Here is a 60,948-nt window from a genome sequence, read left to right on the forward strand (position 1 = left end):
TACTAATGATAGAACGAGCATAGATGGGAGTAAACATTGAAATAGCCTGGATCCCAGGGCATGCTGAAACAGCAGGAAACCATGTGGCAGATGAAGTAGCAAAAATGCTGTAAAAATGCAAAAAATTGATAGAGGGAGCTCTAAATAGTTTAAAAACTTAGTTAAAAGTGAACTAAGAGAAGAGTGGCAGGAAGAATGGACAAAAGAAACAAGGGGGGAAAAGATTTCATAAAGTATGCTCTAGAATCATAAGTGTGGACATACTGAAAGAATCTGAGAGGAAATGTGAGGTAACTGTTCTCCAAATACTTACTGGACACTGTGGCTTAAACAACAATTTGGTCTTAGTTGGGGTGACGAGACTGCAAGTGTGAAAAATCGGGACAAGCAGTGGGGGATAATAGGAGCCTATCTGAGAAAAAGACCCCAAAATCAGGACTGTCCCTATAAAATCAGGACATCTGGTTATCCTAGTCTTAATTAATAAATATAAAGATGGGCTGTGTGAGAAGTGGAAGGTCAAAGCAATGGCTGATCACATCCTCTGGGAGTGTAAAGAATGTAACATTGGTGGGGGGATTTTATATGACAAACTCAGGCACCTTAAAGTGACAAAATTTGCCCTAAAACACCTAGTAAGAACATCAGAAAAATGGGACACAACTAAGAAAGTAATATTACAGTTCTTTAAAAACACCGGGAAAAGAGACAGTGTCTAACTATATATTCATGAAATCTAGCACTTGATGGTTATGGACTCAGAATGTGAGTCTGTTAGGCCATAAAACAGAAGAAGAGGACGACTGACAGGAGTGAACAGGTGCTAGATATAGCCCCTGGGGATAGCCAGATATAGCCCTGGGGGTTCTGGCTGAGACTCCAACCAGCGGCGTGACCTGCCAAAGCAGGAATGGCTGAGGTAGGAAGACTGGGAGAAGGAAGAGAACCTTTTGTTTGAAAAAGCCCCAGGCAGGAAGGCATGGGAGGAGAAAGAGAAATGTTTGTGTGGACTTTTGGATGGACCTTGGGGGGGTTGAGTTTGATTTGGGCTTTGTTTACATTAACTAACACAGCCCCAAAATGGGTAAGTTTGACAATCAGAAAGCCTGGAGGAAGTTCTATTTTTGAACAGTGTAAGAGGGGAAACTGAGGCAGGCTGCCTGAACTGTGACCTCAAGGCCATGGTGGGGGGTGGGAAAGGGTGCTCAGCAGGTGACTCCTGTGGTACAGCCACCATTGACTTAAGGGACATTCAAGAGTCATTTGCTTTGGTGTTCTATCTCTGACCCCTTGCTGAAGTCACTCATATAGTTTTTCTAGGCATCCATGCTTGTGAACGCAGAAGAACACAGATCTGACTAGATATAAGAGGGCACACCTCCTCCCAGGGCTGGCTCCAGGCACCAGCCGAGCAAGCTTGTGCTTGGGGCGCCAGATTCTACAGGGTGGCATGGCCGCTTTTGGTGGGGGCGGGGTCGCCGCTCCAGCTTCCCTGTAGGGGGCGGCGGTGCGGAGGAGGGGAGTGCCCCATAGCAAACTTGGCAGGGCAGCCCGTGTCCTTCCCTCCCCACCGATCAGAGCGGCGCGAAGCCATCCTGGCAGGCGGCGCGGCAGGCGGGGCTGTGGGACAAGCACCTCACTGAAGCCCTGGCCGCACCCCTTTTCTCTCCCCCCTTCCTCCCCCCTAGAGCGGGTGCGCACTCTGCTGCACATCTGCAGCACAGGGAGTCCCCCTGCACCCTGGCTTCGGCTGCCGGGCAGGGTGTTATTTCCCCCCAACTAAATTAGGCTGTATGGTAAATCTAATTTTAGCCTGGCAGCCAAGACACTATTGAAGATTATGATTAAGTGGTTGGTGTTTAAGTTTTTATCCTTCACTGTCAAAACAGACATTTCAAATGGTGCTCCTCAAGCCTACAAAAACTTGACTACGAAGGTAAATTTTCACAAAGTTAGACCCCAGCACATTTTCTGACGTTTTTCAATTTGTTCCTTCTCCACCTCTGGAGGTAGCTCACTCTGCAGAAAATGCATTTCCATGGGTGTCAGCAATAAGGCTTCAATCACAGTTTAGATACCCAGCATTAACAATTAATTTATTTTCCCCTCTTATATATTTTTCTCTTATTTTCATAAAAAAGTTGTTTTATAATCTTGACCTTCCACTTAGGTACTGTACTTCTGCTAACAGGGCAGAATATGTCAAACAGAAAGGGGTTTAGCTTCATTTCCGCTCATTCAGAATCATTTCCTTAAGAAGACTTTCAGCACATAAGTTTAAACAACAAAGGTTTACACAGGTTGTTTGTATGAAGTCCCGTTGGAGAAATGCATGAGTTTCAAGAAGAGAACACACCCCTGTGGATACAGTCTTGGAGTTCTTCCACATCCAGTCCTGTTCTCTACCTCCAGCAATAGCAAAGAAAACTGTGTGCTGTATAAATTATGCAAACAACGCATACCTACTTTGACCTCAAACAAAGAATACGATACCTCACTTCAAAAGTGATATTATTTAAAAAAAAACATGGTTTTCTAACAGATTAAACTTATTACCTCTTTCATTTTTGTTCTAGGTGGTTGCTTTGTTCAGTTACAAAATTTCCCCTTATTATTACAGGAGTTCTGCCAACAAATCATTAGAAATAAAAAGGAGGAACATTAGAAAATACAGCATTATTCATCTGTTTTGCCAGCATGTAGCAAATAGGTATAATCCATCATTTCCAATGTCCCTTTCAATTGTATCTTTCACTACTTCAGATAATTTAACAATCACAATGACAGTCTAATTCGTTCCTTGAATAGCCAAGATGTTTTCCAAGGTAACATTGTTTTTTCTAGTAGCATATTCTGGATTCTCTGCTACAATACCATTAGATGCAAAATGCTTTCCTTTTCTTGGGACAATTTCAGGAATGTTGGAAAGATCTGGAAAACACATTTTCATTTTTCAGGTAACTCAGAAAAATCCCCATAATCTGCTCATCATTTCTATTCCTTTTAAAATCAATCTCATACTGGAACAGCACTATGATTCTGGAAACATTTAGTTAAACTGTTTTGCTGGCTGTGAGCTTAGGCCATTTGATTGTGGGCTCTCCTCACCCATCTCTTTTAGTGGAGAAAGAAGATTATTACTAGCAATGGGCCAAGTGTGGATTACTTGATGCACCTGAATATCTAGCATATTTAATGGTAGGCGCATGGAGTGATGTGTGTATAGCTTCCATTACTGCAGTAGTTCCTTGCTAACTTGCACTAATGACTGGAGACCCTACTGTTTAGCATCTGCAAACAGAATTTAAAAAACGAGGATAATGCAGCACAAAAGTAATCTCTTCACTTGATAAGTGTAGCTTAGTTTGCAGCAGCAACTAGCTCTCTGTAAGTTTATTTAAGTAAAATAACTGACCTACTTAGAGCCCTCCAAACAACCCTATCCTATGGGGAATAATTGTCACCACGCCTGTTATTTGTAACCTTTTATAACATAAGACATTCTCATCAAATGTGCCTATGACTAGGCCAAATGTTTGATCTCTTAGAAATGTGATAGGCACTTAATAATCATGGTTTAATCATGGTAGACCAGTTATACTAAGGGGACTCAATACTAAATATCTCTCATTCTATAAAGGAAAAATAGACAAATACTGTACTCTATGGACATCCTTTGTCGTGACTCAGAGTCAATTTGTTTTTCTCTTTTGGTCAAAGGAGTGTCAGCTGTTTAATGCCTGATAATGTCATTAGCACTAGAGAAACATTTTAAAACTACTGTTAGTGTTTTTCTTCATTTCTCAGGATGGCAGTGATATTAATAGGCTAGAAATTCAATAAGAAAGTCAAAAGTTGGTTTGCTTCTGCAGCACCTCATATAGCTTCCATATATCATGGATGTGCTGGGATTTCAAGTGTCAGTTCTTTATAAATACTGATCATCCACTTTTCAAGAACATTCATTTTCTGAAACTGAGAGACATTGGTGATCAATCTGCAGCAACCATGTTGATGTAACAACATAGTGTATTTTATTGATACAATACCTATTCTGCTCAAGAATTCTGTAGTAGATGCCTCACCCAAAAGAGACAGGAAAACTAAAACATTGCTAGTTGTTTTTAAAATTACACAAATGACCTTCTGACAAAAACTTCAGGATATGAGTAGTCCCATTTAAATAAGACTATGTCCATAGTACTATTTATATCAGAAAGCAAGGTATTCCAGCAGAAAAAGGCTGCAGCAGCAAAAGAAATACGAATCATTTAAAAAAGACAAACAGGAATGGGAAGCATAACAAGTATGCACTGTGGGTTGCTATTACTATGAGAGCCTCTGACATGTAAGAATAGTAGCTTCAATTCAATCTCACATTTTCTATTTTGAATTTCCTTCTTTTGTAGGATAGAAGAACTTTAACGAGAAAAAAAATCTTAAAGACTTATGTTTTAAGACTTAAGGCCATGACAGTTATCTCCAGCGGCCATTGTAGTGTTGAAGTATTTTCCCACACTGATGTGTCAGTAGAAGAGGTTTTAGAACAAATTGATTAATAAGACTGTAATAAGTCCCCAGGACCAGATGGCATTCACCCAAGAGTTCCAAAAGAACTCATATAAAATTGCAGAACTACTAACTGTGGTATGTAATCTATCACTGAAATCAGCCTCTATACCAGATGACTGGAGGGTAGTTATGGCTTGAGAGGTGATCCTAACAATTACAGACAGGTGAGCCTAACTTCAGTACCGGACAAATTGGTAGAAATTATAGTAAAGAACAGAATTATTGAACACATAGATCAACAAATGTTGCTGAGGAATAGTTAACATGGCTTTTGTAAGTAAAATTTTCTGAGGGTGTCAACAAGCATGTGGATAAGAGTGATCCAGTCGATATAGTATACTTGGATTTTCAGAACACCTTTGACAAGGTCCCTCACCAAAAGCTCTTAAGAAAACTAAGTAGTAAGGGGATAACAGGATAGGTCCTATTAGGGATCAGTCATTAGTTAAAAGATAGGAAACAAAGGGTAGGAATAAATGGTCAGTTTTCACAATGGAGAGAGGTGATGGCAGCATCCTGTAAGGAACTGTAATGAGACCTGTGCTGTTCAGCACATTCATTAATGATCTGAGAAAGGAAGTGAATAGCTAAGTGGCAATGTCTGCAGATAATATACCATGATTCAAGATAGTTAAGTCCAAAGTTGATTGCAAAGAGCTACTGGGGGATCTCACAAAACTAGATGACTAGGCATATGCAATTTGACACTGATAAGTACAAAGCAATGCACATTGGAAAAATAATCCCAACTACACGTATATAAAATAATCAGTTCATTAGCTGTTACCACCCAAAAAAGAGATATTACAGTCACCATAAATAGTTCTCAGAAAACTTAAACTCAATGGGTAGCAGTGATCAAAAAGGCTAATACTAGGAACTATTAGGAAAGGGGTAGAAAATAAGACAGAAAATATAAATTCATGATGCATCCAGACCTTGAATACTGTGTTCAGTTCTGGTCACCCTATCTCTATATAGTGGAACAAGAAAAGATTCAGAGAAGAGCAATAAAGAAGGTCAAGCATACAGAACAACATCTGTAAGAGGAGATAGTAAAAAGATTAGGGCTGTTCAGCTTGGAAAAGAGATTACTAAAGGGGGGATATGACAGAGGACTATAAAATCATGAATGGTGTGGAAAAAGAGAATAGAGCAGTGTTATTTATCCTTTCCTACAATACAAAAATCATGGGTCACCTGATGAAACTTATGGGCAGAAGGTTTCATATAAACAAGAGGAAGTATTTTTTCATACATGGCACAATTAACCTGTGGAACTCATTGCCGGGGATGTTGTGAAGGCCAAAAGTGCAACCAGGTTAAGAAAAGAACTAGTTAAGTTCCTGAAGGATCAAAGATTATTGGCAATGATAGTCAGGGGTGCAGTCCAATGGTTGGGGCAACCCTGAACTTCTGAAACTGGGAGGAGAAGAGAGGCGTGGATCACTCCAATTGCCCTGTTCTGTATGCCCCTGCAGCTCTGGTACTGGCTACTGTCAGAAAGAGGGTACTGGGCTATGGAAACCACTGGTCTGACACAATATGGCAGTTCTTATGTTTCTTCCAAAATCCAACTGTCAGCTCCTCATCCCGTGGAGAGAAAGGATGGTCCAGTGGTTGGTGGGCTAGTCTGCAACTTGGGAGAGTGAGCTTCAATCCAACAGACTTTCTCCAACAGAGCAAGTCATGTAAGTTTGTGACTCAGTTTCTCAGGTGTTGTGAGGCTAGAATAATGGACATTTGAAAAGTGTTTGCCCATTCCAAACTGATTCCCGACTGACCGGTAGCTGTTGGACGTTGCACACTTCCACAGTGCTATGGCCACTCGCTTCTCCACTGTGAGAGGTGCTCTCATTTTGGTGTCTCTGCGCTTCAGGGCAGGGGACAGCAAGTCACAAAGTTCCATGAAAGTGGCCCTACGCATACGAAAGTTTCGCAGCCACTGGGAATCATCCCAGACCTGCAACACTATGCGGTCCCATCAGTCTGTGCTTGTTTCCTGGGCCCAGAATCAGCATTACACGGCATTGACCTGGCCGCCAATGCCAGCCATGATCCCCCAGTCATCACTCCAATGCTCAAGGAATGTCCTGGGTCCATGTCCATCAGTATAGTATTGCAGTGTCCACACCTCGCTGTATTGCAGGTATCTGACGGCTGGACATACTGCTGATAATGCGTGAGATATTACATGGTCAACTGCCAGCAGAGATCTGAACGTCGCGCCCCAGCTGTCACACTATGGCGCCTGCATGTGAATCCTGGAAGGGCTAAAGAATAGTAGAACTGTTCAGTTCAAGATGGACAATAAAAGCAGTAAATGGTTGTCTTCTGTAGCTTTCACGAGGCGGAAGCTTGCTAGCTGCAAGAGCAGGAGACAGTTTGTGGCAGAAGCTGTGCGCCTCAGTTTGCGATGGCCGAAAAATGGCAGTAAGGTTGCTCTGTAGCTTTCCAGGGCTCAGGACAGACAACATGGAGAAATAAGCTAGCAAGCAAGAGTGGGAGAGCAGAGTTTGTGGTGGAAGTGTGCTGCTTGGTTCACGGTAGCTGAAAAAGGTGGAAAGTGGTCTGTAAGCAGGAGTCAGATGAGCTACTTGACATCTGGTGGTGAATTAGGGGAGTGTGAAAGGAATCTCAGGAGTGTGGAAAGGAATTCCAGGTATTTGCATAGGCACATCCACCACCTAGCATAGGCCACAGCAGCCTGGGATGTTATTTGACAGCTGGGATCCCCAATTCTTTGTATTGGGGCAGGAGGAAAAAAAAGTGCTGTTACCCTAATTATGTGAATGAGGAACTGTGAGACTGCTTTATGACAGAAAGACTCACATAATTAGTAGTACTTGCTAGAACAAGGGACATGGGCTCCAACCCATGAAAATTGAAGAGGTTGGGATGTGTGTGGTACCGGTGGGTGGGGCCCCTTTTGAGGGCCGGAACACCAATTGCACATCCTCCTCTCTCTACTGTTAAAGAGTAGAGCTAATTTTGATTCTTTAGCAGTCTATCTAGAGACTACTGAGCTGGAATTTGTGTTGGGCCAATGGTGGGACCAGCACAGAGCTCCCCTATAAAGAGTGAGATCACTGAGTGCTGTGTTAACATAGTGGGGAGTGAAGACCTATTGGCTAAGCACCTGGCAGAAACAGAGAGCATTTGCGCATGATGGAGGCCCTGCATGAACAGTGAGTGAAGTGGAGCGGTTGCAGGGGATGCTGGAGTGGCAGCACAAGCTAGTGGAGGTGAGCTGGGATGGTGAAGGCTGCAGCAGAACTCCACCGAGAGGTGGAGCCAGTTGGCCCTGGCCCATGTAAAGTGCCCCTGTAACACCCTGTTTGGGCTTCTCCTCCCCCCATTTTTCGTATCCCAGGCTTGGGGGGTAAAACTCTGCAGATAAACTTTTGAACTCTGGGGTGGCACTGACCAGAGACTTTCGGGTTGTTGGACTTTGGGGTGATTGGACTTAAGACCCTAAGGGGGAAAGGACATTGCCAGACGTACTTGGAGGTGGGTTTTTTTTTTGTTTATGGTTTGTGTTATAATCTTGTTTGTGGTATTTCTCCATTGTGATGCCACATTGTTTCCCTCCTTTATTAAAAGGATTTTGCTACACTCAGACTCCGTGCTTGGGAGTGGGGAAATAGTGCCTCCTAGAGGCGCCCGGGGGCGGTGGTATGTAAGTGTCCCAGATCACTGGGTAGGGGCTCGAGCCGGTTATGAATTGTGTTATTGAAACGGAACCCCTGGATACTGAACCCGGCCCTTGTTGCTGCCAACTCAGAGGGGCAGAAGGGTTACAGTTAGATAAAAAAGTAGATAGAAAGACGAGAGGACATGCAAGGTGGATTCATAGTACCAGGAGACAGGTGATGCACCGTTCTGCACCATCTGCTGGCAGTATGGCATCTGCTGTAGGTTTCATGGAGGGAGGAGCGAGTGATGACACACACCCAGAAACATCCACGAGAATGTTTTTGCCTCATCATACACTGGGAGCTTAACCCAGAATTCCAATGGGCAGCGGGGACTGCGGGAACTGTGAGATAGCTTCCCAAGTGCACTGCTCCGACATTCGATGCTAGCCTCGGTACTGTGGATGCACTTCGCCAAATTCATGCGCTTTAGTGGACACACACAACACCAAATGTATAAAATCACTTCCGAAAATTCAAATAGAGTAAATTCGAATTAATTTTGTACTGTAGACGTACCCTCAGATGGAAAGTATAATGAAAGTCCCAAGTATTCTTATTAGCAGAGGGTGCTTGCATGTGCAAATGGCTCATCAGGTGGCAAAATAGCAATTTGTCTGCTCAGTTGAAGCAATTGTGTGTGCATTTTTGTGCAAGGGTATACAAACTTCACACATATGATAACAAAACAGAGCTGTTAAGCATAAAATTACGTTAGGCTTTAATAAATCATTATAAATGTGTACATTTAATTTAACTGAATTCTTTATACATTATCTACTAGCCAGCATAACAGATCCTTGTATTAAATTTCTCCAATCGGTGACAGCAGACACTAGTACTTAGACAATTTTTAAAAATGTGCATCATTTATTTGCAATTAACTCCCCTAGCTACATTGATATTCAATGTCCTTTAAAAGTCAGAAGGGAGGATTTAGGAAGGGAACAATGTCCAGGGCTAAAGGAAGGTTATGGGGACGTAGCCTAGAATAGTGTATATGAGAAAGAGAGAAAGCCCATCCAAAACCTAGGCATGTACTCAGGGCTGCTAGCCTCTCCCAGACTTGTGCCACCACAGCTACACTTCTACTGTTAGTGTGCTAGCTCAATCGGAGCTAGTGCATGTTTATGTCTCCTCAAGCTGGAAATGACACCTTCCGTATTTAGCATAGAGATGAGAGATCAGGAGCATTTATCTCCCTTTGCCTCAGTGAATGCATGTGGCTTCACGGCCAATTGGGTGTGTGAGACCTTCTCTAACTGTTCATATTAAGGAACTTTGCAGAGATGTATCACCTCATGTAATCACCTGCAACTTCACAAGAGCCTCTGTTTACTTTTAACAATATATTAACTGGACATAGTGTTGCCAACTTTCTAATCGCAGAAAACCAAACACCCCTGCCCCGCCTATTCCCTGAGGCTCCACCCCTGTCCCGCCTCTTCTCCATGGCCCTGGCTCCACTCACTCATCCCCCTTCCCTCTGTCACTCGCTCTCGCCCACCCTCATTACTCACTCAGTTTCACTGGGCTGGGACAGGGTTTGGAGTGCAGGCGGGAGGGAGTGAGGGCTCTGGCTGGGGGTGCAGGCTCTAGGATGGGGCTGGGGATGATGGGTTTGGAGTGCAGGAGGGGGGTCCGTGCTGGGGCCGAGGGAGTCAGAGTGTGGGAGGAGGCTCCAGACTGGGGCAGGGGGTTGGGGTATGAGAGGGGGTGAGGCTATGGCTGGGGGTGGGGGCTCTGAGGTGGGACTGAGGATGAGGGGTTTGGGGAAAATGAGAAGGCTCTGGGCTGGGGGGTGGAGCCAAGGGGGTTGGAGTGTGGGAAGGGGCTCCAGGCTGGGACAGGGGGTTAGGGTGTAGGAGGAGATACATGCTCTGGGCTGGGGGTGCATACTCCAGAGTGGGGCCATAAATTAGGGGTTCAGGGTGCAGGAGGGAGCTGTGGGCTGAGGCAGAGGTTTGAGGTCCAGGAGGGGGTTTGGGGTGTAGGCTCTGGGAGTTTGGGTGCGGGAAAGGGCTGGGGCAAGGGCACAAGATGGGATTGGGGCATAGGCTCCAGGTGGCACTGAACTCAGGTGGCTCCTGGAAGTGGGCAACCTGTCTCTCCAGCTCCTAGGCAGAGGGACAGCTGGGGGCTCTTCACACTGCCCCTGCCCACAGGTGTCGCCCCTGGAGCTCCCGTTGGCCACGGTTCCCGGCCAATGTGAGCTGTAGAGCAGGCGCTCAGGGCGGGGTAGTGCAAAGAACCGCTGTTTCTGCCCCTTCTCTGAGGAGGCGGAGGGACATGCCAGCCACTTCCCGGGAGACGCGCTGAGGTGGGCAGGGAGTCTGCTAGCCCTGTTGCACCACCAACCGGATTTTTAATGGCCTAGTCAGCAGTGCTGACCAGAACCACCAGGGTTCCTTTTCGACTGAGTGTTCGGGTTGAAAACTGGACACCTGGCAACCTAACAGTGGACAGCTGAAGTTTTGAGAACCACAGGTCCTCCAAAATGAAAAGAAACAAGCACTGAAGCCACAGGGTTCCTGCTGATGACTTCTCTGAACTAGTAGAAAAGTTTTTTCTGCATTTTCCCACAGCGCTTTCTCCTCCTCCTCTCTCCCTCCATAACTGTGATTGTTGCTATTTTGAAGAAAATGTAGGTGTAACTGTAGATGAATGAAACACATGGCCAGGACAGTCAGCCTGTGTGACATGCTGCATTGCTTTCTCACTGCTAAGGGTTTGGTGCCACCATGTGGCTATTTTGACTTTTGCACATCAGAAGCATAACTGCTCTGAAAAATGTGTGGTTATGGTCCACATGCCCAGTTTGATTTGTCACAATCATGTTAAAATTTGAGGTGTTGGCAGTTAGAAAACCACTCAATTTTTCAATGAGCAAGTTTCACCTGGAATTCAGTAGGATCACATATTCAAAAGGAAAATCACAACACTGGCTTAAAAATCATGAGTTATTTTAAAAAAATACTAGATTTGGGTTGTATTGGGATTGTATTTGCCTTTCTGTTTTTTGAGTGCTTAAGATTCACATTTTCAAGCTTTTCCAGACAACCATGACAGCTAAAAACTTACTTGAATTAAAAAAAAAAAAAGAATATTGAGATTCTCACATAATCAGATGAATCCAAATGTCATGAGATTTGTGATAAAATCATGAGACTTGGCAATACCGAGAGCTGGTCTAACTAGAAAATTAGGTCGACCTAGTTACATCACATCCCTTGAAAAACATAGTTAAGCCAACCTAAACTCCAGTGTAGACAACGCTAGACTGATAGAAGAATTCTTACAATATGCTAGCTACAGCCTCATGGAGAGATGGATTTACAACAGTGACACAAGAACCCCTTCCATGGCTACAGTAAGGCCTGGTCTACACAACGCCGTTAAATCGATTTTAACAGTGTTAAATCGATTTAACGCTGCACCCGTCCACACTACACGGCTCTTTAAATCGATTTAATAAGGGCCTCTTCACAATCGATTTCTGTACTTCTCCCCAACGGATGAGTAAAGCTAAAATCGAATATTTACTATATCAGATTTAGTGTTAGTGGTGGATGAATCGGATGTTATTGGCCCCCCGGTGGTATCCCCAACAGTGCACCAGTGTGATAGCCTCTGGACAAGCAATCAGAACTCAAGGCACTGGCCAGGTAAGACAGGAAAAGCCGAGCCGAACTATTGTGCAATTTTCAGATTATACACGATCGGTCAAGTATGACCTGACCACTAGGGAGATATGGGAACCACTCTCCACAAAGTTATATATTCTTTCAAAAAGTTGTCAATCTCTCTCTTCCCCCCCCCCAGGCGCCTCGGCACGCGCTCTGCGCGACTCAAACACACCAAGGCTGATCTCAATGTCAGAGTACTTCTATCCACGCACCATAGCGCACTACTTATACTTGCAAGTCTCACTGTACGTATATGGTGAAAAAGAGCACTCAGCATGGACAGACACGTTAGAGGTACTGACTTTTGAGACCTCGACTGCATTATCCCTAAATGGAATGAACAGAGTTAGGAGAGGGATTCAGTCTATAAACCAGAACACATTATCTTTTCCACCTGACAGTTTTTTTTTTTCTTACCATATTAGTGAAATTAAATTATCCCGTTGGAAATAATATATTTGCCACTAATACATTAATGATAAATTTCAATATAGAAATTCCCAATATTGAAGTCTTTTAATTATGGGGAAGTATACAATGTTTTTTTTTGATGCCAAACAGGCCCTTACTGATCGGATGAAGCGCCATCAGCACGGACTACCTCTACGTGCAGTCGCAGAGAGTGAGTGTCTAAAGAAGCTCACCAGCATTATGTCTTAGAAAATCCACACACGCAGCAAATACAGGATAGACTACTAGGGATCAGGGATAAATAAATCATTTGCCGCTCTCTACCGGCTGAATCATAAATTACAAGTCTCTGCCTATTGCATTTTTAGGGGATGACAGCCATGAAAACTCACAACCCACGTCCTGTCCAGATTATACCGAGGTGTGGGTGTATCAAATCATCTAACCATTCTTGCTGCAGGAATTTGCAGAACGGAGGTGGTGAGGGAGGATGATGGAGGGTGCCAAGAGACGCAGTATGGTATCTACCTCTTGCAGAGATGTAGCCACATCGCTTAGCGCTCCGCGTCACGCATCAGCCAAGAACATCCATTATGTTGAGCTATTTTGTGATCGCGTTCAGATTGTGTGAGAGATACCATGTGGTGAGCGGCTCCAGCCTCTCTGCGAGCACACTAAGCGTCCAGCACAGTGAAGCGCATGGACACGAACGACCACTATATGGAGTGAGTGTAGCCTGCATTTATAATAAGTTTGAGAAAATCCATATGGATTTATAAAAAGCAAAAACCGTTTTCCCACATTTGTATTAATTTGCATTCTTGCCATGAATCGGGCCATTGGGATTCATCTTGACTAGTCCGATCAAAGTCACTAGCCAGGTAAAAAATTGTTTTTTAACTGAGAATGTCTGAGGAGAGGGAGTGAGAGGCCGATATAATACGCTCCAAGAAAGAATCGCTTAGAGTTTCACTTCTCCGAGATGTAGTGTACAATACACCAATGTCTCCTTCTCATGAGAAGCCTTGTTATTGGAATAGCGATTTCTGGCATAAGAGACAGCCTTAATTCCTCCACTTGGAGGTAAGGCGTGTAAGATTGGAGGGGGAAAGTTAAACGTAATACACTGGTTCAACACGCCAGCAATCGATATGGCTATATGAATATAATGTGAATCATATTCGAGCATTTGACAAACGCAGGCATGCTTGCGGTATAGTCATAAGGTATGATGCGGGAGGAAGAAAGCTAAGCTGAACAGTACCCGTTCCTTTCTTTCTATTAATCTGATCACTGTATATATACTCAAGACACGAGGTGATGGAGGTCTCCGATTCCACAGATACCTGGGTGAAATTCAGGAGATTATATAATAGGGGAGATAAGGTGGCCATTTCCACGACGTTGGTTAAAACTGCAACATATAAACACCAAAATATCACCTGTACACCTTGAGAGCGTAGCATAGCCGGTCACTAATGGAGGAGAGGCGAAGGAATACGCCGATGAGACAGTCTGTGGACCTTATTCTGCATTTTGCCGCACGAGCGACGGAATCTTCGCTAGATCACGGCCAACGACGGTTGCGAGAGAGGGGAAAGGGTGTGGTGATTGACGCAGTGATTCTTCCATGATAGCAGCCCCTGGGTGTTCGGTAGAGAGAGAGTGAGGAGGAAGTAAGTAGCAATCACCTGGTGGATGAGGAGGAGAATGAGGGGAGCAGATTGTGCATCACATGTCGGTGCTTGCACTGTTTAACTAGGAAAAAGACAGACATTGGGGCTACAGGAGGAGATGGGTGGCACCTGTGTATATGGAAGGCTGGAGAGTCCACTAAGACTCAAAGTCCTGTCACCATAGGAGACGCGCATGGAACTGAGGAAATTATATGCCGAGCAAAACGGGACCAGACGGTGTAGTGAGATCTGTAACACCAAGATGCCCACAGGCCACGCTAATATTTAGAACAGATAGCAAAATGTGACTTGTCGTGAAATCACATGTGTATGTAAGGTGATATGTTGTTTCTACTTTCGTGGATAATGCAAGTTATACTCAACCTTGTTCTTGTATGAGAGGAGCATCCTATGTGTATTTCTATACCTGCTCACTCCTTCCCTGTTTTCGCAGAGCGGCCAGACCCAGAACTAAGGAATAACTATGGTGCACGAGTTTCTCACAAGCAGGCCACCTACTCCCGAGTTCCTCCAGCGAACCGCAAGCGCAGAATAAGAGTCGGAGGGAGAATAAGAGGTACGTCGATGGATGAAAAGTGTCTCGTTGTCAAATCATATATGAAGTAACTCACGCAATGGAAACGCAGCCATACTAAATGAGTGTGTAGAGCTAGAAGCTAAAGTAAGATAAGATGCCAGTGAATGTAGACAGGACGGACCCAACACGTGAAAGATAGGAGAGTACGCTCGAAAGAAACAAAATGGCTTGCAGAAAAATCAGAGGATGTATTGGGGCAGCCAGGAAAATCCAGCGGGGTGCTTATTAGCTGGAAATGAAACGACATCGCGGACGCCGCGACCTAGCGTGATCAATACTGATATCCTCCGATCTATGATCTTCAGGAAGAGCAGCGGGCTTACAGAGTGCCACGCGAGCCCATGTTTAACCACCCTCATACTCACCTTCTGCTCATATCTCCTCACCCAGACGTGTTAGAACCGTGGGGGAAGGCCTTTCTGCACCTGCCCTATCCCCACCGCGAGAGTCCAAATCAAAAGATGTACATTACATTGAAATGATGCTTCCATATTGGGTCTAATATTCCTTGCCCTAATCCTATCCTCCTCCTCCCAACACCACACCGTTGTGACACTATCCTTGATCATTTCTGCCTCTTTTTTATAATCTACTTTTTTCCTTCATATCTAATATGAATCCACAATGGAAAGGGGGACGGTGACTTGTCTTACTAGGAAATGTACTTTTAATAAGAATACATGATTTGTAAATCGATAGTGACTTTACTTTCCTACAGTAAAACTGTTATACAAAGGGGAGGGTGGGTGCTTAACAGGGAAGGAGTCCAATGAAAGGGGTGGAGGGTTCATGAAAGGGAAACAAACATAGCAGTCAACAATTGTGAACTTAGTATTGGTAGTCCCGCTCGCTCGGAGGACATCCGTACCCTAGCCCATGATGAAACTCGTTTTAAGGCTTCTCTATGACGCGCCCACGCACTTCCTGGTGGTGCTTCTTCTAATACACGCCATGGTTGTTGGCTGAGCGATCAGTCTGTACCCCAGGTGCTATTACAAGCCTCCCACACTTCTATTGCCATGAAGGAACACCAGCCATAAAAGGTGGGCTGCCCTCTACTCTCTGCACAGAGATCGTGGAGCACACAGCAAGCAGCATATACAAAGGGGACATTGTGTTTGGCAAGAGGTCTGAAAGTGTGAGGTCGAGTAATTGTGCGTCCAGGCCGAAGCCTTTCAAACGGCTCAAGGCACAAGACATGTCTCTACTTGGAGTCCATGAAAATAACTCCTTGCCTAACCCATTCCACTTGCCCCTGTGCTGCAGGTTCAGTTTGCACTGCTAGATTGACAAGTATTCTGAGCCGCTCTTCGTCTCAAGGGCTAGCATGTGTATGGCCTCATAAGCCATGGCCATTCTGAAAGTGGGAGCACTGGGTTCCCCCAGGACCTGAATCAACGAACAAGCATTTCAACACCCAACTGTATTTTAACTATGGTCTGGGCAACGTAAATGTCCCTTGTTGGCTGCAAAGTGGCCACTATTAAAATACAGAGTAGATTGCGTCTCAGAAAGCACTGAGTATCTGCGTCATGAAAGCTTCCTGCCATCCCATTCGTGGATTGTTGTGTGAAAACGTCCCATTTCCCTGATCACACCTCACAGTCTGCTATGCTATAGCATTGGGAATTGAAAAAAGATATACCAATTAACCCGTTAGCAGGTTTTTATGTACTAGGGTGCTCAGTGAGCTATCAGGTTTTGGTGCCGAGGGACAAGATAGGAGATAGTGGTAAGGGGTTCCATCTTAACGCACATGGCCCCCCATCTAGTTAGAGGAAAGTCTGGCCGATATGCAGAGCATAAAGCCTATTGTCACACTAATGTATGCACAACGTATCACACACACACAAGATCACAGTCTATCGAGTAGAAGGAGCTAGCTCTAATGGTGATTGCTTGGCTCTTATGCATCACCCGCAAGTTACACGCACGAAACTCAAACAGTAGAATATTTCGCCATCTTCCAAATTGATGTAGCCGCGTGACTGACCGACTAGATTGTCAGGCGATGTGAGCAAGTTTCGAGGGCTAGTTGCCCAACTTGTTCTTTTTTGCAGACGAGCTCTACTCCACTGTGAGGGAGTCTGACACATCATCTTGCAGGTATTATCTGGCGTTTCAGGGCAGGGGAAAGCAAGTGCCACAGAGCAGACGTTACAAAAGAATGCTAACTTACGCATCAAAGCTGAAAAGTCTATCGGCAGACTCATGGGATCCACCACCACACACCCCTGCAAAACTATGTAAAGTACACCACCAGTTCTGTGGTGCTTGTTTACCGGGCGCTATCCGATATAATTGGCGCTTCAAGGAGAGGTAAGAATATCAACCATGACCCCATCTAGTACGCTAGGAAGTCTGCCACACACACGCGAGTATAGGGGCCTTCTGCGAGATTTAGGGAGAGATTTTCCAGGTATGATCCATGTCTCTCCGCTATCTTTTGTCGTCGCTCCGCTGCCCAAGCTGAGCCATCCTCGCACTCGCTCTGCCTTTAGCAGTAATACTATGGAGGTTCAACCATAGACTGCACGAGAATTACGCAGGGAGTGTTTATTCAACGTCCTAACGAATTGACTTACTTACACTGGGATGAACTCAGCAGGGTCCGTTTGCTTTGCTATGCTATTTGCATTTTGTTCTCAGTTTACTGTGTCTCAGAGAAAGTGCATACGACATGGTGTCTGGTTTCTCAAGGGAGGGGTGAGGCTGTACCCAGAACCACCCGCGACAATGATTTTTGCCCCATCAGACACTGGGCTCTCAACCCAGAATTCCAAGGGGCGGGGGAGACTGCGGGAACTATGGGATAGCTACGGAATAGCTACCCACAGTGCACCGCTCCAGAAATAGACGCTAGCCTCAGACCATGGACGCACACCACCGAATTAATGTGCCTAGTGTGGACGGGCACAATCGACTTTATAATACCTGTTTTATAAAATCGGTTTAAGCTAATTCAAAATTATCCCGCAGTGTAGACGTAGCCAAAGTGTTCAAGCTGCAGTGGTGCAGCTGGAGGGCTATAGCTGTGCTGCTGCAGCATTTTTAGTGTAGCATACCCTTAGTCTACAACTAATTGCAATTGTCATATGTGCCATTTAGATGTTGAAGACCCCCATTTGCAGGCACAGAAAGTAATATCAGCTCTGGGAAATCTGTCCCTAAACCTACAAGAAAGAAAAGGTGGGTGAGGTAATATTTTTATTGGACCAACTTCTGTTGGGAGAAAGAGAGAGACAAGCTTTCTAGCTTACACAGAGCTCTTCTTCAGGTCTGGGAAACTTAAGTCAGAGGATCTAAATGTGTTGTAGCTTTAGATAGTTTCTTATAATGATGTCAGCCCCAGGGTATTAGTGAGAAAAGGTGGGCGAGGTAATACCTTTTATTGGACCAGCTTCGGTTGGAGAGAGAGACAAGCTTTTGAGTTTACACAGAGCTCTTCTTCCATCTTGTATTTAGACACTGACTTAAGTTTCCCAGACCCGAAGAGGAGCTTTGTGTAAGCTTGAAAGCTTCTTTCTCTCTCTCCCCCCAACAGAAGTTGGTCCAATAAAAGAAATTACCTCACCCACCTTTTCTCACTTATCCTGGGACTGACATGACTACAAGACACCGTCTAAACCTACAATACATTTAGTGATAATTTTTAAAAAATACACTTTTCCATAAGTAAAAGGCAAGCCTTCTTTGGAAAAGATGATCCACTCCGAATCCCTCCTTCCCATTTCCCAACTTGACTCCCCTTTTTAGACTTAAATATGAACCAAACATTTTATGAGGACCTGAAATGTTATGTTAAGGACACTTCCCCTGGGCATCTCCTTTCCAGGATGCACATACAACAGTCTGTACCTGTCATAAACAGATAGCTAAGAGTTAATGTCTCTTTCACTTGTAAAGGGTTAACATACAGTGACCTGGAACACCTGACCAGAAGACCAATCAGGAGACAAGATACTTTCAACTCTGGGTGGAGGGAAGTTTGGGTGTGAGTCCTTTGTTCTGTGTCTTTGTGCTCTCTAGTCTCTGAGGGTGACCACACGTCTCTACAGGCTCTCTAATCTTCTGTTTCAAATTAGTAAGTACAAAGGTAGAAAAACAGTATAGTCTTTTACTTTGTTTTTCTGTATTTGCAAATGTGTAGTTTGCTGGAAGTACTTTAAATGTATTTTTTCTGGATAAGGCTGTTTATCTATTTTCTATAAGTTGAAGACCCTGTAATATTCCATCTTAAATTTACAGAGATTATTTTTACTCTTTTTGTCTTTTATTAAAACTTTCTTTTTAAAGATACTTAAGTGATTTTTTTCCTCTGGTTAAGGCTGAAGGATTGAATCTGTACTGCCTCTGGGGAAGGGGGAAGGGGGAGGAAAAACCTGCTTGGTGTGTTTCTCTCTCTCTCCGGGATACCCAGGGAAGTGGAAAGAAGGGAGGAGAAACCTGATTTCTCTGTGTTGTGTTTCATGGAGTTTGAAGCACAGTGATCTTCTAGGGGAACCCAGGGAGGGGAAGCCTAGGAGTGGCACTAGTGAGGGAAAGAGTTTACTTTCCCTGTGTTAAGATCCAGGGGATCTGGGTCTTGGGGGTCCCCAGGGAAGGTTTTGAGGAGACCAGAGTTTATCAAACACTCAGAGTTTTGATTGGTGGCAGCATATCAGATCTAAGATGGTAATTAAGCTTAGAGGAATTCGTGCTAGCATCTCATTTTCTGGACTCTAAGGTTCAGATTTGGGAAAGAATACTATGACAGTACCTGCCCTGTGCAGGATCAAGCTTTCATTGTATATCTTATGCTCTTTTAAGACAGGTAGAAACCTGTGTTTCTGGTGCTGAAGGACCAAGGCTTTTATCCTGGTTTCCCAGATGAGAGCATGCATGTGTCATCTAATAATTGTGTCTATTTGTAGCATGTAGATTCCTCACAAGGAATCACTGGGAACATAGGACTTCTGAGGAGAGTTGGTCCCAGTGCTGTTGACTTGCAAAACCAATTTGTCTCACAGTTTGGGGGCATTTCTAAATGCTGCAGTGCTCATAATGATGCAAGCAGCTGCAGGCACCTGGGGAAATTTTAAGGGTGCACTGCTGGGTTAGGTTGCAGTTTCCAACGCCTGCCAGTAGTTGTTGCCTTTGCCTAGTTGCTGTTATCCTAACTCAGCTCCCCTGCACATGCTGCCTGTGATGGGCAGCCCAGCCCAAGCTGGGAGAGCAGCAGAGAAGGTAGCACCATGTTTTATCCCCTCCCCTCCCTCCCGACTTACTGCTACAATGAGAGAGGCAAACAAAGTAGAAATCCCCACAGTGAAGTGACTCCCTGCAGAGCCAGCTGCTCCTACTCTGCCTTCTGCCTCTCTTGCTGCTGGCCAGCTCCCATATGGGGGAATGAAGAGTGCCCAGCCGGGAAGCAGAGGGTACAGGGTTGCTGGGGATAATGCTCTAGTAGGGAGAGTGGTGCGAAGGAGGGTAGCCAGCCAGGAAACGGGTGATGGAGGATAAGGAAGACTGACCTCTGGGGGAGTGTGAGAAGGCGATGGGGGAGCAGATGTAGATACTTAGGAGGAGCAAGAGAAGAGGATGCCCACAGGAGGAGCAGGGAAACACCCATGGGACACTGGGGGAAGGGCTCGTCCCACCAGTAAGGAAGAAGACTGGGAGCCCCTCCCCATGTTGGTGTGTGGAGTCCAGGTCACATTTTCCACATGAAATAAACACTCAACACGAGGCAGGAAGCGGAGCTACCCCAACTATGTATTAAATTGTTCTCCATAGGAGTGTGCTACTTATGGTGTACTGAGCATGCCCAGTTCATCTGAGCATGCTTAGTACATCTGCTGATGCCACTGCCCTTCACCTTGCCCATATTAGCCGTAAGATTCTGCAGACTGCTTTTGACAGGGGTTAAAAAGGGGCAAAGGCGGCGAATCGGAGGAGGGGGTGTGGCCAGGTTCTGCGCAGGGAGAGGAAATTGACTGGTCTGGGGGGTCAAGCAGCTGGACGCAGCATTAGGAGAGGGGCTAAAGGGCAAAATCAGAAATGGGGGGGAGGAGGCGGACTTAAGGCCAGGAGTGAGGCGCTGGCAGAGGGTGTCAGAGGGCAAAACCCTGGCGCAAGCAGGGACAGAGGGGGTAACAGTTACCCCAGTGGAACTGACACCTGTGCTTTGCAAAATAGTTTGTTGGGGGGGGCAAGAGGCATTTTTATTTGAGCAAAGTGGCTTTTGTGTCTGGTCACACGAACTGAGCGCATACTCCGTAACATCTGCTGAAGCCACTGCCCTTCACCCCGCCCTTATTAGCCGTAAAAATCTTTTGACTGCTATTTACAGGGATTAAAAAGGGGCAAAGGGGGCAAATCTGAGCAGGGGGCTGGCCAGGGTCTGAGCAGGGGTCAGAAATTGACTGGTCACGGGGGTCAGACAGCTGGAGGCAGGATTAGGAGAGGGGCTAAAGAACAAAGAGTAGGCAGTGTTAAGCCCAGGAGTAAGGCACTGGCAGAGGCTGACAGAGGGCAAAACCTGGCACAGGCGGGGCACAGGGGGTAGCAGTTACCCCAGTGGGACTGAGAGACCCGTATTTGCAAAAATGGTGGGAGGCAAAGGCAGGACCGGCGCCAGGGTTTCTCGCGCCCTAGGCAAACGGCCATTTCGCCGCCCCCCGTGCTGATCCCGCGGCTCTGGTGGAGCAGCCGCAGGCATACCTGCAGGAGGTCCACTGGAGCTGCTGGAGCACCCGACCATCTGCAGGCATGACTGCGGCAGCTCCACTGGAGCCACGGATCCTCCGCAGGCATGTCTGCGGCAGGTCAACCGGAGCCGCCTGCCGCCGCCTCCCTGGCAAAATGCCACCCCCTCAATAATCCTGGCACCCTAGGCGATTGCCTAGGCTGCCTAAATGGTAGCGTCGGCCCTGGGCAAAGGGGCTTTTTTATTTCCCGTCTCACAGACAGCACCTCTCAGGATCGGCTTCCCAGGGCTGGGTTCTTAAAGGCACAGGCATCCCAATGCCTAGTCAATTCAGCTCCTCTTTGTCTGATCTACTGAGGCTATGTCTACACTACAAAGTTCAAAGCACTGCGGTGAATGTCAGTGCTCTTGGTAATCAACCCTGACGAGGGGATTAGCTCCGACCCGAGCCTGTCCACCATAGTGCTTTAAAGTGCTCAAACTTGCTGCACTCAGGCGGGGGTGTGTGTGATTTTTCACATCCCTGAGCCATCAAGTTAGAGCGCTTTAATTTGCCAGTGTAACTAATCCCTGAGATTTAATTCAGTGAAACATTTTATACAGATCCCCTCAGAAACAAAGAATCCCTTATCATTGTATCTGATTGCATAGAATCTCCGAGCAGTTTCCCAAGTTGTCTTATCTGCTACTGGGATTCCCTGAATTCGCTGAATTTTTACATTTAATTTTTTCTTTTCATTTTAGAGCTCACTGAATTTCTGGCCTAGTGTCAAAACTTTGTTTTGAGTCAATCCACCAATGGGGATTGCATTTTTGCAACTGTTATTTTGCCTCAGTCTAGCCCTTAGTGTTTTTCTGTGTGCCATTGTGTATAGCTTGATTCTCAAATAATCAGTAAAGGCAGGATACTATCTCCTATAACATCTTTCTCCCTGGAAAAAAAACTGTTGTAATTTTTGCAGAAAATTAGAACTGCCATCATGGGTCAGACCAATAGTGCGCCTAATCTAGTATCCTGTCTTGTGACAGGGCCAGTGCCAGGTGCTTCTAAGAGAATGATCAGACCAGGCAATGACTCAGTGAACCATCCCATTCTCCACTCCCGGCGTCTGGCAGTCAAGGGACAGTTTAGGGACATGCAGAGAATGGGCCTGCATCTCTGATTATCTTCACTAATAGCCAATGTACTTATCCTGAGGGATTGATCTAATTCTTTGTTCAACCCATTCATAGTTTTGCTTTTCAAAATATAATGAACACACATCTACAACCCCAGGACACCTTTACAACCACAAGAATTCTAAAATCATGAGTTATACATCCTCGAGTCAAGAAATTTTAATACATAAATTATATCTTTTTTTTTATGTACCTCTTTGTTCCTGAGCCTGTAGGGGAGGGCCACCCAGAGGATTCAGGGGGCCTGGGGTCTTCGACAGCAGGTCCTGGAGCAGAAAGCCCCCCCTGCAGGTCTTTGGGGCACTTCGGTGGCAGGTCCCGGAGCGGAAGGACATTCAGCCGCCGAATTGCCACCGAAGACCCGGAGCGGAGGAGTTTTCCAGGGCCCCTGGAGCAAGTGAAGGACCCTGCTCCAGGGGCCCCAAAAAACTCTCATGGGGGCCCCTGAGGGGTCTGGGGCAAATTGCCCCACTTGCTCCCCATTCTGGGCGGCCCTGCTGTAGGGTGTAGTAAGGCCAGTTCCAATGCCTTGAGCCTAAACACCTGAATGAATCTTAGTCTACCCTCGTACTTTTCTGTTACTTCTCCCAAACACTTAATATACTTAAGGCCATATCTACACTTTAAGTGTGGGTTAACTCAAGTTATGTCAGCACAGAGTCACTATGGTTACTATGCCAAGTATCAGGGGGTAGCCATGTTAGTCTGTATCCACAAAAACAACAAGGAGTCTGGTAGCACCTTAAAGACCAAACAGGTCAGACACGCGAGGTTGTGGCCATGGGATCCAACTTCTTATGATGCATTGTTAACTATCCACTAATATCAATATGTATCCCATACAGAAATGTATACATAATGTTTACTTTTTTTTTCTAAACCCACAGACATGCCTGGCCCACCTCTCTGTCTGCCATCTCACACAGAACCATGGAGTTTGTATGGCTCTGCACTATTGTCATGAGCGTTTGCACCCAAAGGTACATACTCCTTTACTTTGCAGAGCAGCAAACATACATGTGGGGTGTGACATTATGCTCTACATTCTTTATGAAAAAAATGCTTATGATATGGATATGACATAGCTTATATATACTTTATGCAAAATGGCTGATGTGGTGTATCATTGCAAAATTTAAGACCTATTGACTGTGTTTATCCAACCTGTATGCATGTAACATTTATTTCTGAGGCTAGAAATATTGACCATATCTCCGTATTTCAAATGTGCTTTGTTGGATGAAGCCAGACAATGTTAGTGGCTTATTGACGGAATGCACAAAGACATAAAGATTACCCCAGGAACTGTGTGCAATAGGAACCTCTGAATGATAGTGTTATATAATGGGGACTGCTTGACCTCGATCAGATACCTCTGCACAGTGGATGCTGTTTGACCCAGGTCACAGCACAAGAGCCTTCCAGAAATTGGGGGGAAGAAAGAAAAGGTGAACAATGACAGCCTACAAGAACAACTGGAAACACCTGAGGTACAAAGACTGAACAGTGAGAAGTGATTGTCCCAGCAATCTGGATGATGGGAAGACAGACACTTCAGCTCAGCATATTGAGAATGAGAAGGATCTGACATTATCAACCACTGAAGAATAATCCAGGTGTGTATAATATGTTGTATGTCCCCATTATGCAGACATAGACCTTTCTCTCACTGCTAATAAAACTAATGAAAACAACACAAGACCAGTTAAGTTTTAACAGTGAAGACAAAGGCTAAGGAAAATGTCTCAAAAATTAAATGAGAGCGTAATGCGGTGACATGTAAGTACCACAGTTCTGAGTGTAATTTTTGTGGTGATACCTCTTTGCTCCTTATGTGTGTGAAACAGTGACAGAAGTGGAAGTCTGTATAAAGCATGATGGTAGACTTTCTGCCTGTAAGCTTGCTTTCCAAAGGAATTAAGTATTTCACATACTATTTATAATGTTTTTCACCGCTCTCAACGTTTTGTGTGCATTCAATGTTTTTTTTTTATTAACAGACTGTATGACCTACTATGCAATGGAAAGGGACTAATAAAGATTTCTTTTTAAATGTTCAGACTTTCATTAAGGTTCTTCATGAAATTCCACTTGTAAAATGTTTTTTAAACAGTTCTGAAAATATAGGAATGTCGGGTTGGTTCTCTCTTCTCCAAAAATGTGTTTGGTATCAAGTGTTTGTCTAATGGGTATTTTGAGGATGGCGATTAAGCATCTTGTCATACAGCGAAAGTATCACTTAAGATTTCTTGAGTAATAAACATGTACATAAGGCTGTGACACTGGCCCTAAACCATGGTGGATTTGATTTAAATCAAATTGATTTAAATCGGTAGTCAGGAAGACTCGATTTAATCATGGTTTTCTAGATAAAAGTGCATTCTTGTTGGTTGTTATAGCCTTAATACATATTCTTCACAAGTCAGAGTTAGATACGTTTCATTTCTAGAAGGTACACACTATATATTTTTAAACAGTGATTTATTTTGAAAACCTTTAAGAGTCGTTTTACAGCTATATCAGAAAATGAATGTGTGACATTCCATACCTTGGAGGAGTGTGACCCATGTTCCTCATTTTCATATAATTGTGATCTTACATATAAAGCATGCCATATAAGGTATCAGGGGATACAGTTAGGGTTACACACCAAACCTGTTCTAAGAAAAGTTTATGGCATATGGTTTTTCCTTTCAGCTTAACCTAGAGATATGCAAAAAATTGGGACTACAGCATAGCTTCACCAACCCATACCATCCACAAACCAATGGACTAGCTGAAAACACAAATAAATCCATCAAAAGGTAATTTTAGGGCAGGGAAAATTACAGTATTAATAGAAAGGAGCATGTACTATGACAGAAGCTACAAATTGCTTCAAATGTTTAGTGCATTGAAATTCAACTTGTCTTTTATTTAAAGTAAAAGGCATTATCCCACTGCACTAGGATGGCCTCTTTATGCCTTTTCAATTGCATACAATTTCTCTCAGTAAAGACAGTCCTTTCCCCTTCCCCCACAAATAATCCATCCCCATTTTTTACAGAGCATTGCGCAAGTTGGTTGATGACAGTGTGACTAATTGTGATGAATTTCTTGGTGATATCATATTTTCTTTGAGAACAAAGCCAAACATAAACAACCAAATTGTCACCCTATCGACTACTGTACGGCTTTGAGGCAAGATTCCCAGACCAAATGTCAGACAACTGAATGGCAAGTGTCCTTCATCTTTCAGGTCCATATGTTATTCTGCGATTATTCTTTTTACAAACACAACTCCTTCTCCATTTGTTTCCAAAGCCAACAGATTTTGAGGAACTTGATGAATAATACTACAAAGAGTACATCATGAAAACTGAAGCTAGATGTGATGCTGAAACTAAACTGGCTATTAATAATATTTCAAAAGCACGAGAAAAGCAACAAATACAGTATGCCAAAATTAAGACTCATAAACATGGGGAAATAACATTCAAGGTTGGTGACACTGTCACATTACTGAATGCAAGAAGGAAAACAAGAAAGGGGGGGCAGTTACAACCTACCTACGTTGGACCATACAAACTGCCACTGTAGAGGGCAAAAGAGTTAAATTAGAAAACAAGTTAGGGAAAGGTTTAGCAAAGTTGTACAGTATCTCCCAACTAAAAGTATTTAAAAAGCCTCCAAAATTAGGTGATGAAAACATATCACAGAGAAACATGGAAAAGGAAACTGCTGTGGATGACACTGTGAAAACCTCAGAGATAGGAGAAATGGGAGGGAATGTATCTAACAAGCCTCACAACAGTCAAGTGGAGGTCACACACACGGAAAAGGAGGCGTGTGTAATGTCAAGAGTTTCAAGCAGTCATCCAGGTGATTTTGATGACATGGTTACGGAGGATGATGAAGACAGTGAATGGTTTCTCAAAGGTATTGCTTACCACACAGTTGTTTTTAAAGAATTTGTCAACACACTTCCATTTATCAAGCATGTCAATAGCTTCCATGTAGGAATGGAATGTTTGCTTGCAAAAATCATTTATCTCTTTTGTACACTACACCACACAAGAGAGGTGGGAAGCACACCAACTTCTATCTAACACCTGGTGATAGTGAAACAATCTGCTGCTGAAATCGGAATTGTAGCTGACCTATTTACTCTTGAGTTAACAGTGCAGAGGGAAGTTGAGAAGACAAACTGGAGGCACACAAGGTGATGTAACTTGCCAAAGGTTACACAGCAAGTCAGTGGAAATCCTGGCTCTCATTTCCCTGTACTTTTCTTCAGAATCCCAAATTATAAAATTTCTGGATTTCCCTGGTAAAATCTCAAAAGGCCTGCTCAGTGTAATCTCTCTGGTATATTCCCCCACTATATTTCCAGCAGCAGCAGCTATTATCTGGCAGGTTAATCAGCTGAAACTCTCATCTTTCCAAATGTCATCTTGTGTGTATTTCGTTTTGTGCTGAGTGAGAGAAGCCAGATGAACGTAAGGAGTGTGATTCGGCTGGGCAAGTGCAGAGTTTAGCAGAAAGCTCTTCTAACAAGAGAGAGATCTGTATGATACTTGTTCACATCACATTTTGTCAGCTGCAGTATTCAGCATTAGTTTCTTTTGCTCCTAATAAAAATAGCAGGGTAGGTTTGATTATTGAGCTAGGCCAGGGGAGTTCAAAATATGCATTGCAGCTTGTAAGGGAAAGCCACTAGCTGGTCACAAGACACTGTTTACCTGAGCGTCCACACGTATGGCCCTTCGCAGCTATCAAGAACTGCTAATGGTAAGAATTCACTATCTCTCTGCTACAGGTTGGAAATTGCTACAGATAGCAATCTCACATCCCTATGGTGTGAGAAACTGCTATCTGTAGGAATTCGCTTTATCACAGATCCTGCTCCCGATTCCCTACTTTGGCTACACTGGGCGTGCGCACATGAACTGAGCATGCCCAGTAACCTTTGCTGTCGCCACTGCCCTCTCTCTGCCCTCACTTCTACTTACGATTTGCTGCCTTCTCTTTGGAGGGGTTAAAAACGATCAAGGGCGGGCTCAGCGTGGGCTTCCTCTTCTTGCCGCAGAGACAAGCCAATGACATAGAGGAGCAGTTCATGCCACTTGGAGGGCCCGCCAAGAGTGAGAGGCGCTTTGCCCAGGAGCATTTCCCGACCTGCGACTCATGTTGAATCCTATTGCAAACAGTATGGGTGACGCATGAGGCATTCTGAAGCAAGAGATTACAGGAAAAGTTTAAATAAGATGCAGGAAGAATAATTTTTCTTATGTTTTGTTTCTGTTGGATTTATTGTATTATGTATAGTAAGTGTTCAATATAAAAATCAGGTAGTAGGGTTTACAATATAATAAGAAGAGATTATCCTATTATCATTATCCAGTTAATTTGCACACTACTATTTTGAATTAGTGATAATTCACAGAGAGAGAAAGAAGAAAGCTGAATTTAGAGAACAATTATTAACCAGATTCTTGTTTATTCACCAGCCACTTTGCTCCAGTCCATGGCACAAAGCACCATAAACCCAGTACAGTCTGGACAAGAGAATATTCACCTCAAATTGGCATCTGCTACACTCCCTGCCCCTGCCCCCCATTCCCAGTCACCACTAATCAGGATATAGCTGAGTGAAAAGGTGTGGACTGAAAACATTTATTAGGCAATTGAAAACTAGTATAGAGTACAATAGCCTGAGAACTGCTTTAACTTCTGAGCACTGTGTCTGCAGTGAGATGGAGAGTAAGCCTGTTGCCAAGGCTCCTTGTAACATTGTAATCTCAGTACTGACGCCAAAGCCCCCTACCATGGCAAAGACCCCCTTGACCTTCTGGATCCACCAAAAATATTAAAATCTGCTCCTCCGCCCCGGTGGTACTTTATTTTACAGGAGACATGACGCAGTAAAATTTCCCCTATTCCCTCAAACCGCAGACGCACTTTAGTATTTAAAGAGTCTTCATATATCATTTGTCTTGTGAGTTCTCATAACAGTTCACAATTTAGGTTGCCTTTGCTGCATTTATCTGCCTGTGAACTCACTCTTAGTCCTATTTCACACGTCATTGCTGTGTGTAGAAATTGATTCACAAATATACAGTAGTTAACTTATATTTGGTGTCATCTGAGAACCTTGCAAGGGCAAAAATTTCTGCACAATGAACGCGTTGGGGTGATGAACAGTGGCGCAGAACTTTTGGATGGTCCACATTTATTCATTCTTTGTGCAAAAATCACCAAATAAAGCTGCACTGACAGTGGAGAAGAAAAATTATTGTACTATGGGGATCTGCAATACCAGATTATTATTGGTCAATCAGTTTCTCTCTCCTACGAAAGAATGGGATTTCTTTAAGTAAGAGTCACACATATGGTTTATATTATGATCATATCCTGTTAAGAACTCAGCAGTCACAGATAATACCTACTTCTTTGCTAACGAATACACAGTACCTGTCTGTTCCCCCAACCAAAATGATCAGATAAAAAATTGCATGAGCAGTCAATGGAGGTGTGAGACATCTCTGCTTCCTGGTGACAAGTTGAGGCAACTCCCTACCTCATTCAACACCACCTTAGAGTTAAAACAATTCTAGGCTGCAAACTGTGATCGATATTCAAATACCAAAGCAGACAAATTTAATTGTCAGCCCCCTGAGGAACATCACCATAGCAGAAGTATCAGTTCTATTATGTACTAAAGAACTTCCTGGAGTCTTTGTTTACCCATAACAAATCTAGTGTTCTCCTTCAACCAATTCAACCTATTGCATATTTCTCTACAAACATTTGCTTACCTTCTAAGAAAGATCTTATGCAATAATAGACCAGATTCTGCTGAGTTTACAAATGAATCATGAATATCAGGGTTGGAGGGACCTCAGGAGTATCTATAGTCCACCCCTGCTCAAGCAGGACCAATCCACTAATCATCACCAGGCTTTGTCAAGCTGATCTTAAAACTCTAGGATGAGATTCCACCACTACCCTAGGTACACTGAGGTTTCATCTACTCCTGACAGATCAAGTCTCTGAGCTAAGATCATCAGTAAGACTCAGGAGTTTCAAGCTTCTGGAGTGGGTGAGTTTCTCTCTTTTTCTTGTCTCTGTTTCCTTTCTACTCAGGTATTAAACTGTAAAAATGAACTTACTTTGTTTAGACTGTCCTTGTGATGTAAAATGGGATAAGGACAGCACTTGGGACAAATAAGGTTCAGATTGAAAGTGCTGTTTGACTCATTCCATTGGGCACACAACCATACATTGATAGAGTTACACAACACCCCTCTCAAGAAAGTAGATTATCAGGGGGAAAACCCAGACAAGAACCCTAATAAATGAGCATAACGCAAGTAATGCAAATCTGGTAAAAGTACAGAAATATAAGTATTCCTTGGCTAATTGCATTGGATAAATAAATCTTTACAATACTGTTAATCATTTTTAAATGGTTTGCAGTTTGTAATCATAGTGATTCTTTATTGCTCCATTTCTATTTGTTTATCTGTGTGGTGTCTGTTTTTTTGACTTTTCTAGGGCGATATATAAGATAATTTGCAGTGTAAACATTTAGATGGTGGTATTAATTTCTTAGATTATATCAAGGGTAACATTACAGATAGGATTGATTAGTTAACATATTACATTAAAATGTGGATGGACTTAAAGCTTCTGACAATGACTGATACTGATATGTGTAATGTTTTTAAGAGGTTTTCTACTATTTCAGATTCTTCAGATTTCCAGAAAACTATTTTCTCCCAAAAAGTTGCACCAAGCAAAAAATTACCTCAATACACAAATGGCAAGTTAAGTAGAATTTTTCCATGTGTTCCCATGGGGGGAGGGCTAGCTCAGTGGTTTGAGCATTGGCCTGCTAAATCCAGGGCTGTGAGCCTAATCCTTAAGGGGAGTATTTATGGATCAGGGCAAGAAAAAAAAAAAAAAGCAAGGCCGAAAAAAACTGTGAGGTACAGTACTTGGTCCTGATAGTGAAGATAGGGGACTGGACTCAATGACCTAGTTCTGTGAGATAAGTATAGCCCCATATATTATTAAATATTATACATTTTTTTCAAAATCCATTATCTTCAAGCAACTCTGCTTGTTTTCTTTTTTTATTGACTTTTTTTGCTGTTACATTTACTGTCCTGAGTCACTATGTCTATACATTGTTACAATATTGTAGTGATCTTCTTATATCTGATAACATTCACTCTTCATTGAGCGAATACAGCCAAAATTTGCAAGCCACAAATATTTCAGAATTATGCACATGCCTGCAACTTATTTATGTCTGTCTTGTCATTGGCCTATGAATGATGCATTGTTGATTTAGGTTTACTCTGCTTATAGGTTTGCAATGTACATCGCATACCTTCTAACTCAACTTTGAGTCTTATATGCATTGATATGCCATGTTTGCACTTAAGTAACTGTTTTCTCTTGTAAACAATTCTCAGGGAAATCTTTTGAAGAAAAAATTGCAAATGTTTTGGCATACATAAGGAGTAGCACGTATCCTGAAGGAATGAATAAAGCAGGCAGACTGAACCTGAGTCGATATGCTGTCAACTTTTCATTGGAAGGCAAGGAATGCTTCTTTTAAGATAGTACTGACACATAACATGGGAAACTTCAGTCTGTAAATGATGGTCATGATGTCCTAACACTAGATTATTTGGAGTGTTAACCTTACCTTCAATGGGACTGGAATTGGGATCTCTATTTTTATTAAAATTTTCCAGAAAATCTGTCGATGCCAGTGGTGCAACAAATGCAGTATGCTGTGCAGTTGTGTGAGAAATGAGTCTAAATTTTATTAAAAAAAACCCATGACTTTGTTTCATTTTTTAATTATGTTATCCAGTCTGCTGCAAGCACTACCACCAATCACTATATGTTCAATGATCCAAAATTTCTAACTATACACCAGGGCCACCCAGAGGATTCTGGGGCTTGTGGTCTCTGGTGGCAAGGGGGGCCCCGCTTTGGCAGTCATTCGGCTGTGGGATGTCCTTCTGCCCCGGAGGAAGGACCCCCCACCGGTGAAGACCAAGAGCGGAAAAAGCTCCGGGAGCCTGGGCCCCGCGAGAGTTTTCCGGGGCACATGGAACAAGTGAAGGACCCCGCTCCAGGGGCCCTGAAAAACTCTCGTGGGGGCCGTGTGGGGCCCAGGGCAAATTGCCCACTGCCCCCCCGGTTGCTAAGAAATGAATGGCTTTTTTAACTTTTTTTTTTGTCATCCTGCCACTGCCCCACAAAATGTTCAAATTGGGCCCTGCATCCTAAAGCTGGCCCTGGAGTGAAGCGCATCCAGGATCCCATCCAAGCACTTTACACACCTTCCTGGACCTCACCCCCCTTTTCACAGTTCATTATTATACCTTGTCTTCCAAACACAAACACCTTACATATGCAAAAGGGAAAAAATCCCTCCCCCCATATTTACAGAGTTGTGTTTCTGCATATAATATCTATCTGGATGAATATTGAGCTCCCAGCTCTTCGGAATCAGTAAAGAGTCAGCTGCCAGCCACAGTTGAATCCTTATTGCAAACAGTATGGTGATGCATGAGGCATTCTGAAGCAAGAGATTACAGGAAAAGTTTAAATAAGACTCAGAAACAATAACTTTTTTATGTTTTGTTTCTGGGATTTATTGTATTATGTATAGTAAGTGTTTAATAAAATCTGGTAGTAGGGTTACAATTATAAGAAGAGATTATGCTATTACATTATCCAGTCAATATGCACACTATATTTGAATTAGTGATAATTCACAGAGAGAGAAAGAAGAAAGCTGAATTTAGAGAACATTATTAACCAGATCTTGGTTATTCACCAGCCACTTTGCTCCTGTCCACAGCACAAGACACCATAAACCCAGTAAGTCTGGACCAGAGAATATTCACCTCAAATTTGCATCTGCTACACTCCTGCCCGGCCCCCATTCGCAGTCACCACTAATCAGGATATAGCTGAGTGAAAGTGGATGGCTGAAACATTTATTAGGCAATTGAAAACTAGTTATAGTACAATAGCCTGAGAACACTGCTTAAACTGAGCACTGTGTCTGCAGTGAGATGCAGAATAAACCTGTGTGGCACATTGGTCACTATAAACTCAATGACAGCCCGTGACATGCTAGACTATGCCTAGACCAACACCTGCACTCGTCAGGCTGAATCTCGATCACTTCTCCAACCCTGCAAAGCCCTTGGACTTTTCTGGATCCCACCAAAAAATATTAAAATCTGCTCTCCCGCCCCCGGTGCTACTTTATTTCTACAGGAGACATGACGCAGTTAAATAATTTCCCTACATTCCCTCAAACTCTGCATTGCACATTTTAAGTTATTTAAAGAGTCTCTCATAACTATTTGTCAATGTGAATGCCTTTTGCTGCATTTATTTGCCTGTGAACTCAGCTCTTACAGTTCATTTTCACACGTCATTGCTTGTGTGTAGAAATTGATTCACAAATATAATTAACTTTATTATACGGTGTCATCTTAGAACCTTGCCAAGGCAAAAATCTTCTGCAACAATGAAGCTTGGGCTGATGAACAGTGGCTGCAGAACTTTTGGATGGTCCACATTTATTCATCTTTGTGCAAAAATCACCAAAATAAAAGCTGCACTGACAGTGGAGAAGAAAAATTATTGTACTATGGGGATCTGCACAAACAATTATTATTGGTCAATCAGTGTTCTCTCTCCTAAACTAAGATGGAATGGATTTCTGTAATGTAAGTAGTCAAACATATGGTTATATATTTTATGATCAATATCCTTTAGAACTCAGCAGTCACAGATAATACCTATCTTCTTTGCTAACAAATACACAGTATCCTGTCTGTTCCCCCAAACCAAAATGATCAGATAAAAAACTTGCATGGGAAGTAATGGAGGTGTGAGACACTGCATTCTGGTGACAAGTCTGAGGCAACTCCTACCCTCATTCACACCCACCTTAGGAATTACACAATTCTAGTTGCAAAACTGTGATGATATCTCATTGATATCCAAAATACCAAAGCAGACAAATTTCATGGTCAGCCCCCTGAAGGAACATCACCATAGTGAGAAGTAATCAGCTCCTATTATGTAGCCTAAAGAACTTCCTGGAGTCTTTGTTTACCATAAACAATCTAGTGTTTCCCTTCAACCAATTCAACCTATTGCATATTTTCTCTACAAACCATTTGCTCACTCTTAAGTAAGAATTCTTATGCATACATAGACCCAGATTCTCCTGAGTTACAACAAGAATAGAATCATAGAATATCAGGTTGGAAGGGACCTCAGGGGGTCATCTAGTCCACCCCTGCTCAAAGCAGGACCAATCCCCAACTAAATCATCCCAGCCAGGCTTTGTCAAGCCTGACCTTAAAAACCTCTAAGGATGGAGATTCCACCACTTCCCTAGGTAACCACTGAGGTTTCATCTACTGCTGACAGATTCAGACTCTGACTAAGATCATCAGTGAAGACTAGGAGTTCAAGCTTCCTGGAGTGGGTGAGGTTCCTCATTTTCTCTCTCTGTTTCCTTTTCTAACTCAGGTATTAAACTGTAAAAATGTAACTTACTTTGTTTAGGCTCTCCTTTTATATGTAAGATGGGATAGGGAAATGCTACATCTGGGACAAATAAGGTCAGATTGAAAGTGCTGTTTGACTCATTCCATTGGGCACACAACCAGTACTTGATAGAGTTACACACACCCCCCTCCAGAACTGTAGAATTATCAGGGGAAAACCCAGACAAGTAACCCAATAAATGAGCATAACCCAAGTAATGGCAAATCTGGTAAAAGTACAGAAATACTAAAGGTATTCCTGCTAACTGCATGGATAATAAAGAATCTTTACAATAACTGTATAATCATTTCTTAAATGGTTGCATGCCTGTAATCATAGTGATTTCTTTATTGCTCCCAATTTCTATATTGTTTATCGTGTTGGTGTCTGTTTTTTGACTTTCTTAGGCTGATATATAAGTAATTTTGCTGTGTCTAAAACAATTAGATGGTGGTATCTAATTCTTAGATAATCAAGTAACATTATGTTAGGATTGATTAGTTACATTACATTAAAATGATTGATTAAAGGCTTTGCTGAGAATGAACTGATACTGATATGTGTATGTTTTAGGGGTTTCTCTATTTCAGATTCTTCAGATTTCCAGACAACTGTTTTCTGCCAAAAAGTTGCACAAACAAAACATTACCTCAATACACATAATGGCAAGTAAGTAGAATTTTTCAATGTGTTACAGGGGGGGGGGGCTATCAGTGGTTTGAGCATTGGCTGCTGAAGCCAGGGTTGTGGGCCTAATCCTTAAGGGGGCCTTTATGGATCGGGGGGAAGGGGAAGCAAGGCCAAAAAAACTGTCATGGACAGTACTTGGTCCTGATAGTAAAGGCAGGGGACTGTACTCAATGACCTAGTTCTGTGAGATAAGTATTCCCCATATATTATTAATTATTATATATTTATTCAAAACCCATTATCTTCCAGCAACTCTGCTTGTTTTTTTGTTGACATTTTTTTCTGTCAATTTACTGTCCTGAGTCACTATGTCTATACATTGTAACAATCTTGTAGTGATCTCCTTATCTCTGATAACATTCACTCTTCATTGAGAATACAGCCAAAATTTACAATCCACAAATATTTCAGAATTATGCACATGCCTGCAACTTATTTATGTCTGTCTTGTCATTGGCCTATGAATGATGCATGTTTGTTTCAGTTTACCCTGCTTATGGGTTTGCAATGTACATCGCATACCTTGTAACTCAACTTTGAGTCTTATATGCATTGATATGCCATGTTTGCACTTAAGTAACTGTTTCTCTTTAAAACAATTCTCAGGGAAATCTTTTGAAGAAAAAATTGCAAATGTTTTGGCATACAAAAGGAGTAGCACGTATCCTGAAGGAATGACTAAAGCAGGCAGACTGAACCTGCGTCGATATGCTGTCAACTTTTCATTGGAAGGCAAGGAATACTTTTCTTAAGATAGTACTGACACATAACACAGGAAACTTCATCCTGTACGTGATTGTTATAAAAAAAAACCTCATGACTTTGTTTCATTTCTTATTTATGTTATCCGGTCTGCTGCAAGCACCACAGCAATCACTATATGTTCAATGATCCAAAATTTCTAACTATACACCAGGCTGCCCAGAGGATTCTGGAGCTGTGGTCTCTGGTGGCAGGGGCCCCCGCTTTGGCAGTAATTCAGCTGTGTGGTGTCCTTCTGCCCGGAGGAAGGACCCGCCACTGGTGAAGACCAAGAGCGGAAGAAGGTCTGGGGGCCCGGGCCCCACAGGAGTTTTCCGGGCACACGGAGCAAGTGAAGGACCCCGCTTCAGGGGCCACGAAAAACTCTCCTGGGGGCCGTGCGGGGCCCAGGGAAATTGCCCCACTGCCCCCCCCCGGGAAGCCCTGCTATACACTGAAATTTCCCCCTTGTACTCAAGGCATTATGAACCTTACTGTATATAGATGTCTTTGATTGACATATGCCTTATAATTAATTAATGGTTTTGCAAATAACCAGTTATAGCTTAAGTGAAACACTTTGCTCGCACCCCAGCCCTGGCAGAAGCCACAGTGCAGCAGGGGAAGCCCCTATGCCCGACCCCATCTTCAGGAGACATGCCTGATGGGGCAGGAGAATTCACAGCACCGTGCTCCTGGTCCCCTAAAGAACCACAGCATCCAGAACTCCACTACGACCCTGGGACTGGAGGAGCTCTCACTCCCTGGTACAGCCATGACACAGGGACAGAGCTTCTCCAGTCCTGGTGCTGTGTGGGAGAGCAGGGTGGGTGGGAAATGAGCCATGGAGTTGTGGGGCCGGCAAAATGGTGTGGAGCCTAGGTGGAACATGTCTGAGATCCTGGGGAAGAGGACGAAAGGAATAGGGCCATAGGTGGTGCAGCCGGTGGACAGGGTGGGTAGGGGCCCAACAATTGCTCTGGCCCAAGGCCCCGATAAACCTTAATCATCCTCTGTGCTCCATCTTCTATGATCAACAGAGGGGAGATTGTTCCATTCAGCAAAAGGAATGTTGTGCATACCATGAAAGAAGCCCTGCAACTCTTTGAAAGGTATCATGACAGTCCAGAGGGTGGACATCTAGGAATATTCAAAACGATGAATGCGCTGACATCAAAATACTATTGGCCATGGATGACAAAAGACATTGCCAATTGGGTATGTAAAGTAATGAAATGAAATCCTGATGAATGCTATTTACAATTTAAATAGAAGTTCAAAATGAATGAAAGAAATATAAAAGTATATTTGGTGTGCAAATGTGAACTCTGTTCCCTTGCGATACTGTTTCCATAATGAAATGTTCATGTCATCATATTGTTCCATCAAAAACAGGTTGCAGTGTCTGACTTGCCAGAAAGAGGGAAAGCAATCAAATCTGGATACCACCTTGAAAAGCATAAAGGTGAATTTTTGAATCAGACACTTTATTGTTTATCATTATCCATGGTTATTTCTGCGATACAATGAGGGTTTGATTTTGAAACGAGTCCAATGCATATAAGTGGCACAGCATAGTGCAGCAATTACCTCTAATACGCTTTCACACTGGCTGGGGATATTTCTTCTGCTTTACTCTGGTATTGTTTTCAATAACCCATTCCTGTACTTCTTTTTGTTTGTTTATTCTTTCTTTCTTTTTCTTCTGCATTTAAAAGTGGGCTTTCATGCAGATTCTATGGCTGTTGTAACCATATTACATTGTGTACTCTGCTTATGACATATGGGTTCATTGAGAACATTTAGTAATAAACGTGTGAAGTATGACTGTAACTGGTACCCTTGTATGTAGGTCACTCGGATCTGGGAACTGGTGGGAATGGATTTAATAGGACCGTTACCAGTAACAAAGAATGGATACCAGTATATACTTACAGCCATAGATTATCTTTCAAGATGGATCGAAGCCTTTCCACTTAGAAATAAGTCCTCATTTGAGGTGGTAGAGATCATGTACACAATGATTCTTCGACGTGGTTGCCCACAGCGGATACTGACAGATCGTGGTGCAGAATTCAATAATAAGGTAATGATTTCTTTTTTTCTGGCTATTTGTAGTATGTAGTCAAACTCACTGTCAAGTCACCCATAGATCTCAAACAACCACCATCTCTTTTATATATATATATAAACTGCTGTTGGTCACCATCAGTGTTGCTATAAAATTATTTTTCTTCATATCTAACAAAGAAATGCACAACTACTTTTTTCCAAAACAAGTATGAGATGATATGCTATTCCAGATATGCAAAGGAACATTCCTCAACACAAGTCTATATGTAAGTTTATGGTGTAACTTTTTTTTTTTCAGCTTAACTTGTATGTTTGTCAAAAATTGCGAATAGAACGTAGCTTCACCAGTCCGTATCACCCACAAACCAATGGCTTGGCTGAAAACGCTAATAAATCCATAAAAAGGTAAGAGAATGGGCGGGAATCATACAGTACTAATGGCAAGTAGAATGTGCTATACTAGAAGATGCAACTCACAAAAAAATCTTCAAAAGTAATGTGTTACATGGAAAGTCTTTTTCATTACGTATTACACCTTTTTGATTGTGTATGATCTGTTTCAGACAAGACTGTACATGTGACTTTCTTTTCTTAAACAATCAAATCATTGTGCCTTTCTTACAGAGCACTGCGGAAGATGGTTGATGACAATGGGAGTAATTGGGATAAATTACTTGAACCCATTTTGTTTTCTTTGCGAACTAAAATACACGCAACAACAAAAATGTCACCTTTCCGACTAATGTATTGTGATGACCCAGTGTTTCCAGAAGATGTCTTAGAGGATTATACGGTAAGTGTATGTTATTACCAGCACCTTTCATGTACACATGGCATTCAGTGTGGCTTCATTTTACAAATACAACCTCTTCTCCATTTGTTTACAAAGATCCCAGATCTGAATACGTTAACGGCAGATTTCTGCAAAGAGTACAGCATCAATATGAAATCAAGACATGACGCTGACATTGCACTGGCCCTAAGTGAGATTGGAAAAGCACAAGAAAAACAACAAAGACATTATGCTAAAAGAAATAGTTCTAAACATGGGGAAATAACATTTGAAGTTGGGGACTCTGTTCTGTTACTGAATGCTAGACAGAGAACAAGAAAAGGAGGAGTATTGGAATCTAAATATCGGGGACCATACAAAATTATGAGTGTTGAAGGTAAGAGAGTGAAATTACAAACCATCTCAGGGAAACAGTTAGGAACCATGTACAGTATTGCACACTTAAAACCAGTAAAAGAGCCACCAACATTAGCTGCTGAAAGCACACCAGAGGGAAAAATTGGAACTGAAATTGGAGTTGGTGACACTGAACCAGAAACACCCACGGAAGAGATTAGAAGAGTGGATGGCACTGTATCTCATGACAGCAAAGTGGAAAACATAGAGGTCACAGCAATGGAAAAAGAGGAATATATAGGGCAAGATGTGTCAAACAACGATACAAGTGATTCTGATGACAATTTTGATGACATGCTTACAGAGGAAGTGCAAGACAAGCAATGGCTTCAGAAAGGTAATTGGTTACTGCACCTTTCTTAAACAGATTAACATACTTTATAACTTGAACTACATTACAGGTTTTCATGTACAAAGTGGCGGCATTGACAGTAGTAAAACAGAGAAAAAGGAAACTGTATTAACATGCATGTAACACGTGTTAATATTTTTTTCCTAGTCAAATTGGTAATGACCAGCAAACACACAGAGAGACTGGAAGCCAAAGTGAGAAACATAAAATTGTATGGCTCTTCATTTCATTGCCTGAAACCGACATGCTGGATAAGTGATGAGGTACATTTAAGTTCCACTAAACATGTATTTGTTAATGTGATTGATTACTCAAATACCATTGTAATTGTGCTTTTCTTCCATCATGTGTTGTAGGTTATTGATGCATATTTGAGCTGTGTAGTTGAGAAAGCAGACGGAAAGGTAGGCTAGTTACTGTGATACATGACACAATACACTGATGCGCTAAGTAAACAATCATGGGAATATGTGTCACAATATATTTCAGTCCAAATACCCTTGAAATATCAACAGACACCTGAAATGTCAACATTTCTGTGTATTTACTGCTGCCAAACATTTCCTAAAATGTATTTGGAGGTGCATATCGGACATACAATAGAGGGCCACATTAGTTCTGCTGTACAGTTCAGTGGGTCCATTAATTGAACACAAGTATGCGAACAGCTTAGTCACTTTTTAAAGGCAGTAAGACAGAGCACATTGATTACAAATCATTTTGTTTTTATAAGATTTTCTTACATATACGTATCTGATTTGTAACACTAAGGATCCGTTTCATGTCTGTCTATATTAAAATCATTATGTTCTTGACGTGCCACAATTATTAATGCATTAATAGCTTTGTTGACTGTCAACAGGTACAAGCCATCTCATCAGTAGTTTCCACTGTCATTCTCTCAGGCAGAGCTACACAAATGAAAGTGAAGGTAAATGTTAACAAGCTTTCATACATAAAATGAGAAAAGAACAATTTCAGTCAGTGAGTTAAACACAGCGTGAAACAGCAAATACAATTATGTGTTTGATGTGGGGGAGTAGTCTAATAGTAATACATGTAATGAATTTGGGAAATACAGTATAATGTATATTTCATGGTTTGCCTCTCTGGAAACTATAAGTACATTTCTAACCTTACCTCCCTTTTCACGTATTCACACACAATCAAGTGAAAGAGCGTGCCTCAATCATCCAATAGATCAGTTTGGCACATTAGCCAGGAGGAAGCAAATTGTGAGTGTTTTCGACCACAGACCCCATCCCTCCAGATTTGCAACCCCATGGACCAGTGCCTCAATTGTCCAATAGGTCAATTTGGCACATTAGCCAGGAGGAAGCAGATTGTGAGTGTTTTCAACCACAAACTCCATCCCTCCCGATTTGCAGCCATCCCCGGCCCAGTAACAGGTGCATAGGCAGCCAAGTTATTGGAAATCAGCAAGGAGGAAGCCAGTGGAAACAATGAAAGGGGCCACTCTGGTTATCACCTTGGGGTCAGATGTGTGCACTGTACCCCCAAACCTTACCTCCCTTTACAGGTATTCACACACAAAAAAGCGAAAGAACTTGCCTCAATCATCCAATAGGTCAATTTGGCACAGTAGCCAGGAGGAAGCAGATTCTGAGTGTTTTCGACCACAGACCCCATCCCTCCTGATTTGCAACTCCATGGACCAGGCGGCAGCAATTCCTGAGCAGGCGCACAGATGGTTACGTTACGTGGCAGAAACTGCACCTAGTTGCAAAATAGGAGGGTTGCTCAAAGTGTCATCACACCGGCCCGGCTAGAGCCCCTCCTCCTGCATCCTGGTTGAGCTGGAGGCTTTAAATATCACCTCTGTCCAGGTACAGTGCCGACCAGCCCCCTGGAGCCCTCCCCGGGGTGTGCAGTGGGAGCCTCGGGCTGGATCCTCCCTGCTTCGGGGGCGGGAGAGCCGGGCTCTGTGCCCAAACCTGGCCCCCAAACACGGATCCGGCGTGAGAGGAAAGGGCCTGAAATGCCAAAGGGAGGGGCCCCTTGTGCTGCACCTGCCCTGGGCTAGGTTGGAATGTCCCTCTCCTTGTGTTCAGTTTAAGGCCAGACGCTGCTGACACTGAAGTTAAAGGGGTTTTTCCCTTAGGACTTCAGAAAGTGTAGGATCGGGCCACAGACACTGTGCGGTTCTTGGGGCAGGGAGGGGTCCCGCTTTCCTCTGTCGATCCCCTCCAGTGAAGGTACTCCTGAAATCTGCTGCCAACCAGTTTCAATTCTCAGTGATGTCATGGAGACTGAGGGTGGTTAGCGGGCAGGCTGAGGCCTTTACAACCCCATCGCTGACACACCGTGAACTGTGGTACAGTGTGGGAAATAGCATCATTCTAGTATGTTTAACAAGATAAAACTTAGTTTGCTAATCTGATCCTGTATTCCTAGTGCACCTCATTCCTTCTGTTGATTTCAAAGTGTTAGAGGATGTACCTGTACAATTGGACCCAGACCAGTTTCCCTCTAAAAAATCCCCTGAACATGTGGCATGCTTTAATTCAGTCTGTTCTTTTCCTTGAAGAGTGTAAAGGCAGAGGGTGAAACTAACATTTAGTTCAATGGGAATTTTGCCTGAATAAAGATTGCAGGCCTAGGTCCAAACTATTTCAACCAAATGCTTTGCTCACCGTCATTCATCTTCTCTTGGGCTGTGTTCTTAACTGTATGCTAATTTCTTTCTAATCTTAATGGGTGATTTTAGCTGTGGCTGACAGTTAATTACAGCTAAAATGATAATGAAGATATTAAAATAGACTCTTTGAACCTTATTCCTATAATGTTTTAAACACAGGCATACAATACAAGAGCAGTGACAAATGTTATTTAACCTGTTATGTATATATATTTTTAATGGCAGGTGGCTTACTTTGCCTCAATATCCAGGCAGGAAGAGTTTGAAGGAAATACCAGGAAAGTGATCCCCCTGTTTTCCATAACATACTTTCTAACTATAACCTTTTCCATTATTTCTTGTTTAAGGTAAGCTATTTTCTTCTAAGTTTATAATCTTTTATTTTTCTTTACTTTTCCACATCCTTTATATATTTTATATTTTATTTAAATTACCTTTTACTTGAATTACAAACTCTTCTTTTCCAGCTGAAAAATAAGAGTTTGTAATTGAGACAACGGCTTTCTTGCCTAGTACAACAGAGCCCTAGTCCTTGGTTGAGGGTCTACTCCTAATAGTTAAAGTGTATGACTATGCATATTGATACAAAAATGGTAGGTGAGCCTTAAAGTCTTACTCATGCGAGTAGCTGTAGCGTAGTCAGACATCTTGCCCGAGTGAGAACTACTCACATGAGTAAGAATTTGCTCAAACATGCCCATATCTATATTTTTAAGGTGAGAAACATGACGATGCAAATCTGGTACTGAAAAGCAGATACATTATGGCTGAAGTAATTTAGCACAGATGGACCAATCCTGTAGTAGCAACTGCAAGGTACAGAGGGCCACCACAGCAGGTGTGCAAAAGGCCACCATAGGTATGTGGAAGAGGCAATGCTTTCTATGTACCTATGTTTGAACACTTACACAGGACACTTACACAGGACAAAAAAAGTGAAGGTGGAAAAATAAGGGGTGTGTGCACTTTCATAGGCTTCCTTATAGCTGATCCTGTCCTCCATAAAGAGTGTGAGGGACTATTTCCTATATATCTAGTTATGCCTGCTCCATTGCAGGAGAATCTGAAAATATGGATTCAAGGCAATTGTCAATGACCAAAATGAGGATCTTGGGCTGCCAGGTTCCAAGGTGCAAAGCTTCCTTTCCTGCATACTATGCAGCTCTAGTTTTGACCTATGTGAGATCAACCTTTCATTATGTTATCCCTGAATGGAAGAAAACATTTTTACAAAACAAAGAAAAATAGACATGAAATATTCAAGAAAAAGCTGTAACACGAATGTGTGCATTTTGCTGAGTTTCATGTTTTGCTGAATTTTCTGTTTTTTTCTAGGAATAGGAAAATCTCTTCTTCCAGGTTTGTTTGTGAAACCTGTAGAACCTGTTTGTTTGGTTTTAGTATTCAATACACCAACATTTCATGTAAAACAAAAACTAGAAAATGAATTGTTCCAATTATACAAGAATGTGTTCTCCATTTTCAATAAAAGCTAAATTAGGAAAGGTTTAGTCTTCTAACTGTCCCTGTGTTGGAATTAACTTAACCATAAATTCCTTTATTAAATCCAAAGGCCAAATGGTCTCTATGAAATTGCTTTAAACACATCTAAAAAGCCTAGACCAAGGGTGGGCAAACTATGGCCCGCGGGCTGGATCTGGCCCGTGAGTCATTTTAAGATGGCCCACGAGCTGCACCACGTGGCTCGGCCCTGCTCCGGCACTCCAGCTGGGGCGCTGGGTCTAGGGATCATCACGTGACTCAGCCCTGCTTCGGCACTTCCGCCGGGCTGCAGGGTCAGGGTGGCATCACGTGGCCTCTGGAAGCCATGCCATGGCCCCGCTCCAGCTCCTATGTGCTCCAATGGGAGCTGTAGGGGCAGTGCCTACGGATGGGGCAGCATGTAGAGCCACCTGGCCGCACCTCTGCATAGGAGTCAGAGAAGGGACATGCCACTGCTTCCAGGAACCACTTAAGGTAAGCACTGCTCAGAGCCTGTACCGCCTGAGCCTCTCCTCATGCCCCAACCCTCTGCCCCAGCCCTGATCCTCCTCCCACTCTCCAAACCCATCAATTCCAGGTCGGAGCACCCTTCTACAACCCAAACTCCTCATTCCCAGCCCTACTCCAAAGCCTGCACCCTCTTCCGCACCCCAAACCCGATTTTGTGAGAATTCATGGCCCATCATACAATTTCTATTCCCTGATGTGGCCCTCGGGCCAAAACGTTTGCCCACCCCAGGCCTAGACCATAAGTAATTTACTACATCCAATGCAGTAACATGCATCCATAATTATATGATCGACTATACTTACAGATAGACCAGACCAAAGAACAGTCCTCTCATTCTGCTTTGCCCCTGCATGATTGGGCTGGATCTGGTAAAGATTCTCCAGGTTCATGGCTCTCTTTATATCCTTCAGCTAATTTGCTAGAATTAGCAAAAACCCTGTTTGAAGCAATTTATCCTTATTCCACCATGGCCTTTCTTTATTATCTCCTTCCCTCTCTTTGCTTACCAGTAGAAAAGTGGGAAGGTTTGTGCTTGTTCCTTTTAAAACCTCTTTTATTTGTCTTTGTAATGGGTTGGACCCCCCGTCTAGGGTGCCACCTGATGTACTAGGGTTTTACTGAGCCCACCTGCTCCACCAGCCTGGGCTCCCTTACACTGTTTTGCTGAGCCAGGCTCTCTGGCCTCCTCCTGCGCATGCGCGCTTGCACACACACACACATAGGGACACACCCAGCTGAAGACTCACACAGACACTGCAATGAGCTCTGCATGGGAAGACTGAGCTAGGAAATGGCCCAGCACTCAAGTGCACACAGCCCTCTGGAGGATAAATCCAAAATTAGACCATCTTGCACAGCATAGTAAACTATACAGCGTAAGCTTATGAAGTTCGCCCCCTCCCTCAATGTGGAGGGAGATATGCACAGCTTCCCCCTCCCACATTATGAATTTCACAAACTGGGTTTAGATTAAACAAAACAAGCTTATTAACTACAAAAGATAGATTTTAAGTGATTATTAGAGGTAGCAAACAGATCAAAGCAGATTACCTAGCAAATAAACAAAATCGCAAATTGAGCTTAACACACTAGATAGGTAGGATATGAATTAGGAAATTCACACCTTGAGTGATAATCAGCTGGCAGATTCTTAAGGCATAAGCTGCCTTGGCTTTCCCACATTTTCATTCACAGACTAGAAATCCCTCTAGCCTGTGACCATCACTTCCCACAGTTCAGTCTTTGTTCCTCAGTCTTTCCAGGTGTGTTGTTGTAGAGGGAATGAGATAGCCTCATGATGTCATTGTCCTCCTTTTATATCTTCTTCCCACTTTCTGGAAAGCTCTTTTGCTGTGACCTGATCAAACAGTTCTCATTGTGTAGTGCTATCTCTGAGAGGTTTCTATTGTACACAGTTCCTGGGGTAATCCTTGTGCTCGTGTGCATTTCCTTAATAAGCCAATAACATGTTTGTCCTTTTTACTGTTGTACCTGGAAGGCTGCTTGTGGGAGTTTTCAACCTCACAACATGTTTCAGTAACACATATATAGCCAAACTTCATAACTTGGCATATAACTATAGCACATACAATCCAATGAGATATTAATGTCTAGCAGATCAAGACTTTTAGAATGATACCTCACAAGGCGTACTTTGTACAGAGCATATCCTAATTACTTGATAGTGGTGAATATTGGGGTGCCAGGGTGTCACAGTCTTGTTATTGCAGCACTTTATTTTATAGTTACTTTTTGAACCATACATCCATCCCACACTACATTCTCATCTTATAAATCATCGTTCTGAAAGCCTTCTTTTACTTGTTGATTGGGGCCTTTTCCTTACTAATCTCAAATCATAAAGCAAATATATTATTTTCTTAACCAAACTTAAGATACCTTTAATTCTTTAATTTCATAACTATCTCTACACCATTTAAAAACACAAACCATTTTAAAGTTAGTCTTTAAAGAATTCAGACTAAAAATGACAAAATTAGGACTAATTGGCCTCTGTCCCCAGTTAAGAACTTCCATTTGTGGGTCTACCGACTATTGAGGAATGAATAATTTAGCCCTAATTGACTTATTTTATTTGCATTATTTAAATCAACTTTTATTACAGGGCTATTTTTCTTGTGTTTTAGCCTGTATTTAAATGGCTGAACAGTATATTGTTTAACTCTGCCTTTCTGATTTTTGAAAGATTTTTGAACACATACAATTTTCAGAAATCCATCATGCGATCAGTCTTTTGGTGAGCGCAAAAGAAAGATTTCATGTCCATACATACACTCCTAAAATAAATCACAGCAAAATGCAGCTCATTTATCAATATTACTCTTTAATATTTCAGAGGTTTTTCCATTTCTTGTTTAATCTAATATACAATGTACTCACTGAATGTATCATTACAATAATAAAGAATCACAGAAGCAGTCACTTTTCTTTAACACTGAAAAGGGAACTTTTTTCTAATAAAGAACACAGTATTATCCCTAGAACCACTCTGCCTCTTTCTCTCTCTCCCCTGCCCCCCACCTCACTTCAGAGCTTCGGCCCAGAACCTTTCTCTGCCTCATCCTGCTAAAATGTAACAAAATGGCACACACATCCTCGCATTCCTGCCACCAGCACACACACTTTTTTCTGTATAAAAATGTTTTAATTAATATTTAACACTATATTATAAATCCAGAAGAGTCACCAACTTCACTGCTTAGCCAGATTTGGTCATCTTTTGGCCTTCAGGAGGGTTTTTCCAGTTGATTTACTTGAAATATCAAATCTCTGCAGGATAGATTCAGACTCAGTAGAACTGACACTTCTCAACAGGATTATCTACTTGCACTAAGGCTGTGGTGTGAGTATCATTTTACAGTCACACAAGAAGTCATCTGAGGCCAGGTCTACACTGCGACTTTAAATCGGTTTAATGGCCGATATACCGATTTAACGCTGTACTCGTTCACACGACGTCATCATTAATATCGAGTTAAACAGCTCCTTAAATTGATTTCGGAACTCCTCCCAGACGAGAGGAGTAGCGCTAAATTCGATAGTGATAACTCGGATTAGGGTTCGTGTGGACGGAAATCGACATTATTGGCCTCCTAGAGGTATCCCACAGTGCACCACTGACCGCTCTGGTCCGCAATCCGAACTCGGATGCGGAGTGCCGGTAAACAGGAAAAGCCCCGAGACCTTTAGAATGACATTTCCTGCTTTCACGTGTCCAGCTCTGATCAGCACGGGTGGCGATGCAGTTCAAATGCAAAAGTAGCTCCTGCATTGAACCTTACGGGAGATACTAGATCTGATCGCTGTATGGTGAGACAAATCTGTTTTATCAGAGCTCCGTTAAAGAACAGGAAATGCCAAAGCGTTTGAAAAATAAACTCCAGGATACACAGCGGTGCGTGACAACCGTAACGGGAAGCCAGAGACTCAAACGGATGCTCATGGAGGGAGGGAGGGGGTAATGAGGACTACAGCTACCAGTCTCCACAGCAGTCTCTGAAAACTATTTGCATTCTTGGCTGAGCGCCCAATGTCTGTAGCTTAATACACGGTGTCTTGCGTGGTTCACGGAACAGCTCGTCAGTCTCTTCCCCCCCCGCAGCACGTGAAAGAAAAGTAAAATAAATAATTCCTTGAGTACTGTAAATGTCACCCTCTGTGTACTGAATGCTGCTGGCAGAGAGTACGCGAGGTGTTGACAACGGTCAGGATACCGTTTGTGATCTCAGGGTCCATGATTGCTGTGCTATGGCGTTTGCTCAATGCACTCCGGGAAAAAGGCGCCAAAGGGTTGTCTGCTGCCTTCACAAAGGGAGGGGTGAGGCTGTACCCAGCACCACCCGGGGCAATGTTTTCTGCCCCATCAGGCACTGTGCTCTCAACCCGGAAGTGGGAACTATGGGATAGCTGAGGAACAGCTACCCACAGTGCACCGCTCCTGAAATCGATGGTAGCTTTGGACCATGGACGCAAACAATCGATTTCGTGATCCCACTGTGGACGCGCTAAACCGATTTTATTAGATCTGTTTTGTAATATCGGTTTAAGCTAATTTGAAATAATCGTGCAGTGTAGACGTACCCTGAGTTAGGAACCAGGTAAAATGCCCCCTGTTACTTCTGAATGGGTACCTTGAACAGGTCCTCCTTTATAGTGGATCACCACACGGATTTTTCCAGCGTTTTGTGAGAACCATCTCCATGGATTATGCTTCGGTCCATGAGGCTACTTGCAGTAAGTCCACTAAGGACAAACAGATCAAACACATACTCCTTGATTTTTACAGCTAGTCCAGACTTTGAACTGACCCATCAACTTATTTATCACGTGGGGCTGTTGCGCACAGTAACTTCTGCTGGTCCAACTTCAAAGTGGAACTTATCTTGTTAAAAGTCACTTCACAAATAAAAGTTTCCTCTGTTTCTGAATCAATTTTAAATTTAACAATAATATTGTAAATTTTGAGATCAAAGCCTGTTCATGAATGCTGTCTTTGAAAAGCGATCGCAGAAAATAGACACTAGCTCTTGCTTAGGATATTTTTCTGACGTCTTTGCTTCTGTAGACACATTCCCGTATTCTTATTACTTTTTCTTAGGGCTGTCGATTAATCGCAGTTAACTCACATGGTTAACGCAAAAAAAATTAACCGCAATTAAAAAAATCAATCACAATTAATAGCACTGTTAAACAATAGAATAACAATTGAAATTTATTAAATATATTTTATGTTTTTCTACATTTTCAAATATAGTGATTTCTGTTACCACACAGAATACAAAGAGTACAGTGCTCACCTTATATTATTATTTTTATTACAAATGTTTTCACTGTAAGAATAAAATAAATACTATTTTTCAATTCCTCACATACAAGAACTGTAGTGCATCTCTTTGTAGTAAGTACACGCCCTGATAAAGGCCCAGTATGAGGCCTGAGGCCTGAACTAAAGTAATGGTCAAGACGTTGCTGAAAGCAAAGTTAAGCTGCGAGCTAGAAGCAGGCCCTGCTCACAGAAGTTGGCAAGGAAAGGGCTGATGTTGCATAAACATATATTCACCTAGCATATTGAAGTATAAACACGGTACCAGAACACCCTATACTGGAACATTCCATAGATAAAGGGGAACAGGCCGACCCATCCCAATGACAGGGACAAAAGGGTAATATGATGGCTAGAGTTGTTTTGTTCGAACCAACATGTACAAGGTGAGAGGTGGCACCTGACTGCATGGAGGGGTTGTACCTTGCTACGTAGAGGGGTTGCACCTCAATACGTCAGGAGTGATGTGTAACTTGTTTGTACTGTGTATAAGAATGCATCCCTGGGGCGGTGTCTTGGTCCAGCCGAGGGGGCAGTGGAAAGTCCCGCCACTGACTGAGCTGAGTCCATTGCCAAGAGGCACTTTCCCACAGTATGCCCTGAGTTAGACTAAGAAATCTACAAGGAACTGCCATTGTGTCCATATGGCAATAAACCTGGCCGACGTGCCTTTGTATCTTACTAAGACTCTGTGGTCATTGGGGGTTCTTTTCGGGTCTGCTTTGTCAGCTATTTGCGCAAAGCTGGGACAGCACCCAGAGGGAACACATGCACGCAGCTGAGTGATACCAACATTGAGCAGAGCAGAGCACCACACTGGTAGCATCTGACAACACTCTTTATCATGAAAGTGAAACTTACAAATGTAGATTTTTTTTGTTACATAACTACACTCAAATCAAAACAATGTAAAACTTGATCCTACCAGTCCACTCAGTCCAACTTCCTGTTCAACTAATCGCTAAGAGAAGACAAACAAGTTTGTTTACATTTACAGGAGATAATGCTACCTGCTTCCTATTTACAATGTCACCTGAAAGTGAGAACAGGCATTCTCATGGCAATTTTTTAGCCGGTATTGCAAGGTATTTATGTGCCAGATATGCTAAACATTCGCATGCCCCTTTGTCCTTCAGTCACCATTCCAGAGGACAGGCTTCCATGCTGACGATGTTCATTAAAAATGTAAGGAGAGTCTGAATGTGCTCACCCCTGACACCTAGTGATGAGCTGTAGAAGAGGACTTCACGAGCTGATCTCCTTTGCATGGGCACACTCACTCTGCCTAGGTATTCAGCATAATGGGATTGCTTGCCCAAATGATCACTTTTGGCTGGTGTTGGATCTCCTGTCTTCTTGTTATTGGAGACACACCTGCTTGATGATGAGTTCCCAATTGCAATTACGTTTCGTGAGCTGTCAGGGAGTTTTTAATCCATTTATAAACATTTACAGCTTCACGCCTCGTGAACTTCCCTGGGCATTGCTGTTCCCTGTGGCAAGCATCTTTATGTCTCAGAATCTTGTGATATGCTTCTTCCACTCAGGCCATGCCATGTAGGTACCGGACTGAAAGACTTGTGGAGAGAAGGAACTTTGGCATTTTCTTTTCCTTTTATGTCCAAAATTAGTCAACACCCCTTAACCAGTTTTCCACTTTATATCGTAAGTCCCAAGTAATAGAGGGATGGGGGTAAGTTTCCTCTCTTCTCTTGATGGCTTGTAGCAAATCGAGAGGTCTTTCCTCTCTGTCGGGACCTGCCAAATATCGGGGGAATACTAAGGCAGATGGATCAGAGGTGCAGTCCGGGAGAGTCAAGGGGACTGAGATGAGGTATCTTTGAACTGTTTAAGTTCTGACTGATTGCAGCCTTTTCTGGCGGCAATTAATACCTTGCTTTGTCAACTCCCCTGCCACCACTAGTGTGGGTCATCGGATCCAATGCTACTGCTAATATCGTATTGGTGCCATTTGTTATAACTTCAACCTTTACAAAACCCTTTAAACACATGTATCACTTTAAATAATATCACTTTAATAAAACTCTATCTCTTTATCTTGCAGTAATATACTTAAAAACCTTACAATTAAACTTCTGAGTCAAAACCACAATACACAACTGGAAATACTGGGATGGCAGCCAAGCTGCAGTCACAGAAAGTTAAGCTTACTGCTCTCTTGTTTAAGAGAGACAGAGTTTGCCAATCACTGTAATTTTAACCATTTACTTGTGCTTCAGGGGAGATTTCTTAAGGGTCCAAGGATGCCTGGAATCCCTGAAAATTCCTGTCACACACTCCTATAAACTCCGGCCTAGCTCGCCAGCCTGTAGCCTGATTTGGAGTGTGTTAGTAATGTTGATATAATGTATCAACTTAATTTAATTTTATTTGATTAATTAATTTTATATTAATAATATTAATACTAATTATTGGATACTAATAGTATGGGTTTGGCTCGCCAATATGGTTGATTGGAAGATAAAGTTCGTCCTGAATCAGGCTTCACAGAGTTTATAAAAGGAACTTTGGGGTCATGACAGGAGCTTACACTGAGACAGATATAGTCATAAAGACCTTTTTATTAAAATCAATGAAATGATAAGCAAATGGTAAAACAGTTAGGATAACAGAGTTACAAGTATCACAGTTCTTTAAGAGAGATATCTATGATAATACAATGTTATAAGCTGCTATCTTGGGTAGCACTTATACCCTTTTTGATAACCCGGTGCTAGAAAATATGGGCCACGCCTGTAGCAATTTCCGTTTTCACACCTCTGGTAGAGGAAGCCTATTGCAGAGCTATTTGCTCTCTATTTCACTATATACGCATTAAAATGAAATAGACTTACAGTTTGAAAAGAAATAATAATACGGCCTATTAATAGTAATAGCCGTCGTAGATGGGTAGCATCGATATGTAGTTGAAGGTGGAGGCAATGAAGAGTAGACAGGAGCAGATAGATGGGTAGATTGCCTCCCTAATGGTGAGCTGTCTCACCTTTTTATAGGGCATTAGTCGGAAATCCTTCCTCCTACGCTCAAACTTCATCTTTCCCCCACGGAAATGCTAGGGTACACTTGCCCCATAGGCTAGTATGTATGTGCGTATGAATTACAGGTATGTACGCATTTGTGGTGTACTTGTTAGATTTGTGGGCAAAAATCCCCTTTTTCCACCCTTTACTGTTATTGGTTCAGTCAAAGGTTTCTAGACATCTGCATAGGTATTTTGTCCACTATTACTTTTCTGAGTAAGGGTCCCAAAATGTGCTAGAGTTGCTGTAGCATCACATATAAGATGTTTGACCTTCATTTCTTACAGCTAAACTTATTCTCAATAGAAATCTATAAGCCTATTACATCCAATACTCAAATTTATAAGAAATATATTTATACAGACCAGCAGATTAATCCTTAGGGCTACAATCCTCTGTCTTCTTGTTATTGGACACACACCTGCTTGATGATGAGTTCCCAACTGCAATTACATTTTGTGAGCTGTCAGGGAGTTTTTAATCCATTTATAAACATTTACAGCTTCACGCCTCGTGAACTTCCCTGGGCATTGCTGTTCCCTGTGGCAAGCATCTTTATGTCTCAGAATCCTGTGATATGCTCCTTCCACTCAGGCCATGCCATGTAGGTACCGGACTGAAAGACTTGTGGAGAGAAGGAACTTTGGCATTTTCTTTTCCTTTTATGTCCAAAATTAGTCAACACCCCTTAACCAGTTTTCCACTTTATATCGTAAGTCCCAAGTAATAGAGGGATGGGGGTAAGTTTCCTCTCTTCTCTTGATGGCTTGTAGCAAATCGAGAGGTCTTTCCTCTCTGTCGGGACCTGCCAAATATCGGGGGAATACTAAGGCAGATGGATCAGAGGTGCAGTCCGGGAGAGTCAAGGGGACTGAGATGAGGTATCTTTGAACTGTTTAAGTTCTGACTGATTGCAGCCTTTTCTGGCGGCAATTAATACCTTGCTTTGTCAACTCCCCTGCCACCACTAGTGTGGGTCATCGGATCCAATGCTACTGCTAATATCGTATTGGTGCCATTTGTTATAACTTCAACCTTTACAAAACCCTTTAAACACATGTATCACTTTAAATAATATCACTTTAATAAAACTCTATCTCTTTATCTTGCAGTAATATACTTAAAAACCTTACAATTAAACTTCTGAGTCAAAACCACAATACACAACTGGAAATACTGGGATGGCAGCCAAGCTGCAGTCACAGAAAGTTAAGCTTAGCTCTCTTTTTGTTAAGAGGAGCAGAGTTTGCCAATCACTGTAATTTTTACAGTTTACTTGTGCTTCATGGGGAGATTCCCTTAAAGAGGGCCAAGGATGCCTGAATCCTGAAAATTCCTGGCACACACTCCTATAGAACTCCGGCGTAAGCTCGCCAGCACTGTAGCCTGGATTTGGAGTCGTTGTTAGTACATGTTTGATATAATGGTATCAACATTAATTTAATTTGTAATTTGATTTATTAATTTTAATATTAATAATATTAAATACTAATTAGTTGGATTACTAATAGTAAATGAGGTTTTTGGCTTCTGCCAATCATGGTTGATTCGGAAGATTAAGCGTCGTCCCTGAATCAGGCTTCACAGCACATTTAATAAAAGGAACTTTGAGGGAACATCTGACAGTCGTAGGCTAGTAAAAGCAACACTGACTGCGACCGATATAATAGTCATCAATAGAACTACCCTGCTTTTATTCATTAAAATCAATGAATAATGATCGAAAGTAACTAAATGGTAAAACCAGTTAGGCGTACATAACCAGTTCGCAAGTATCGATCCGTTACTTTAAGAGAGAATATCGAGTGATTAATGACACTAATTCGTTATTACGATCCCGTGCTATCAAGTCTGCGCTGAGCAGCACTTATCCACCCACATTTTGTGTATAACCCGGTGCGTAGTAAAATACTGCACTCTACGACTGCTGAGCAAAGATTCCGTTTTTCAACATTACTCTCTGGTAGCAATCAAGCCCTATACGCAGAGCTAATTCGCTCTCTAGTGTACAGATATACCATACCGCATATACAAAAATGAAAGTAAATCACCAATTACAGTAGTTGAAAAGAAAATAAATAATACGGGCACTAATTAATAGTAATAATACCCAAATCGTGTCGTAAGAATGGTAGTCAAATCAGAGAACTGTAAAGTGATGAAGGTGGCGGCGAATATCGAATTAAGTAGACAAGGAATGCACGTATATCACTAGTGGTAGACCTTGACCTCCCTAATGGTGATCACCTCACACATGGCGACCTTGTTATTATATAAGGAAGCATTAGTCGGATAATTCCTCCCTCCTACGACTCAATACTTTCATCTTTGCCGCCTTCCACATCGATAATGCTAGGGTATCGAGCTTGACCCACCAGGCTGAGTAGAAATATGCTTGCCTCTAGAATTAGCACAGAGTAAATTACGTTACGCTATATGATTAAGCGAGTGATCATCTTGGTTCGAGAGACTCTTGTGGGCAAATAATCTCTATAACATTAGACATGCACCAAAGCACCGTCCTTACCTTGATTACTTGCGTGCAGCTTGGCTGCTCAGTCAAGGTTTCTAGAACCAATCATCTGATCATTCAGGTAGTATTGTGCTCTAACGATATCTCACTTATTCTGAGTAATAGGTCTACAAAATGATTGACTAGACGTCTGCTGTAGGCAATTTCACATTATGAAGATGGTATTATACGCTTACTGTAGAGTATCTCACAAGCTAAAGAGCTTTATTCTCAAATAATAGAAGCTTCATAAGCCATATATCCATTCCAAATATCTACACAACAAAGTTGATATAAGAAATATATCTCAAAACATTTATTAGCACAAGGAAAACCATGTCAAATGATACTAAATGCCCCTTCAGAGAAAGTAATAATACCCAAATCCAGTCATGGTCCTTCCTTGAAGTTGATATTTCCGACAGCACACCGACCCTGCCTATTTGATCTGCATGTAGAGATTGGTCCAACTGCCAGCTGTAGCTCACCTTGACCACACCCTTTGTTCGAGACCAGCGCACACATGATCCAATACTGAGAAGATTTTTTAGATCACATTTATCCCAAATTACACATCCGCGCTCCCCCGCCTCGTGAACCTCTCGCCTTGTACGGCACCTCCTCCTGCCTAGACACGCATCGTACCACTTGACCTCAGCTCGCCCAACCATCCTTCTCGTCGCTCTCAATGAAATCCGGCTATTGGATCACATTGCACTCCTTCACCTCACAGCCCCGCACAACAGACCATGCACAACGTCTACGGATGTATGCCCTACAACCCTCCACCCACGAGCGAAACTGAACAGCACCTGACTGCTCAAGACTTGAAGAACACACCGAACTTTTGGCCACTTTCTTTCCTTTTATGTCAAAATTAGCGCGCAATGTCTAACACTATGGCCATACAAGACGCACCAAATGTAAGGAATTCACAGACCCCCCCAGGACTGCTAGAGAGCACCATCCCGTTGAAAGACACAACAGATAGCTAAGGTTAAGCGATCCCACTCTCTCACACAGCTCACACGGGTTAACAAAGGGAACCAAACACCAGAACCAGAGGACCTAATACAGGAAACGGATTTTTCAAAGCTCATACCACAGGGAGGGAGACTTTGGCAGGGTGTTAGAGTCTTTGGCTTGTCTTTTGTCTGTTCTGTGCTTCCCTCAGGCTACCGAAGTGGCGTCTATTTCCAATCTCTCTATCTCTTCATGTTTCCGGCATGTCATGAGTAAGCCCGGTTAGCACAAAGTAAGTAGTCCTTTAAAAATTGTTGTTGCTGTATTGTGGCATCTGTGTATGCTGGCTGGTGCAGTCTTTAAGTTGTATTTGGCTATAAGTATCGTTGTATAATTGTGTAAATTCGTTTTTTGACGAGTGCCAGGCTGTTTATCGCCTTTTCTGTTGTTTCATGTACATTTTCATCTATAGCTGAGAGAGCACAGAAACAGACAAAGACCCCAAGACAACCGAACAAAGACCCAAGACCAAGAAACACCCACAAATTCCCTCCCTTAAGCTTTGAAAAATCCAGTTTCCTGATTGGTCCTCTTGTCAGGTGTTTGGTTCCCTTTTTTAACCCTTTACAGGTAAAAGAAACCTTAACCCTTAGCTATCTGTTTATGACACCCCTCAGCAGAAAAATCTCGATTCGAATAAGGAAAACAACGTTTTCACTAAAGTGACGCTGTCTCTGCTTCACTGTAGAGTTTCTATCTACAACTTTCCCCAGCCATTTCCTGCCTGGTTTTCTGTGACAGCTTTAAAGAAATGGTTCATGTAGCCATGCACTCATCATGTGTAAATGATCAGCAGGACATTTTCATAGCATCTGCTAGAGAGGTTGATTCTGAAAGGCAGTAAGCTTCTCTTGCAAGATGCTTAGATACTGCTTTGACGGGCATAGTATCAAGGGATTCTGTAGCTAGAGATGGAGTTTTCTTTACTCCTGCTGCATTCAGCTGGGGGATTCACAATCCTCAGGACCTTGCCACATCAAGCCCCATATTTTCATTTATGAAGGACACAGATGCTCTAAAATAATGTATTTCACACCGAACTAAGATATACATTACCAACATAACTTGCATAGTTTCCTTTTCCAAGCAATGTACTAAATGACGAGGCCAAAAGAAAAATTATTACCTACTGTAGTGAGGCAGCCTGGCTCCCAGCCGCCCCAGAGAGGGGCAAGTCCCAGACGCCAAAGTGGGCAGAGTCGCTGGAGCCTGCGCCTGCCCCCCAGAGGTCAAGGAGCAGGGCAGGAAGTATAAAAGCTCAACTGCAGGGCTCAGAAGCTGCCTGGCCGCCGGAGAGGCCAGACGCTGATGCCCTAGCTCCTGCTGGGGAGACTCCTGCTGCCTGTGACCGACCCAAGGACTGGCCATACTTGCAGATGCTGGACGCCGACCAGATGCTGGAAGAGCCAATAAACGGACTGATACAAAGGGACCCAGAGGATCTGCCCAGTTTACCTCTCGCTCAGTATCCCGAGGAGCCCATGGTGTTGGACACCAGTAAAGACACCGCTGAGACGCAGGTGCTGGTAGAGGGGGAGGTTGAAAATAGCCCAGGGGGAGCCGACCCTAGTCTGGCTACAGAACACCCAGAGCCAATGTCAGTGTGTTGCGGCCAGGATCCCCACCGGCACGGCAGCAGGCTGCCTGCCACTGTTAGGGCGCCAGGCTGGGACACAGAGGAGCGGGCGGGCGGGCATCCCCCCTGCTACCCCACTCACAGGTGGCAGTCTCCCCCTCGCCCCGACACTCAGGTCTGAGCCCTGAACTGTTGTTTGCTGCCCCACCCTGACCTAGGGCTGGGCTTGAATACTAAACTGTTTGCTCGGCTCCTGCCTGAGGGTCTGAGCCCTGAACTGTTGTTTGCTGCCCCACCCTGACCTAGGGCTGGGCTTGAATACTAAACTGTTTGCTCGGCTCCTGCCTGAGGGTCTGAGCCCTGAACTGTTGTCTGTTGCCCCGCCCTGCCCTAGGGCCTGGGCTTAATATGGAACTACTTGCCCAGCCCGTCCCGGAGGGCCTGAGCCCCTGACGGTTTCCTGTCCCACCAAGCTAATCTGCCCACTCACCGGACTTGTGTAGTGAGGTGGCCTGGCTCCCAGCCACCCCAGAGAGGGGCAACCCCCAACAGCGGACGTCTACACCTACCGATAAAGTTTGTCAAATTTGGACTCACCAGCACTGGGACCAGCTGGAAGACCCCTGAACTCTGTGCAGAGTAGAGAAGCTATCACAGAGCTGTGTAAGCTGTGAAGCTGGACTTCAGGCCCAGGCAGGGTGCTCATATCAATCTGTCAGACAGGCACTGTACTACAGCCAAACGTGCTCCTGTCAAGGGAGCCCACTTGCTGCTCATAGGAGAGGCAAAGACAAGACATGCTGGCATCCACCTCAGAGGTGGGAGTCATAATGTCCAATTGAATGACTGCCCCAGATGAGCCTTTCCCACCCCGCAAAACACAGGTGCTCGGCAGCAGAGCTCAGAGCACTGCCTTTCATCCTCTCTCTCCAGTCTGGAAGAGAGCCCTCAGGTTTCTTGCTTCTGGTCATTTCCTTTCCATTTTCTTATCTTCTCTTTTTCCTTAGTATTCTGCAAGATAGTGAGAGAGAGGCAGAAGGAAGGAGAGAACAGGAGAAAAGACTCCACAGGTCTCAGGCAAGGAGCCTAGGAGTCAAAGAAAACTGCAGTTTGCATAATCAGGGCAGAGTTTCACAACTCTTTGCTTCCCAATAGGTGGCATCATATTGCTTTCTTTTTACTCATTGTTGTATGACGGGGGAATAGAGAGCTACAACAATTCTGCTGTCAGTTAAACTCTTGCACCTACACTGAGTCACTGGTTGTGCAGTTTAAACTGAAGGACTGATTTGGCCCATGTTGTGACTTTAAAATGTTAATACCTGATGCTCTCATTAAAGTATTAATGAGAATCATGTAACCAAAGTTGCTTTTACAAAACATGGTAATTATAATGCTTGTATTATAAGGATTTTGCATGCCATTGCATATTTTATATTATTTATAATATAATTATATAATATAAAACCACAGCATTTAAAAGCTTAACAAGATGCTTTGTACACAATTTTCCAGGGTTGACTGTGTATGAAATAAAGGGTGGGTTGCAGCCTTTGGAGTGCTGTCTTCCGGGTTAGCTGTGCTGAGCAGCTTTAGATTGTTGCTGTTCTGTGGGGCACCATTTGACATGACTGTAGCAAGTGCACCATTTCTTATATTGGGTAAGTGAAAAGAAATTGGGCTTGATGAAAAAAATGGAAATGCAAAATGTGTCTAGTGGGAGATTATTGTTACATGGCATGAATCAGGGATCAGCACAATTACAAGTTAAGACCACTGGGTACGATAGTCATTTTCCAGATGTTTATCCATTCTGTTCTTCAGCAGTGCAGAATGTGCAAAACAAGGGTTCACTTGTAATGGTTTATAGCAGGAGGTACAGTAGCACGGGGTCATTCAGCTTAGTGTGAGGTTGAAGGTGGGTTCATGCTTCCAAAAGCAGTTCTGTATTTTCCATAGCATGGATGAGGAATCTACCTCATTATCCCTGGCGTGCTTTCTCTTTCAGAGAAATGTGGTGAGAGAGAAAGAGAGACCTCACCTAAAGAGATCTCACCATGGGAAAATATAATACATTACCTTGTATATGGAGGGGTTGGATGGCATTTATTTTCTGTCGGTCCATAACTTCACTTAGTGTGAACACAATGCTTATTGCTCAGCTTAAGTCATTGCTTGTTTTGCAATTTTGCTATTTTCCATTACAATTGATATTGATGATGTATACAATAAGCTATTAACCTTTTCCCGTTTGTAGGGGTTGGTGTTGATGACATGTTCATTATGATCTCCTGCTGGCAACAGACTAATCCTGAAAATAAAGTTGAAAAGCGGATGGCTGAAACTTATGCAGAGGCAGCAGTGTCTATCACAATCACCACTCTCACTGATGTTTTAGCCTTCTACATAGGGATGATAGCTTCCTTTCCATCTGTGGAGTTCTTTTGTCTCTACACAGGAACTGCTTTCATCTTCTCCTATATGTTCAACATCACATTCCTAGGAGCTGTCCTTGCTTTAAATGGTAAAAGGGAAGAAGGCAACAGACACTGGTTAATTTTCACAAAAGTGAAGGACATTGTTCAGCCTCATCGCTCCTATTTGTACAACATGTGCTGTGTAGGAGGCTTTTCTGATAAATCTTCTGGGGGAGAAGGTGAATATCCAATGAACAAATTCTTTAGGAAATATTATGGTCCTTTCCTTACAAAGATCTGGACCAAAGTGTCTGTGGTGTTGCTGTATGGAGGGTTCCTGGCTACTAGTATTTATGGGTGTACTCAGATGAAGGAAGGTATAGACCTGCGAAATCTGGCTAGTGACGATTCTTATGTCATTCGGTACTATGACTGGGTAGATGATTATTTCTCAGAGTACGGTCCTAGGATTATGGTCACTATCACAGAAAATGTACCTTATTGGAATCTATCCATTCGTAATGACATTGAGAACTGTATGAAATCTTTAGAAAATAACTCCTACGTGGACAAGAGTCTCTCAGAGTCATGGCTAAGAATGTATGAGAATGTTGCTAGAATTGGTTCACTGAGTATAGATACGAAGGCGTTTTTCATGGGTAATTTATCTGAACTATATAAATTATTTCCAGAGTTTGAACTGGACATTGATATTCGCTATAAGGAAATTGCAGCCTCACTTTTTTTCATTCAAACAGTGAACGTTACTACTGCAGTTGACGAGAAAAACCTTTTACACCAATTAAGAGACCTGGCCAAGGGCTGTAAGATCCCATTAATGGTATATCAGCCCTCATTTATATACTATGATCAGTATATCGTAATAGTGCCAAACACCATTCAGAATACTGGAATTGCTACTGGAGTTATGTTGTGTGTTTCCTTGCTGCTTATTCCCAATCTGCTCTGCTCCTTGTGGGTAACTTTTGCTACTGCTTCTGTTGTTGTTGGCGTTGCTGGTTTCATGATATACTGGGATGTCAATCTTGATTCCATATCTATGATTAACCTTGTCATTTGCATCGGATTTTCAGTAGATTTTTCTGCTCATATATCGTATGCATTTGTTTCAAGTGAAAAGTCAACTATGAATGAGAAGGCAGTTGAAGCACTGTATCTTCTTGGCTACCCCGTAATACAAGGTGCTCTCTCCACTATATTAGGAGTAATTGTGCTGTCTGCAGCACAAGCTTACATCTTCAGAACATTTTTTAAGATTATGTTTCTCGTTATCTTGTTTGGAGCTGTTCATGGTCTTGTTTTTATTCCAGTATTTTTAACCTTTTTTGGAATTTATGGCAGATCATCAAACAAAAGAGTAAATATAAAAAAAATAGGAAAAAAACAGCAGCTCTTTTAGTAACAGACAAAATCCAATTAATGTCTCAAACAGCGTCATGCTGAAGGCCAAGTAAATCCAGATTGCTCATAAATTTACATACAATTTAAAATACAGCGTATCAGCCAAAAAGAACATGTTGAAGGTTTCATTGTAAGAAAATGTCACAGATTTGTACTGTTCGAGTTTAACACTTAATGGGATTAGCTCAAAGCCCACTAAGGAACTTTTAGTGTACTGTTGCAGGGTCCTCATGGACAGTTACTGCACAGCGTGCAAGTGTGGTGTAGATTAGACCCCAGTTTGCCATGCACAAACAGTTCATCCAGAT

General features: G+C 42.9%; 2 protein-coding genes across 3 annotated transcripts; both read left to right on the forward strand.

Moving 5' to 3' along the window:
• Positions 1–38,727: 38,727 nt before the first annotated feature.
• LOC142046310 (uncharacterized) lies at positions 38,728–40,261 on the forward strand. 2 transcript variants are annotated; one of them, XM_075062257.1, is made up of 4 exons: positions 38,728–39,118; positions 39,281–39,396; positions 39,490–39,537; positions 39,996–40,261. In XM_075062257.1, the coding sequence occupies exons 1-4, from the start codon at positions 38,749–38,751 to the stop codon at positions 40,095–40,097; spliced, it is 636 nt and encodes a 211-aa protein (XP_074918358.1). In that variant the 5' UTR covers positions 38,728–38,748; the 3' UTR covers positions 40,098–40,261. The 2 variants fall into 2 exon arrangements, with proteins under 2 accessions (XP_074918358.1, XP_074918359.1); XM_075062258.1 differs by lacking the exon at positions 39,490–39,537.
• A 154-nt stretch (positions 40,262–40,415) lies between these two features.
• Positions 40,416–60,693, forward strand: LOC116828151 (patched domain-containing protein 3-like). The gene is given in 6 exon segments (XM_032786177.2): positions 40,416–40,478; positions 40,924–40,980; positions 42,018–42,139; positions 58,317–58,462; positions 59,059–60,614; positions 60,616–60,693. Coding segments are annotated over 6 exon segments (2,022 nt in total).
• The last annotated feature ends 255 nt before the right edge of the window (positions 60,694–60,948 follow it).

The sequence above is a fragment of the Chelonoidis abingdonii genome, chromosome 2, assembly GCF_003597395.2.
Source record: "Chelonoidis abingdonii isolate Lonesome George chromosome 2, CheloAbing_2.0, whole genome shotgun sequence".
NCBI lineage: Eukaryota > Metazoa > Chordata > Testudines > Testudinidae > Chelonoidis > Chelonoidis abingdonii.

Excerpts from the sequence above, each read along its gene's own strand:
- LOC142046310 (XM_075062257.1), top strand. The coding sequence starts at position 38,749 with ATGAGTGTTGAAGGTAAGAGAGTGAAATTACAAACCATCTCAGGGAAA. Across the intron at positions 39,119-39,280 it reads CAAGCAATGGCTTCAGAAAG|TCAAATTGGTAATGACCAGC; the intron begins GTAATTGGTTAC and ends TTTTTTTCCTAG. Across the intron at positions 39,538-39,995 it reads TTGAGAAAGCAGACGGAAAG|GTACAAGCCATCTCATCAGT; the intron begins GTAGGCTAGTTA and ends GACTGTCAACAG.